This window comes from Silurus meridionalis, chromosome 24 (genome assembly GCF_014805685.1).
Source record: "Silurus meridionalis isolate SWU-2019-XX chromosome 24, ASM1480568v1, whole genome shotgun sequence".
NCBI classification, from domain to species: domain Eukaryota; kingdom Metazoa; phylum Chordata; class Actinopteri; order Siluriformes; family Siluridae; genus Silurus; species Silurus meridionalis.
In genome coordinates this window covers 1,166,197-1,235,396 of record NC_060907.1, presented here as the reverse complement: position 1 = coordinate 1,235,396, position 69,200 = coordinate 1,166,197, and the positions used below count along the sequence as shown (strand labels likewise).

At 38.4% G+C, this 69,200-nt stretch overlaps 10 protein-coding genes across 11 annotated transcripts in view; 9 read left to right on the top strand and 1 right to left on the bottom strand.

Annotated features, from left to right (window-relative positions):
- Positions 1-6,524, top strand: part of LOC124377959 (proto-oncogene vav-like) — an 18,786-nt gene extending 12,262 nt beyond the window's left edge. Inside the window, exons 17-28 of the mRNA XM_046837372.1 lie at positions 55-156; positions 513-607; positions 692-714; positions 963-1,002; positions 1,176-1,312; positions 2,774-2,839; positions 3,151-3,182; positions 3,357-3,467; positions 3,597-3,684; positions 4,824-4,962; positions 5,735-5,886; positions 6,043-6,524. Coding sequence (XP_046693328.1) covers positions 55-156; positions 513-607; positions 692-714; positions 963-1,002; positions 1,176-1,312; positions 2,774-2,839; positions 3,151-3,182; positions 3,357-3,467; positions 3,597-3,684; positions 4,824-4,962; positions 5,735-5,886; positions 6,043-6,096 — 1,039 coding nt within the window. The 3' untranslated portion in view covers positions 6,097-6,524. The remainder of the gene's footprint in view (positions 1-54; positions 157-512; positions 608-691; positions 715-962; positions 1,003-1,175; positions 1,313-2,773; positions 2,840-3,150; positions 3,183-3,356; positions 3,468-3,596; positions 3,685-4,823; positions 4,963-5,734; positions 5,887-6,042) is intronic.
- A 2,939-nt stretch (positions 6,525-9,463) lies between these two features.
- Positions 9,464-11,558, bottom strand: ubl5 (ubiquitin like 5). The gene is made up of 5 exons (XM_046837371.1): positions 11,471-11,558; positions 10,782-10,852; positions 10,432-10,515; positions 9,984-10,021; positions 9,464-9,697 (listed from the first exon to the last, which is right to left on the bottom strand). The coding sequence occupies exons 2-5, from the start codon at positions 10,835-10,837 to the stop codon at positions 9,654-9,656; spliced, it is 222 nt and encodes a 73-aa protein (XP_046693327.1). The 5' UTR covers positions 10,838-10,852; positions 11,471-11,558; the 3' UTR covers positions 9,464-9,653.
- Positions 11,559-13,476: 1,918 nt separating this feature from the next.
- On the top strand, positions 13,477-17,764 carry pin1 (peptidylprolyl cis/trans isomerase, NIMA-interacting 1). Its single transcript, XM_046837370.1, has 4 exons — positions 13,477-13,633; positions 16,259-16,456; positions 16,699-16,809; positions 17,220-17,764. The coding sequence occupies exons 1-4, from the start codon at positions 13,576-13,578 to the stop codon at positions 17,327-17,329; spliced, it is 477 nt and encodes a 158-aa protein (XP_046693326.1). The 5' UTR covers positions 13,477-13,575; the 3' UTR covers positions 17,330-17,764.
- Positions 17,765-19,297: 1,533 nt separating this feature from the next.
- Positions 19,298-21,423, top strand: LOC124378134 (microfibril-associated glycoprotein 4-like). Its single transcript, XM_046837667.1, has 5 exons — positions 19,298-19,465; positions 19,650-19,877; positions 19,958-20,054; positions 20,591-20,758; positions 21,048-21,423. The coding sequence occupies exons 1-5, from the start codon at positions 19,460-19,462 to the stop codon at positions 21,302-21,304; spliced, it is 756 nt and encodes a 251-aa protein (XP_046693623.1). The 5' UTR covers positions 19,298-19,459; the 3' UTR covers positions 21,305-21,423.
- A 1,268-nt stretch (positions 21,424-22,691) lies between these two features.
- Positions 22,692-25,979, top strand: LOC124378133 (microfibril-associated glycoprotein 4-like). The gene is made up of 5 exons (XM_046837666.1): positions 22,692-22,863; positions 22,991-23,221; positions 23,932-24,028; positions 25,376-25,543; positions 25,671-25,979. Exons 1-5 carry the CDS (start codon positions 22,843-22,845, stop codon positions 25,928-25,930), a joined length of 777 nt encoding a protein of 258 aa, XP_046693622.1. The 5' UTR covers positions 22,692-22,842; the 3' UTR covers positions 25,931-25,979.
- A 2,530-nt stretch (positions 25,980-28,509) lies between these two features.
- Positions 28,510-31,456, top strand: LOC124378135 (microfibril-associated glycoprotein 4-like). The gene is made up of 6 exons (XM_046837668.1): positions 28,510-28,531; positions 28,705-28,777; positions 28,948-29,166; positions 29,631-29,727; positions 30,500-30,667; positions 30,796-31,456. The coding sequence occupies exons 2-6, from the start codon at positions 28,772-28,774 to the stop codon at positions 31,050-31,052; spliced, it is 747 nt and encodes a 248-aa protein (XP_046693624.1). The 5' UTR covers positions 28,510-28,531; positions 28,705-28,771; the 3' UTR covers positions 31,053-31,456.
- Positions 31,457-34,517: 3,061 nt separating this feature from the next.
- On the top strand, positions 34,518-37,300 carry LOC124378090 (microfibril-associated glycoprotein 4-like). 2 transcript variants are annotated; one of them, XM_046837602.1, is made up of 6 exons: positions 34,518-34,676; positions 34,778-34,853; positions 35,027-35,254; positions 35,670-35,766; positions 36,236-36,403; positions 36,651-37,300. In XM_046837602.1, the coding sequence occupies exons 2-6, from the start codon at positions 34,848-34,850 to the stop codon at positions 36,908-36,910; spliced, it is 759 nt and encodes a 252-aa protein (XP_046693558.1). In that variant the 5' UTR covers positions 34,518-34,676; positions 34,778-34,847; the 3' UTR covers positions 36,911-37,300. The 2 variants fall into 2 exon arrangements, with proteins under 2 accessions (XP_046693558.1, XP_046693557.1); XM_046837601.1 differs by lacking the exon at positions 34,518-34,676 and having other exon boundaries at positions 34,693-34,853.
- Positions 37,301-41,993: 4,693 nt separating this feature from the next.
- Positions 41,994-45,586, top strand: LOC124378120 (microfibril-associated glycoprotein 4-like). The gene is made up of 5 exons (XM_046837651.1): positions 41,994-42,078; positions 43,321-43,524; positions 43,770-43,866; positions 44,892-45,056; positions 45,172-45,586. The coding sequence occupies exons 1-5, from the start codon at positions 42,076-42,078 to the stop codon at positions 45,417-45,419; spliced, it is 717 nt and encodes a 238-aa protein (XP_046693607.1). The 5' UTR covers positions 41,994-42,075; the 3' UTR covers positions 45,420-45,586.
- Positions 45,587-53,784: 8,198 nt separating this feature from the next.
- Positions 53,785-55,673, top strand: LOC124378152 (microfibril-associated glycoprotein 4-like). Its single transcript, XM_046837688.1, has 5 exons — positions 53,785-53,917; positions 54,108-54,353; positions 54,459-54,555; positions 54,680-54,847; positions 55,119-55,673. Exons 1-5 carry the CDS (start codon positions 53,882-53,884, stop codon positions 55,421-55,423), a joined length of 852 nt encoding a protein of 283 aa, XP_046693644.1. The 5' UTR covers positions 53,785-53,881; the 3' UTR covers positions 55,424-55,673.
- An 11,863-nt stretch (positions 55,674-67,536) lies between these two features.
- LOC124378154 (microfibril-associated glycoprotein 4-like) overlaps positions 67,537-69,200 on the top strand; it is a 1,957-nt gene continuing 293 nt past the window's right edge. Inside the window, exons 1-5 of the mRNA XM_046837690.1 lie at positions 67,537-67,671; positions 67,790-68,035; positions 68,178-68,274; positions 68,423-68,590; positions 68,799-69,200. The exon at positions 68,799-69,200 is cut by the window's right edge and continues 293 nt beyond it. Coding sequence (XP_046693646.1) covers positions 67,799-68,035; positions 68,178-68,274; positions 68,423-68,590; positions 68,799-69,109 — 813 coding nt within the window. The 5' untranslated portion in view covers positions 67,537-67,671; positions 67,790-67,798 and the 3' untranslated portion in view covers positions 69,110-69,200. The remainder of the gene's footprint in view (positions 67,672-67,789; positions 68,036-68,177; positions 68,275-68,422; positions 68,591-68,798) is intronic.

Here is a 69,200-nt window from a genome sequence, read left to right as displayed (position 1 = left end):
GCTAATCGAGTGTCAATCTGACAACTAATATGGCGAGTGTGTGTCCTTGTGCAGGTCTAATATGTCTCCAGAGAACAGCACGGCGAATGGCCACGACTTTCAAATGCACTGTTTTGATAACACCACGTCCTGTAAAGCTTGTCAGATGTTGCTCAGGTAAATGGTTCAAAACTCATGTAGGTGTTTCCAAACTTTTCAAACTGTCCCACAATTTTTTCAGCCCGAATCTTCATGTGACAAAATAATACGTAGCATATCTACTACTGTAAATACGCTAACACATGGGTATAATGCAGACTAGCATTGATTACTCAGTGTTTTAAAAGTAAGAAGAGAAAAGTAAACATAGAATGTGTTTACTCTAACAAGCAAGTTACCACAAGTGCAGCCACCAGTACCACAAGAGGACATATGAGGCCAGACTGGATGAAACTACAGTTTTAGTTTTTTATAATATGTTTGTTACTAAAGAAAGTTCAACTTAGGTGTACTGTGTGGTGTTTCTCCATCAGAGGGATCTTCTACCAAGGTTACCGCTGCACACGATGTAAAATGGCTGCTCACAAGGAATGCCTGGGACGGGTTCCAGTGTGTGGACGCAACGCAGGTCTGATTTTGTCCCCTCATATCTGTATGGACATTTATTGAGGATAACAATGTAACTTTATTTATTTATTTTTATTTTTTCCAGAAAACTCAGTGACTTTGAAAAAGGTCAGTCTTTACAACCTCAGCTGCACATCATTCAGTGGTTTAGTCCATATCATCGTTTCTTTCATATTTTAGCAGTTACATGACCAAGTACAAGTGCTCTGTACACCCTATTCACTATAACTAACCGCAGCTGTATATCCTGACCCACATAAACAACTACAGTGCATTGTGGGAATTATGAAGTATACTGTGTCACTGGTAATGCAGAAGATAATCAAACTAATTAGCATATGTTGGTTCCCCTTTAGAGCAAGTCGAGAGCTGCCACTCTGAGACAGACCAAACCAGGTGAGTTCACTCACACTTACCTGTTCATAAGAGTTCCTCAGACTTACCCCGCCCCTGATTCTAACCTGCCCCTTTCCCCAGTAAACTACGCAGAAGGCATTACTAGCCTTACTTTACTACATAAATATGATTATTAGCATTATGATTACCATGCGCTTTCTGTTCTCTCGCAGGTCTTCCAAAGATGGAGGTGTGTCACGATTACTATGGCGTGCCCCCGCCCCCTGTGGCTTTCGGCCAACCGCTGCACCTAACTGCAGGGGATGTCGTAGAGCTGACACGTGCAGATGTTGACTTGCAGTGGTGGGAGGTGGGGCCTCGTTCTTCTACCTTCTTGTGCTGATGTTAATGAATTAAAAGTATTGCTGCTAACAGGAAATAAATAGATGCTAAGTCAAGAGAACAGGAGACAGTGCACTGTGTTATATAATGATGCAGGGGAGCTAGCGTAACTGTTCTGCTCTATTAGCTAACATTTCATTATTTTACCACAGAAGACCACTGGATTAAAAGTCAAGCATGCAACATTCCACAAATACAAACACACACCGCTATTGCTATTGGAATGCTAACTGTAGCGTTTCTGCATTTGAAAGGAATGACATTGCGCATTTTTTAGGACACGACGAGCACAAATGGTTAATGGTGAACATCAGAGGCGAGTGTGAGAAGTTAGCATGATGGGAATCGAGGGTCAGTTCCGCTTTGCTTCACCACAAAGCCTGATTTCTCTGAGAACAGCAGTGAAACCGGTCAGCTCTTTGGTTTCACTTCATTAAAAACAAAAAGCAGCAGTTCAGCACTTTAACATCCTCTAATGCTCTCTTTTCTGAGGGAGGTGTTACAGCAGGACGTCTCGGCTCCCACAAATATTGTCCCAAATATTTACAAATATACAGAGTTCTTTAGATCAGCATCCTCAGAAGAATAAAACATGATCTGATGGTGCAGTTAGATTAGACTGACAGATGGACGGACGGATACACAGGTACACAGAAACAAATAAATATGTAAATATATGAGCAGCAAATAAATGTAAAGGCTCTGGTGTACATTGTAGAACTGTAGAAAAGTAATATTTTTAATATTAAAAACAGTTATAATTATCCAGAGATGATACAGAAGGTACTGTATGGAGTGGAGCAGAATTGCATGATGATTACTGGCAATGGTCATTTTTCTAATACATTTAATGTTTTTTTTTTTTTTATGTGAATATATTTTAAAAAATGATTAAGAATGTTAACAATAATAGAATTCATACGGAAAACGTACTGGATTTTAATTATTAATAATGTATTGTACCGATCCATTGAGCCGTTATAGTCTGAAAGATTGTACATGTGAGATGTTGAGTTATATATGAGACTTGAATCCTCTCAGCAGTGTGATGGGTCTCACAGCAGGTTCCTGGAAGCAGCAGACCCAGCTCATTGTATCTGGGGGTGTTGAAGTTGCTATTAGCGTTTTCTCAGCGTTCGCATTCTTGGCATACGTGTTGCAGTGAGATTTAACACGAACAGTTCTAGATTAGCCTGACGTGAGAGGGTTCATGAATAAATACCTTTACTTGAAGTAAAACACTGTGGTTTTCAGCTACATTAACCCTCGGCCGTGACCACAAGCCTGATGCAGATCTGTTCCCACACAGACATGTCTCTCACATCTCACATATGTCTCGTGTACAGGCAAGGGAATATTTTACTCTCATCCACTACAGTATGGAAAATAGGAAACGTAACACAAACGTGTGTGTGTGTGTGTGTTTCAGGGAAAAAATCTGACATTAGGTGAGGTCGGATGGTTCCCCTGCAGTAAAGTTCAACCCTTCTTAATGGTGAGTCAGAAGAGCTTTGAGCCGTCAATGTTCAAATGAATCTAATCTCCTGGATCACTTCCACACTCAGATCAGATCAGATCACACATGAAACCCCACATTCACACACTTACTGACGCTTTCAATCTTCTCATTTATTAATTTAATTATTTATTTACAATTTAATTTATTATTATGACCATTTATTATTATAATATTATTTATTTATTTATTTATTTATTATTATTATTATTATTATTATTATTATTATTATTATTATTATTATTATTATTATCATTCTAACCGCTGCTCGTTTCTTTTTGTTTTCTCAGAGACCACCACCAGACCTCACAGGATTCCTCTGGTAAGAGCCCCACACACACACACACACACACACACACACACACACACACACACACACACATAGTAAGATTGGATATCTTACTGTATCTAATCTTATTATTTCTATCCTTTATCAACACTGTGGTAAGGCATCTGTGTGTGTGTGTGTGTGTGTGTGTGTGTGTGTGTGTATCAGGTTTGCAGGTAACATGGATCGTACTGAAGCCAAGAGTCTCCTGATATCTCGATCTGACAGTACGTTCCTGATTCGGCAAAAAGATGGAGGAGAGTTTGCCATCAGCATCAAGTAACCAAGACACAAACACACACACACACACACACACACACACACACACACACACACACACACTTGTGTAAATTCATCTTTTTGTTCAAGCCCGTCTAAAATGTACTCTCTCTGCATCGTGTCTCTCAGGTTTAACATGGACATCCGCCACATAAAGATCACACTGGCTGAAGGTCTCTACAGAATCAATGACAAGAAGGCGTTTAAAGGCCTCATCGTGAGTAAACACAACACTTCAACTCTAAACAGCCAGACTTTTACACTCCTAACAATTAGAGCTGGGGTCAATTAAAACCAGTATCATGTCATGTATTTCACCCCAAAACCTTCAGTGGTTCTCTATCTGAATTATTCTACCTTTTAATCCCACGTCTACAGAGATCATCAGTGTTATAGAGAAGTGCAGAAGATCAGAGCTGCATCACACACAGGATCTCATACAGTCACAATGAACATCTTCACTAAAGCAACAAACACAATGATCACAATTCAACACGTCTCCTTTCACTGGAGCCACAACTGCACCTCCACATACATCACACACACACACACACACACACACACACACACACACACACACACACACACTCCACATACATCATCTCCAGCAGAACACACACACACACACACACACACACACACACACACCTCCACATACATCATCTCCAGCAGAAACACACACACACACACACACACACACATACATCATCTCCAGCAGAAACACACACACACACACACACACACACACACACACACACACACCTCCACATACATCATCTCCAGCAGAAACACACACACACACAAAGTCACTATAGAAAGCAGCACAAGTGAGAGAGACGAAGATGAAGAGATGAAGAGATCAGACTATTGGGAATAATTTTATAGATATTCCTTGATATTAAAACACAAGTCAGTGATTGTACTAGAGGTTAAACAGGGGAAGGCCCATTACTGTATTAATACGTATCACTGTATCATTTCCTGTGTGTTATTATTAATATCTCTGGTTTCTGATTGACTAATGACTGAACACTTGCTGACTCATCACCTGCTGGATGACTCGTTTAGACAAACAATGATGATGAGCATCAACTGGAACAATGTCTTAACTCTGATTAAAGCAAATTTGTGCTTCAGTGATTCATTGTGATCAGTGGTTAAGGTTCTGGGTGTGGCTCCAGAAGGTCGAGGGTTCAAGGCCCAAGTGCCTCTGTTGGGCCCTTAAACAAGGCCCCTAACTCCTCTTGTTCAGGGGGAGTTGTTTTATATCTGCTTTCTAACACTGGTCTGCTATGTGAAGAAAGAATTTCACTGTGCTGTAATGTACATGTTTTCTCTTTCTTCAACCCCCAACAGGAATTGGTTCAGTATTATCAGGACAATTCTCTAAAGGAGTGTTTTAAAGATGTGGACACTCGTCTACTGACTCCATTCAAGCAGCCGGAGCAGAGTGTGTCCTCACACTCACAAGCGCATACACACACGCCTACCAGAGGTAACACACACACACACACACACACACACACACACACACACACACACACACACACACACACTTGTGCTACTACAAATACAGATGTCATGTACAGTTCTCATTAATGGTTAGGATCCACATGCAGGAGGTTTATGAATAAAATGAATTAAAGAAATGTCTTCCAGGAGATCCAAAGTGAGAACCTGAAACCTCAGAATAGGACTAGTGTAATTTCTTACGTTTTAGAAAGTTTATCATACAAAAAGTTCCCTGGGGCCCCACAATCATCCTGCGCTGGAAGGTTAATGTGATGTGCACCATGATAAACAAAAAGGAAGTCGGATATTGTGGTTTTTCTGTTTTCAGGGTTATCAGTGTGCTCACCTGGAGCTCTAGAGGCTCCTCTCAGGTCTTCTCAGGTCTTAAAACAAACACAAAATTTGTCTCAAACTCACAGCAAATCTAATGGAGTTTTTTCTGACCCAGGGGAGTTCCTCAGGATCGAGAAGAAGAACAAATAGAGAATCTGGAGAGACCAAGACAAGATACAATGATTTAATAAGGCACGAGAATAAACGGCAGGACTTCGTACTGTGTGTGTGTGTGTGTGTGTGTGTGTGTGTGTGTGTGTTAGATACGTCATGTGCTTTAAATCTAACAGACATGAAGACACAAAAGGAATAGTCCTAGAATGTATGAAAGCATGATATAAAATGTGACATGAAAATGCATTAATAAATGTGTGTGTGTGTGTGTGTGTGTGTGTGTGTGTGTGTGTGTGTGTGTTTTGTAGGAATGAGTGAGCGATATTTCGGCACGGCAAAAGTTCGCTATGATTTCTCAGCGCGGGACCGGACCGAGCTGTCTCTCAGAGAGGGGGACACGGTGAAGATCATCTCCAAAAAGGCACACAACGGCTGGTGGAAAGGAGAAGTCTACGGCCGGGTAACACACACACACACACACACACACACACACACACACACACACACACACACACACACACACACGCATACACATACACATACACAATTCATATTCAGTTGCATTTGCCACTTCTAAAACAATTGTGTGTGTGTGTGTGTGTGTGTGTGTGTACAGGTCGGATTGTTTCCTGCAAACTATGTAGAGGAGGAACATTCAGACTACTGCTGATCTGCTGAGTCATTCGCCCTCTGAGTGACTCAGTGACTCTTCTACAGCCAATTGAGTTATTTACTGAATCGTTTAGACACTAAATGATTCTTGACCATGTGTGTGTGTGTGTGTGTGTGTGTGCGTGTGTGTGTGCGCATGTGTTTTTTTTACTGTATTTGAAACCGGATTTACAAAGTGCTGATTTTCTGATTTATTTCCATATCGAGGACTCTGAACCGCTTGTGTTCGACTCCAGATGAAGACTATGATTGATGTAGAACTCTGTAAAGCTAGTGGGTGTGCGGGTCATGTGACGCTTTTAAGGCGATTTTATTGGTCGGATGTTTATTATTTTGCTTAATTTTTTTTATAGCGAGTCCATAGAAATGAAATTGTACAGTGTTTGTGAAACTGCAGATTTTCATAAAGCATATTGTAGTTTCTGATCTGCATTACTGTGACTCTCATCTCTCATCACACACACACACACACACACACACACACACACACACAGATCATTAACACAATTCCTTCACTCTTCTGAATTCAGTGATTTTCAACCTGAACCAGTCTACCTCTTAATCCCATCATTATGGCGCCACATCTACAGAAAACATCAGCATTGTAGAGAAGTGCAGTAGAACAGAGCGCTGCATCACACACAGGATCTCATACAGTCACAATGAACATCAATGAACGCAATTCAACATGTCTCCTTTCACTGGAGCCACAACTGCACCTCCACATACAATCCAGCATCGATATTCACCTCGTCACATCACCCCGGGGTTTCCTGCTTTTCTGTGCATTTCTTCTGTCTATTAAAGTTTTCCTGGGGATTTGAGATGAAGGTAAATTGTGTGTTTTTGTGCGAATTCTACAGGAAAGCAAACACAAAAGTATAAACAGTTTATAAAAAAGAGTAACTGTTTGGAACTGTTTTGGCGACTTTCCTCATTACGTCTTGTAAATGTCCTTGTAAATGCATCTGTGATCAAATCAGTTTCTTCTCCTGTGTCAGTCGTGGTGGAATAAAAAAACAGCTGTTAAATTCACAGCAATATATTTTGAGTTTGTGCAGTTTGATGCAGATGTGGTTTGAGAGCTCTGACTAGCGCACTCTCTGACCATCCAGTTAAAGGACATGAAAATGTTGACGTGATTTGGAACCTGTTTGAGGACATTTTAAATCTGATTGGATAAACAACAGCTCAACTCTCATGTACTGTATTTTACGCTACAGGCGCCACTCTGTTGATTCTGAAGGCCTTAAAAAGATTTATTTGACCCCAGAAACACGTGATGTGTTGCTGAAATCTGATTGGATAGAAACTCAAACATAAACATACACTACTTGTAGCAGCACACCTGTAAGTAATGCTATAAAATGAAGGGAATTTGGCTATTGGTAATTATTCTAATACGTATTCAAGGACAAAAATGTAAGTCAGCTTTTATCCACACGTCAAACTTCTAGTCATCAGTCATGTAGATCGTGTCTTTAAATCCAAACATCTGGACCGGTCTGTAGCTGGCATGATGGTGTACCAAATGACCTTTTTTCTTAAATAAATGAAGATTATGTTGCAGTTAAGTATAATACAATTTGGGACACAGCCAATGATAACATGGTCCATGGTGTAAAAACGTAGCTGTGATATTTAGTTGTATTTTTTTTTATCCTCTTCTGTTTACACTCAGGGGGATAGAAACTGTACAGCTACTGTAAAGGACTGCTGACCTGTTGAACTTTTTAAATGGTTAATGAATTGATGTTCCTCCATTATAACCCCAGCATGACCCCAGAGCTCACGCTAACCTGGTCTGACCTGGTCTTGTTTACTAACCTGGTGCTAATAAAACAGCTGGGAAAATAGGAGGTTTTTGTGATGTTTGCAGCTGTTACACAAACTTCTGTAACGCCTTTGCATGAGATCTTCCCTTCACTTGGGAACTCAGAGACCCAAACCTGTCCTGCACAGGACAATGCCCCTGTGCAGAAGGCCAGCTCCATGAAGATCTCCTGCTATAGATCTCCAAACCTGTTGAAGATGAATGAATGTAAATGCTGACTGCACCCCACGCCTCCTCACCTCACCTCATCTTCTCAGTACCGGACTTTCCTAACACCATTGTGACTGAACCTGAGTGTTTTTATTTCCAAGCCCAGCTCCTAAATGTTTCAAATAAATGTTTCTTCTCAGAAACCGTGTGTGCCACCTGGTGTCCAAAATTAAGAAACGCAGCTCGTAGTGAGGTCTGTAATATACGTTTAGCGTTTCCATACTGGATCGGTCAAGACCCCAGGTTACCACACACAGGTATTGATAGCCAACAGTGTAGCTAGACAGCATCGGATGGTGGTCTGTAGGATGGTGTTGGAGGTGAAGAAGAAGAGGAGGAGAGTGAGGACTGAAAGAATAAGATGGTGGAAACTGAAGGATGAAGAGTGTAGTGTGAGGTTCAGGGAAGAGGTCAGACAGGAGCTCGGTGGTGGTGAAGAGGTGCTGGATGATTGTGGAACTACTGCAGAAGTGATGAGGGAGACAGTTAGAAAGGTTCTTGGTGTAACATCTGAAAATAGAAAGAAAGACAAAGAGACATGGTGGTGGAATGAGGAAGTGCAGGAGAGCAGAAGGAGAAAGAGGTTGGAGAAACAAAATTGGGATTGACAGAGTGATGAGAAAAGTAGGCAGAAGAACAAGGAGATGCGGCAGCAGGTGAAGAGGGATGTGGTGAAAGCCAAGGAAAAGGCATATGGCTCTGAGCCCTTTCCTGTTTGCAGTGGTGATGGACAGGTTGAAGGACGAGGTCAGACAGGAGTCTCTGTGGACTATGATGTTTGTGGATGATATTGTGATTTGTGGTGAGAGTAGTGAGCAGGTGGAGAAGATCCTGGAGAGGTGGAGGTACACACTGGAGAGAAGGAGAATGAAAGTCAGTAGGAGTAAGACAGAGTACATGTGTGTGAATGAGAGGGAGGGCAGTGGAGGGGTGCGGTTGCAGGGAGAAGAGGTGGAGAAGGTGGAGGAGTTCAGGTACCTGGGGTCAACAGTGCAGAGTAATGGAGAGTATGTTAGAGAAGTGAAGAAAAGAGTGCAGGCAGGGTGGAGTGGGTGGAGAAGAGTGATAGCAGGAGTGATTTGTGATAGAAGAGTATCTGTGAGAGTGAAAGGGAAAGTTTATAGGACTGTGGTGAGACCTGAGATGTTGTATGGATTAGAGACAGTGGCATTGAGTAAAAGACAGGAGGTGGAGCTGGAGGTAGCAGAGATGAAGATGTTGAGATATTTGTTGGGAGTGACGACGATGGACAGGATTAGAAATGAGTTTATTAGAGGGACAGCGCATGTAGGACGTTTTTCCTTCAATAATGAATCAGACATTTGAAATAAATATTGATTTTATTTCCAAATACCAAAAAAGAACAATTGAAATTAAAGTTATAATGCAATGTTTTCTGTTGGAGAAATGAGCTGACTGGTCATCTATAAAATGTGTGTGAAGTAGAGAAATACATGTGTGTAAAATGTCCAGTGTGTGCGTGTGTGTGTGTTGGGTCTCATCTCCAGCTTTTACTGGTAATACAGCTCCAGGTTCATGCCATCGTGGATCTCATCTGATGAGCCAATTAAGAAATATCAACATAAAGGAAAGTATATAAAGAAACGGCACATACAAGAAAGTATATATGTGTCCAATCACATACAAGAACAGCTCCAACTTCTCAATGCTGAGTAATGACCATGGTATAAAGTGATCATCCACAGTTAGGGGTGAGACCTTACACCATTTGAATGCTTCACCTCAGGACGTTCTTCATCTTCAGATCATGCACTAAGATCCTGTAACATCTCACATCTACACCTGATTAAAATAAATTACAGAAAGACGTGAAAGGATACAGTCTGCCAGTGACACGTGATCCTTAAAAATGGTGTACCTGCAGAAGAAAGAGAGAACAACAAACATCAGGACAAACACAAGACCTGCACCTGATGTTCATCAATGAGAACACAAGCAGCACATGCTAAACTTTCCATCACATCATTACACCTGCTTATTCCTGCCTTTATCCAAATCAACCAATCACACGAGAGCACTGGACATTTCACATTTATCTGATCCAGTCTTCCTGTTCTTCACTGACACCACTGAAACCTGAGGTCATCTCCTGTCCCATCTTCTACACCTTCAGCGTGGACATGGTGTGTGTGTGTGGAGATGCTTCCTCACACAAATCTTTTTTTTTATTCATCCTACAAGAACGAGCAGGTGCTCCTGATAAAGTGAAGAGAGACCGAGTGTGTGTGTGTGTGTGTGTGTGTGTGTGTGTGTACACGCGTTTCTTACCATTTCTTCAGGACAATTTTGTCCCACCTGGTTCCCGTCTGAGCTGCGATCAGTTTCTTCAGATCCCCGATAGTGTCATCACCACTGCGCACACACTGTTAAGGCTCTCTCTCTCTCTCTCACACACACACACACACACACAATCTCTCTCGCTCCCTCTCCCCCTTTCTCACTCTCTCTCTCCCCCCTCTGTGTGTCCATGTCTCTCTCCCTCTCTGTGTCCATTTCTCTCTCTCTCCCTCTGTCTCTCTCTTTCCCTCTGTGTTTGTGTCTCTCTCTCTCACACACACACACTCTTATATAAATCTAATCTCGAGAGTTTTTGATATCACTCATACTTTAAAGGATACTTGCACTTGACTCGGACCTTTTTGCCCAGTCGGTCATTACACACAACTTCAATCATCTCTGCACCGCTGACCTGTTACACACACACACACACACACACACACACACACACACACACACACACACAGTTTTGAGTGTTAGAACAGCAGTGCAGCTGCAAATCACAGGATTAGACTGATGCTGTCACTCGAACACGTGATGGGTTCAAACACAGATCATAAAAACACGTGTCCTGTAAGAAACGTGTTCAGAAGGAGTCTCCAGTTCCAGAGCAGTAACTAAGCGGCTGCTGAGGGACCGAGTGTTTATAGCTGCTAGAACGGAAACGAACACACTGAATGTGTTCATGTAACCGGAAATGGTTTAAAAAACCCACATCTATTTATTTTGACATGAAAACTCGCACCGGAAGCGCTCTATAATGTTATTTCCGCCTAATGAGCTCTCATGCAGGACACACAGTGTGTTCTTTAGGTTCATCACCACCAGTGTTTCCTCCAAATTACAGATGAAACCTGCTGAGATTCACGTGCAGCTTTCACTGTATAAAACAGCGTCACGTGCCGCTTCTGAACCCATCACACATTAAAACAAGGCATTAAAAAAAACACACATTTTACATTTATACACAAAAAAACACTAAATTCAGCAAAATGTTCTGTTTCTTTCCAGATAAAAGAAAAACACTCACGTTTAGAGACACTCTGCCGTAAAGTAAACTGTAGTGAAAGGGAGGGGACAAAAGCAACGCCTTAACCAATCAGATCGCAGGAAACTCAGATTGACGGTCAAATCTAGCCAATAGAATGATCTTTTAAGTTAAAGGCGGGATTTATTTGGTGAAGTCACAAAGGGGTCGTGAAATCAATTAAATAAACAGCAACGGCGTTTAAAATGAAATGAAACGCGCACATGATCATATAAAATAATATAATAATGTGGTGTATGATGTAAAACTGATTCTTACGTGGCTGATTCGCGTAAATATATATAAAAAATCGATTGTTTAATGTGTTCCTTAAGCCACTATATGTGTTATTTAGTTGACAGGTGAATTACCGCCACCTGCTGGACTGAGATTTACCAGCAATTACGAAGTAAAAAAAAAAGATATGTATATACAAAGTTAATATAAAATATATTTACTGCACATGTGACATGTAGAAATATATAAAGCATGTAATAAATATAGACTTGTAAAAATCGGATAAATATAAACTAAGCTTTAAACGACAGATCACTTGCATGGAGTCTACAGCCACGGCTGACCTTTCCATTATGGCGGACGCGTTATCGGGGCCCTGACAGACAGCGCATGCGTAAACATGAATGGCTTCGTGGAAGGATTTTGTGTTCACTGCCCTCCTGTGGATTGAGGCGGAAGTTCAGCGGGTTCATCACACCTGTTTGACATAAAACCCAGAGAAAATGTGGGATGATTAGAAATTCCCTCACGGAATAGTGTACTGAAAAATTCCCTCACGGAATAGTGTACTGAAAAATTCCCTCACGGAATAGTGTACTGAAAAATACCTCACGGAATAGTGTACTGAAAAATTCCCTCACGGAATAGTGTACTGAAAAATTCCTCACGGAATAGTGTACTGAAAAATTCCCTCACGGAATAGTGTACTGAAAAATACCTCACGGAATAGTGTACTGAAAAATTCCCTCACGGAATAGTGTACTGAAAAATTCCCTTACGGAATAGTGTACTGAAAAATTCCCTCACGGAATAGTGTACTGAAAAATACCTCACGGAATAGTGTACTGAAAAATACCTCACGGAATAGTGTACTGAAAAATTCCCTCACGGAATAGTGTACTGAAAAATTCCCTCACGGAATAGTGTACTGAAAAATACCTCACGGAATAGTGTACTGAAAAATTCCCTCACGGAATAGTGTACTGAAAAATTCCCTCACGGAATAGTGTACTGAAAAATACCTCACGGAATAGTGTACTGAAAAATGTAATAAAATGCTGTAACCAATCAGATCGCTGAAAATGCAGATTGACGTTTAAAACGAGCTAATGGAATGAACCCAAGGCGGTCGTAGATCCCGTGAAATAAATGAAATAAACTTTAATGTTTCAGGTGTAAAACTAAATGAAACACGCACACGATCATTTAAATAATAGAATAATGTTGCGTATAATGTAATATTGACTCTTAAGTGGTCACGTATATATTTTTTGAATTTGACGGTTTAATATGTTCGTTCAGCCATGATTTAATATTGTTCTAATTTTAATAGAAATCATGAATTATAGATATAATAAAGACTTTCAGTGCATTAATAAAGCATTGTTGTTTGTGAGGATTTTTAGATGGATTTTAATTCATAGACAGGTGAATTAGCGACACCTGCTGGAATAGACTGGACTTGCTGTCACTTTCGGGCAAATAAGATCAATTAAAATATATTTTATTTGTATATTAACAGTACATAAGATATATTTACGTCAAATGTGGTGTAGAAATATATGAATGTAGTATGTGATAAAGCTCATTTTAGAAAATCTAATAAATATTAAATGTTTTAAACGACAGATTTGCATTAGTTTATACACCTACATTGACTTTACGACTACGGCTTACCTTTCCAAAATGGCGGACGCGTTGTCGGGACCTGACAGACAGCGCATGCGCGAAGATCTAGCGTATTGTGGCAGGAGTTTGTGTTCACTGCCCTCTTGTGGACTGAGGCGACAGTGCAGCGGGTTCAGCACACCTCAGTGATTGAGTGTGTGTGTTAGAGTTCATCTCGTGTTGGAGATAAAAACCCAGAGGAAATGAGTGATGAGGAGAAATTACCCCCCGGCTGGGAGAAGCGCATGAGCCGCAGTTCAGGTGAGCAGCAGCAGTAAAACCCACTTCAGTGTGAACCTCTGCGGGAGACTCCGCACTGCTGACGGGGTGAAGCTCACTGTGCTAACGCTGCTACTGCAGGGGCGTTCAGTCAGGGGTTAGCATCATTAGCAGCATTAGCATCACAGCTAGCACTGAGTCTCACTCTGTCTCTTCACCTGTGTCTCTATAATCAGGAGTTCAGTGTCCGGGGTTTTATTCATAAACACGGAGAAAACCCTTTCTGATTAGCATGTTAGCTCAGATTTCAGCTCAATAACGAGCTCATCATACCGCAGAGTGCGGCCATTTACTGTTACTTACACAGCTCTGTGTGTGTGTGTGTGTGTGTGTGTGTGTGTGTGTGTGTGTGTGTGTGAGAGAGAGAGAGAGAGAGAGAGAGAGAGAGAATCTGTCTCACACTGTCTCTATCTGTCTCACACTGTCTCTATCTGTCTCACACTGTCTGTGTCTCACACTGTCCCTGTCTATCTGCCTTACACTGTCTCTATCTGTCTCACACTCACTCTATCTGTCTCACACTGTCTCTATCTGTCTCACACTGTCTCTGTCTGTGTCTCACACTGTCCCTGTCTGTGTCTCACACTGTCCCTGTCTATCTGCCTTACACTGTCTCTATCTGTCTCACACTGTCTCTGTCTGTGTCTCACACTGTCCCTGTCTATCTGCCTCACACTGTCTGTCTATCTGCCTCACACTGTCTCTATTTGTCTCACACTGCCTCTATCTGTCTCAATCTGCCTCACACTGTCTCTATCTGTCTCACACTGTCTTTGTCTATCTGTCTATCTGTCTCACTGTCTCTATCTGTCTCAATTTGCCTTACACTGTCTCTGTCTCTATCGGTCTCACACTGTCTCTGTCTTTATCTGTCTCTATCGGTCTCACACTGTCTCTGTCTTTATCTGTCTCTATCGGTCTCACACTGTCTGGGACTGTCTTGGGACTCAGACACAGTCTCAGTGTTCAAGTCGAGGCTGAACACATTTATTTAGTGGAGTCTTTAATCAGTAGGTGTTTGTGAGGTAAAGGAGCAGATCTGGAGGGATTATGGATATGGAGTGTTTGGTGAACTGGGATATTTGGATGTTGTCGTCTCCTCACTCTCACACGTTCACTCAGGTTTGTTGATGGTGGTGTGGTGGGTCGTCTCTTATCCCAGAGATCCTCATGTCTGTGTTTCCTTCTGCTTCTCCATTTTAGTTCTGCTGCTGTGTGGAGGGTGTGGGTGGAGAGTTGAGATGTTCGGTACTGGAATGATACCAGTGTTTATAATATTATTCAAATAGTACAATATCATCATTTTGCTGAATGTTATTTCTTACACTGCTCTTCCAAAATTCACCTGTAGGTGGCAGTGCTTCCCAAATTACTGTGAAACCGGTAAACGTGACAAAGATAAGATTTAAAGATATTTTTATTGTATTACTTCATATTATTATTATTATTATCATTATTATTATTATTATTATTATCATTATCATTATTATTATTATTATTTTTTTTTTACAAAATTGTTTTTAATTCACTCTGTTGGCTGGTTATTTGTCACTTATTGTATTGATTTAGAATCGATACAGAGGTATTACATTCTGGTATCGTACCAAAGCCAAAATTATTATTATTATTATTATTATTATTATTACCCTAACCCTAGTGCAGAGTGTTGAAGGTGTGGAGCTTGAGAGTGGAGGGCGTGGATGGTTTGGGTGGAGAGGGTTGAAGGTGTGGAGTTTGGGAATGGAGGGTGTGAATGGTGTGGGTGAAGCATGTTTGTAAGGAATTGTTTTTCTCCTCTGTCACCTGGACAGGATTCCCTCGAGTGGGCGGAGAGGGTCGAGGGTGTGGGCGGTGAGGGTCGAGGGTGTGGGCGGAGGAGAGAGGCGGAGGTGTGGGCGGAGGAGAGGCGGAGGTGTGGGCGGAGGAGGCGGAGGTGTGGGCGGAGGGAGGCGGAGGTGTGGGCGGAGGAGAGGCGGAGAGGGTCGAGGTGTGGGCGGTGAGGGTCGAGGTGTGGGCGGAGGTGTGGGCGGTGAGGTCGAGGTGTGGGCGGAGAGGTCGAGGTGTGGGCGGAGGTGTGGGCGGAGGGAGGCGGAGGTGTGGGCGGAGGTGTGGGCGGAGGGAGAGGCGGAGGTGTGGGCGGAGGAGAGGCGGAGGTGTGGGCGGAGGTGTGGGCGGAGGTGTGGGCGGAGGAGAGGCGGAGGTGAGGCGGAGGTGTGGGCGGAGGAGGCGGAGGGAGGCGGAGGGTGGGCGGAGGGAGAGGCGGAGGGAGAGGCGGAGGGAGAGGCGGAGGGTGGGCGGAGGGTGTGGGCGGAGGGAGAGGGCGGAGGGTGTGGGCGGAGGGAGAGGCGGAGGTGTGGGCGGAGAGGGTCGAAGGTGTGGGCGGTGAGGGTTGAGGGTAATAAGAACTTAAACATGCACATATTCTTGGCCCTTAATCCTTATAAGATCTGACTGTAAGTTGTTCTGGATAAAGGTGTCGGCCAAAATGCAGTAAATGTGAAGGTAAAAATTTTGTTCTATTTCTCTCTCTCTCTCTATTTCTCTCTATTTCTCTCTATTTCTCTCTCTCTCTCTCTCTCTCTCTCTCTCTCTCTCTCTCTCTTCCAGGCAGGGTGTACTACTTTAACCACAGTACGAATGCGAGTCAGTGGGAGAGGCCGAGTGGGGGTGGTGGTGGAGGGGCGGCGGTCGACAAGGTGCGCTGCTCTCATCTGCTGGTCAAACACAACCAATCACGCAGACCGTCGTCATGGAGACAGGAGAACATCACACGCACCAAAGAGGAAGCCTTGCAGCTCATACAAGGTGAGGGCGTGGCAACTGTTACTATCATTAACATAAGATGCAACTGACAGACTTTTCCTTTTTTTATCTGTACGTGTCTGTGTGGGTGTAACCAATCAGGATTGAGCTGCACTTTTAGCCCTGCCCCAAAGTGAGCAGTAACTGGAACCTCCAGCAATTAACATTTAGGTGATTCTAGTTCCAGTATGTATTAGTAATGTGTGTGTGTGTGTGTGTGTGTGTGTGTGTGTGTGTGTGTGTAGGGTATATAGAACAGATAAAGTCGGGTGAGGAGGAGTTTGAGACGTTGGCGTCTCAGTTCAGTGACTGCAGCTCCGCACGCAACGGAGGAGACCTCGGCATGTTTGGCAGGGGTAACACACACACACACACACACACACACACACACACACACACACACACACTTAACTATTCACTTTTCTTCCTTAGAATGTGGTTGGTATGGTGACCTCATGTCCCACCTGACCCTGAAGCACAGTGAAGAAGCTTCAGGGACCAATCACTGATCAGCACAGATTTCAGCTCCGCCCCCATGTCCTGTCCCTGTTATTATTTACCCCCACAATTTATTTATATTTACAGTGTGAGATCACTGATTAATTGGCCAATCACACCATCTTCAGTGGGAGTTTTAGATTTAAGCAGGACAAATGATTTAACCAGCACTGAAGAGTACTGAAAAGTGTGTGTGTGTGTGTGTGTGTGTGTGTGTGTGTGTGTGTGTGTGTGTGTGTGTGTGTGTGTGTGTGTGTGTATATAACAGGTCAGATGCAGAAGCCGTTTGAAGAAGCCTCGTTTGCACTGAAGATTGGAGACATGAGCGGCCCGGTGTTTACTGACTCCGGTGTTCACATCATCCTGCGTACAGGATAACTCTCATTCTATCCCCGTCAATCCATCCGTTCATCCATTCATCCATCTATCTATCCATCTATGCATTCATCCAGCAATCTGTCTCTTTTCTGTTACATACAGAACAATCCATGGACTTTAATCCAACACACACACACACACACACACACACACACACACACACGTTACATGCCACCTGGAAGTTGTTTACAATAAAGTGACTGTAATAGAAATAATCAAATATCACAATAAAGTGAGGACAGTAAACACTCCTGTTTTTATCCACAACACAGCACAGATCAAATCTTTCATTTCATTCTCTCTCTCTCTCTCTCTCTCTCTCTCTCTCTCTCTCTCATATGACCATCACGACCTTCATTATGACCTAGACACGATGTCCGTGTCAAACCTCTAGCGATGGATAATTTGAACAATAAATATCACATGATAAATACAGGTTTTGTCTCCGAGTTGAAACCACACACACACACACACACACACACACACATTCTCATGAATCATTTATACTTCCTGTAGAATTTACACCTAATTTGCCTTCAAATCTGGAGATGACGTGTGCAGGCAGTGCAGCTGTGGCTACAGTGAAAGGAGACGTGTTGAATCGTGTTCATTGCGCTCTGTTTTGCGCTTTTCTAGAATACTGATGCTTTCTACAGACGTGGCGTCACAATGATCATCACTGAAGGTCTTGGGGTGAAATACACACCAGTCACTGAGTTTATATTGCGTAAAGTTTATTATATTTCTTTGTAATAGTGTAAATAGTGGTTGTGAAGCTCGTGTTGAAAAACTACCATTCGAATAGCAAAAATATAAAAAATATTATAAAAATATAAATATTAAGATGACGGAAATCCTGCCATTTTCACATACTGATTTATTTCTCTTCATTTTTATTGATATCTCCTTTTTTCTTGGAGTGACTCGCATTTCTCCGCAGCTCGGCCTGGGCGTAATGTTGGAGCTACTCAAACACACGTTTGGTTTTTGTGTGTGTTTGTATGAATATGAGGCCTAAAGATGTCCGTTGTGTTCTTCAAATTCTCCGAATGTGGAGCTCGGATTCTTTCGTGAGTCTACACTGAGTTTGCTTTTGAGAGTTGATCAGCTTCTTTACAGCCACCAAAACACGTCACATCATATGATTTGCAGAGGTGAGAGTGAAGGTGAACGAGAATCATTAGTTCATTTAATAGATTCGTTCTGAATTCACAAAAGAAACACTGCTAACACATCTGCCTGCAGCTGGGAGTCTTAAAGCACAGCTGTACTGATGGGGTTCATGTCTGATGTTTTCTGTTAGTCCTAAAGGTGAGACACAGTAGCATACACTCAGATTTATAGATTTATGATTAGTTTGGACATTAATATGGACGTGGGTTCATACATGGGTTGGGATGTGGTTTTAGAGGACATTGGTTTGGAATTTGTTCTGTAACTGAAGTTAGAAGAAACACTGACACTTTTCTCTCACTGTGAGTTTATGGTACAGTTTGTTCTAGAAGCCGTGCCATCAGTGGTTTTACTCCTTCACCCCCTCCTCCTGTATCACTGGGTCAATCTGCTGCCTTAAATCAGCCATTTTCAGTGTTGAAATCACAGAGTTTTGTAACATCTTGAAGTAAGAACCACACAAAAACATGTACAAGACGATCTGATGAAAAGTTTTTCAAAACACGAACACGGGTATGGAGAAATCCAGGAATGTATCGTATTCTCCAAACGACTGGCGAAGGGCCGTGGCCTGTTACAGGAATGTCTTCAGGAATTTCCATTTTCACACACACACACACACACACACACACACACACACACACACACACACACACACACACACAGACAGAGTAAGGAGGGGTTCTGGAGTCCTGCAGGGTATAAAAGAGTGAGAAGATGTACAGAGGACCAGAGATTCTCTGCAGGTAAGTTGTATTTGTTTGTATTTCTGCATGGTGTAAACGTTTTCTTGATGTATCCGTGAGGTCGTGAAATCAAAATCAATTTCTTTTTCGAATTCAGAAGCAGAGCTGAAGCACAAATATTCCCAGGTCTTCATATTAACTATATGATTCCGTGGTCCAGGTCTTGAAGTCCTGCTACGAGCTCGAGCCAGAAACACAGAAGGAGCCTGAAATGACAGTAAGTCATGGTAGTGTGAGTGAACGCAATGTGCTTTTTATTTAAATTTTTGTTTTTACTTTTTCAGTTTCAAAATCACACAAAAATGTGTGAGTAAACTCTAACAAGTGAGTTTCCTACTATTCCTCCCCCAGAGGTCTTTCAGTGTGAAGGTTTCACTGTGATTTCTCTCTTTTTCCCAAAGGGTGCAGCTTTTTTAGTGTTTTCAGTCTGCTGGACTCTCCAGCTCCCCCTGCTGGTTCAGACTACTCCTATTTCTCAGGCCCTTTACCCCACAGACTGTTCTGATGTTTACGCTAACGGACAAACTCTTAGTGGTGTGTACACGATCTTCCCAACAGCAGACACACCTGTCCAGGTCTACTGTGACATGGGATGCTGGGGAAGCAAAGAAGAGGATGGAAAGTGGACGGTGTGTTAAAGGAAAGATTTTCCTTTTCTTTTTTTATGTATCCATGACTCACTTCTTGATTGTTTCCATCTTTCCACCAGGTGTTTCAGAGGAGAATGGATGGCAGTGTGAACTTCTACAGACCATGGGAACACTACAAGAAAGGGTTTGGAGACAAGTATGGAGAATACTGGCTGGGTGAGAAGAAATGAGAGCAGTGAATTGTTGATCGTTTGGGCGTGAGAGAATGAAATGATGAACAGACTAAGATAAGCTGATTGCCTTCTAAACTGAAATGTTGAAGAAATAAAAAAGAAATAAGAAGAATAAGAAATTAAATACTCACAATGTACATTATTGACTGCATTCTAAAAAAGTTATAGTTAAAATATTTCAGCTGTATATTGAGTAGATGTGGCAGCACCAGTGGTGTAAAGGATTTCAGTAAATGTACTTTGTTACTGTACATAAGTAATTTCTTGGCTACTTTCTAGTTTTATTCAATAAAAAAATACAAGCAACATTTACTTTCTACTCAACTACATTTAGGATTCAACAGATGCACTTTTTTACTCCACTATATTTATAATTGACACTGAGCATCACCAATTACCTTTTGCACAGCAGAGTGTTTCGTCCATGTTTATTTATAAAAATGTATTGCATTTATTTTACACTTGCACTGACTGATTGCTGTCTGCTGTGTGGTGTTTTTATTGCACGTGTCCGGACAGGATTGGAGAATCTCTACCAGCTCACACGGAACAGTAAATACGAGCTGAAAGTGGACCTGCAGGACTTTGATGGAGTTTCAGTTTTTGCACAGTATTCGTATTTCTCTGTGGAATCTGAAGCTGAAGGCTACAAACTCCACGTTAGTGGCTTCTACAACGGAGGTGCAGGTAAGGACTCGTAAAACTACGGTCATCGTAAGTGACATTACAGGAGAACTTACATGGGAACAGAGCTTCCAGGATATTGCTGCTGAAATTTCTGTAATTACACTTCAAATAATAGAGCAGTTGCTTAGTGGTAAAGATGTTGAAAGTCTGATCAGAAGGTCACGAGTTGAAATTCCAGCACCATCAAGCTGTCATTGCTGGGCCTTAACACTCAAGTGCTCAATGTTTAAATAAGATAAGTGTGTCTTCCAAATGCCATCAATTTAAATTCTGCATTTCTGATCTTCAGGTGATTCTCTGGAGTTAAGCAACGGACAGAAATTCTCCACCTTTGATAAAGACCAGGACTCTAATGAGGAGGGGAACTGTGCTAAATCCTACCTCGGGGCTTTTTGGTACAACAAGTGCCATCATGCTAATCCTAACGGGATTTACCTGTGGGGACGGGATGGCACTTTGTTTGCCATTGGAAATGTGTGGTACCATTGGAAAGGCTATGATTATGGTCTCAAGTCCATCACGATGAAGATCAGACCTGTCGCTTAGACTCTGATGGGACTCAGTGATGGGTTTGATATGATGCTGTTTTCACTTGATTTCGTAGCGTCAATGTATTTTTACTACATGATTTTTCACGATGATATAAATCTGTATATTTTTCTTTACTTTCTGTCTCTGTGTCTGTTTCTTACAGAAAAGAAATAAGTAAATAATATGCCATTTTGAACCTTTTCCCACTGATTCTGTAGGAAATGATTTATATTGAATATAAGATTAAAGATCCAGAATATACCTCAGTGTTTGTTGCACAATAAGAAACATCATAATAAAAAAAAGAATACATGCCATTAGCTATAGATAAAAAGCTGACCACTGAACCTGAGACAAGCTACTAGCCATAGATTATATCAAATACATTGTGGTTAAAGTCTGGACTGGAAGAACTCAAGTGTCCCTGTTCTACTCAACACCATTGATATGAACTGGAACTGGACCCTCCCCACCAAACTAATCGACCTCAATGATCACTCAGACAAAGAGACACACTCCAAAATCTAGTGTAAAGTCTTCCTGAGGACAGGAGCTTATATTATAGCAGGGAAAAGGAAATAAATCTGAAAACAAGATGTTTAACATGCACATAAATACTCAGAGGAACATGGCTGGGGAGAGCCAGAGCACCATGGGTCAATCAGTGATTTATTAACTGTATCATGTGATTCTGCTAATCTGGTCAACATGAGGGTTTGGATTTGGAGAAAGTGTATCATCACATCTCATTATTTATTCTGGAAGGTTCTGCTGGAGTTCAGAGCAGCCAGGCATGTAGGTCTTGTGATCTAGTCTCAATATGTACAGAAACAGAGAGTTGTGTGTGTATTCTTGCTATTCATTTGAATACCAGGTGTTACAGATGAATTTCACTGCACAGGTATTTGGTAGTGAAGCAGGAACTCTGGTCAATCTACATCATTATCTTCATCTATGGTCATGATGATAGGCAACAGAAATATGAATAGATGAATGAAATAATCTAATGTCTATTCTAACACCTGGATAATGTTCTAGTGATCATCAGTGTGTTTACTACCAGGTTCCACAGTCCATCATCTGTAATCCTGTTTCACAATCCTGTAACAACCTCTGCACTCTCTGAGTAAATATATATAAAAAAAAGGGTGTCAGATATTTACAGACTCTGTGAGACGAAACTTAATGATTATTCAGTAGGTGATGTTATGTTCATGTTATATTATTAGTTTGTGTTTAAAGTACAATAAAAATGTTATATAATATTATTATAATGTAAGCACAGGGCACACCACCTCATTCGTAAGGTCATGGACCCCAAGAGTGGAATTTCCTTTAGGAATTCCCATTTTTGCAAAGACTTTACATAATCACGTAGGAGGGTTTTGGGAGTCCAGCGGGGTTTAAAAGGAAGAATGAACATCTGGAAAAGAGCAGAGAGAATCTGAAAGTAGCTATGATCTAGTGTTATCTTTCATTTATAGAAATCTCTGTTTGTTCTGTTCAGCTTGTGCCAATTTCATCTCTGATTTAGAATCGTTTTCTTGAGGAAAATGAAGGAGAATAAAATGATGGTAAGTCATAGAGTAAGTTCTGTATTTTTTCATTAGTTCTTACTTTAAGTTAATCTTATTCAGTTTGAAGAATATTTAATTCCACGTTTCTTTATGAACTTTTGAAAACTTGTTAATTAATCTCCAGGACGTGGTGTTCTTGGTGTTTTCGGTGGTCTCTGTGTTTGGTGTTCTGCCCACGCTGGTTGAAAGTACTCCTGTTTCTCAGGATGGTCTTCCAACAGACTGCTCTGATGTTCATGCTAGCGGGCAAAAACTCAGTGGTGTGTACACAATCTACCCTACAGCAGAAACACCTGTCCAGGTCTACTGTGATATGGGCTGTCTGGGAAGCAAAGAAGAGGATGGAAAGTGGACGGTATGTTAAGGCGTGTGTCACTGTGTGTGTGTGTATATATATATATATATATATATATATATATATATATATATATATATATATATATATATATATATATATACACATCAGTGGTGGGTGGTCAGGACCACCAAATCCTTCTCTGCTGGTCTAAACACTATCAGAAGCTCTGACCTACATTTACAACCTAAACTCTTATATTTGTTCCATGAAATTGTATTAATTTATTCCATCAGTTTATTCTCTTCATGTTGTAGTGTTTCTCTCGGCTGCACTGCTTCCAGTACGTGTATGTGGATGTTAGATTTTTTCAGATTCTCCTCACAGAGCAGATCACTGGCCCAGAATAGCGTCAGTATTGTTCCGTCCTCTGATTGGTTGGTCAGAGGGAAACTGTTACAGTCGAGTTCGACTGGTAAAACACGTGTGTAGCTCTGCACACGTTCATACATCTGAGTTAGACTTTTTTATACCTACAGAGGAAGAGAAATTGATTTGGTATCGGACATACTTAAAAATCCATTTTGAAGAAAAGCTAGACATCGTGAGGAGGTCATCCAACCCTGCAGCTAGCTAGCGTGTCTCAGCGCGGGAAAGGGTTTGTACTGCTTTGTACAGAAAACTAAACTGAACCAATTTCCCAGGAATAAATACTTGTATTTGTGATTTAGATAAAGAATGTGGAATTTTACATTTCCTGTTACCACCAGGTGTTTCAGAGAAGAATGGACGGCACTGTGAACTTCTACAGATCATGGGAACACTACAAGATAGGGTTTGGCAATATGGATGGAGAATACTGGCTGGGTGAGACATGACAGCACAGATCACTCACAGCATAATAAAAATGAAACACACGATATGAAACACAGACTGACTACATTCCCACATTTTAGATAAAAAGCAGATCCACTTGCATATGCTATAACTTTTAAGTTTACCATTTAGGGCAGTTCTATTACAAATAACTTAACGTATGTTTTAAAAAGAATTATTATGACCTGTTAGAAATAATGTTTTGATGCAATTAAAAAAACTCCTTTAATTAGGGCACCTTTTAATCAAAAGTTAACAGACATATAAATAAATTACTACCAGGCCAAGCAATAATCTACATTTAATTTAATTTAAAAATGTTTAATATGCTAAACACCAAGTTGTTTTATTTATAAAAGGCAAAAAACAAGCTTAATGCTTCCCCCATGTGGCCAGAATGATTAACACACTTCAATGGGTTTTCAATTTGTGAGGATGGGTTCAGGTAAACTGGTCATAACATCAAACCACCTGCCTACTATTGTTTAGGTCTTTATTAGAGCCTCTGAAACAGCTCTGATCAGTCAAGGCTTGGACTCCACATTACCTCTGTCAAAGCATGGGTTGGCTTGTTTGGAGGTCAAACCTTGAAGTCACATTCTTCAACTTCTTGCTAAAGTTCCTCAAACTATTCCTGAAAACTTTCTGCAGTAGGTCAGAGGCATTATCTTGCTGAATGAGGTCACTCTTAAGGAACCATGTTGCCATGAAGGGGGGGTGACTGCAGGGGTCTGTAACAGTGTTTAGGTTTGTGGAAGATGACCTCATGTTAACAGCCACACGATCACCAGGACCCAATATTTCCTAGCGGAACATAAACCAGAGCATCACACTGCCTTGGCCTGCTCGCTTTTTTCCTATGGCCAAGTTTACACACCCAGCTATCCACCATCATGAAACCGAATCACTTTCTATCACTGCTCCATGGTCCAGTTCTGACATTCATGTGTCCAATGCAGGAGCTTTGGGTGGTGTACAGAAAACAGAATGGGCTCTCTACAGCTACACAGCTCCATATACTGCAAGCTGTCATGCTCTCTGTGTTTCAGAATCAGGGTTAACTCTCTTAGCAGTTACAGTTACAGCTAAAGTAACTCTCCTTTTTGACTTGATGCAGAAATCCACCATTATAACAACTGGTTTTTAATGTCAGTGTAATCTGTCTATCTGTCTGTCTGTCTATCTGTCTGTCTGTCTGTCTGTCTGTCTGTCTGTCTGTCTGTCTGTCTGTCTGTCTGTCATTAGTGTATCACAAATTTCCACCACATTCCACATAGATTTGCAGTTGACCATGAATCTTCATCATTATCTTTCAGCATATAATTTTCTTTTTCCCAGGATTAGAAAACATCTACCAGCTCACACACAAGAGGAAATACGAGCTGAAGGTGGACCTGCAGGACTTTGATGGAGCAACAGCTTCCGCTCGCTATTCCTCCTTCTCTATAGACTCTGAAGCTGAAGGCTACAAACTGCATGTTAGCGGTTTCATTAATGGAGGTGCAGGTAAGTGAGAGTGGAGATGTGGAGAAACTACACACACCAAGAAGAATAAATATTTAAGTGAAGCAACAAGGCAAATAATGTTCATATAATTCAGAGAGTGTGTAGTGACAGCTTCTGGTATCTGCAGGTGATTCTCTGGCTACACACAATGGACAGAAATTCTCCACCTTTGATAAAGACCAGGACTCGTTTGCAGGGGGGAACTGTGCTAAATCCTACCTCGGGGCTTTTTGGTACAGTGAGTGCCATCATGCTAATCCTAACGGGATTTACCTGTGGGGAAATGACGGCACTCATTACGCCATTGGGAATGTGTGGCAGCACTGGAAGGGATATAATTATGGTCTCAAGTACATCGCTATGAAGATCAGACCTGTAGCACAGTGAGGAGATTCTCCTAATAAAATTGTTCTTGAGGGTGAATATAAACCATGCATTATTAATGTTGTGTGATCCATCATTACAATATATAGATAATATATTATTATATGTGTACCATTTAGGCAAATGATAAAGTTTTTAAGAAACCAAGAAATGAGTTTCAATCAACTTTTGTTCTGCATAAACATATGATTAGACATTCTGAAATGACTGAAATTGTCACCATGACAACAATAAAAGCGACTGCATTATCATTACAGTTCAACGCTTAAAACTGGAACATGGAGGAGTTGAATTATGCATAAAGATTATTCAAATGCCAACTTTCATTAGTCTGAGCAGCTGTTTGCTGTCCCTCTTCAACACCAAAAAAAGTGAACATTTCTGCACTTTTTATGCAAAAAAAGCCAAAGGATAGCAAAAATAATATTTCACTCTTCTACTTAAAATATATGTTGAAACGTCGTATGAAATATTTTCTTAGGAAAAAGCAAAAAATACATCAAAACTGCTGCAGTCACTTCAAAACAGAGTAAGTTTAGGAAATAAGGATTTGACTTTACTGTCCAGCATAACATAAAGCTACACAATAATCAGCTACACAATACAAAATATGTGAAACTCTAACCATCAAACTCGTGTTTCATCCCCAAACTGTTACCACAAAGAATTAATTATACAACTGTAAAGAAAAGTCTCTGTCTGCTGTAGTTTCCATTTACTGAAATTAAGATCCCTGAAGACTGTTCCAGCATGCTGATGCTCCAGTACACAACAAGCTCCATGAAGACAGGATTTGTAATATTAAAGTAGGAATAGAAGAACTGGAGTGTCCTGCACAAAGCCCAGACCTTCTCAACCTCCCTAAACACCTTTGGAATAAACTGGAACTGGAGCTTCCTTTACATCCCAGCATCAGTGTCTGATCTCACTAATGCTCTTGTTGCTGATATAAAAATATCATATACATATAAAATGTAAATGTATAGATTATACTCTAAGTTTATCGCAAAGTTTGTCGCTAATGAGCAAGCCAATGGAGAAATGTGTCAAGGAAAAACTCCTTAAGATGGTGTGAGGAAAAAAACTTCAGAGAAACAAGACTCAGTGGGAACCCATCCTCATCAGAGTTTCTCTAAAGGTCCATTCTTTGCAGTTCTGTCATTTTTGAGGTTAACTGTTCACTGATGACTTGAGTGTAAAACTGTTAATGGTGATTGTTGTCCTAAATATATTAATAATTAATATCCACTAAACAAATGTGTTCAGCCTCGACTTGAACACTGAGACTATGTCTGAGTCCCGAACACTGATTGGAAGGTTGTTCCATAACTGTGGGTCTTTATAAGAGAAACATCTGCCCCCTGCTGGAGCCTTTATTATTTGAGGTACCAACAAATAGCCTGTACCTTTTGATCTAAGTAGGCATGGAGGATCATACTGGTACAGAAGTTCACTCAGATACTGCGGCGTGAGAGCGTTAAGTGCTTTATATGTCAGTAGTAATATTTTATAATCAGTGTGAGATGTAATTGGGAGCAGTGTAGATGATTAAAACAGGGCTGATGTGATCATATTTTCTAGATCTAGTGAGGACTCTTGTTGCTGCATTCTGAACTAACTGAAGCTTATTTCTGAACTTAATCCAACACCCAGACAGTAAAGCGTTACAGTAGTCTAATCTAGATGTTACAAAAGCATCTACTAGTTTTTCTGCATCCTGTAATATCATATTTCTAATTTTAGCAATATATAAAAAGATGAAGGTTGGGAATGAAACAGAAAGATGGAAAGATGTTTTTTTTTTTTTTTGCTGAAAATTAAATAAATTATTCAGTCTCTCATGCCATATCCATCCCAGTGCCATAACCATTTTGCATTCACCATGGACAATAACCCTCCAGGCCCCCCAGAGGATAACGCTACTCACTTTTTATATTTTTATCTTTTTATTTCTTCTTTAGTTTTACAGATAATACATCACCATTAAAAAAACTGCTGAAGGTTTATCATATAGTAGATTCCATTTATGAGTGTGTCTATTTTCTGATTCACAGAGAAAAAAATAATAAAAGACTGTAAATAAATTCAACACTGATAAAGTTTTTGTTTTAAGAAGTTCCTTCAAAAAAGCAGCACAGTGTCCAGAACAAAGTATTTTTAGTGTTTTTTGTGCTACTGACACACAGTTAGATTAACGAGCTTTACTTATCAGGGTACAAAATTCCTGAGTTCAAATCCCAGATTTGACCAGGGTTCATGGTACACAGGTTTTTTTTTTATTCATGTTTAATCATTTAGGGTCAAAGAACTTCAACAATAGAGACATTTATCAAGTAATACCTCAATAAAACATGTGCCACTGTTATCAAAGGCTTTCAGATTGTAAAAGCTTTGCAAAAATAAAAAGCATTGTAAAAGTTACCATTTATGAGTGTGTCTATTTGCTGGTCCAAGGTAAAAATAAATCAATCAAAGACTGAAAATAACACTGATAAGATTTTGGCTTAAGATCCAGGAAGCTCCTTCAGGGCAATAAAGAAACCCAGCAGGGTTTATAAGTGTGGGAGTATGAAGGCTCCAGATACGATGTGAGAAGCAGCACAGGTAGGAGTTTAAATAGGATCTGTGTGGTTAAGAAGATTTTTCATACTTTTGTTTAGGGGTAAAAAAAAAAAAAAAATCCCAAAGCAAAAATATTTAGGAGTTTATTTGTTGTAAATGAAAATGACTTTTTGCTTGATTTCATTGTTTTATTAATTTGTATTATATCTCCTTAGCTACAGCAGTTGAATCTCTGCTTCACAGTCAAGCTGGTGTTTACGTGAGCTTCTGGATGAAATAAAAATGGCGGTGAGAATTTTACATTCCTTATCAAAGTCTGTGTGCACACACCACCTAGTTTCTAGAGAAATTTGTGATTTGTGTTGATTAGGAAAAGTTATTCCACTAAATTCCTATTACAGAAAAAATAGAACTACATTCAACATGTTATTAATTCAGCTTGTTTGTCTTTTGGCCAGAGTGTGTTGTGTTTGACGCTCTGGGTTCTGCTGCTCCCCCTGCTGGCTGGAAGTCTTCCTTTTTCGCAGGAACTTTTTCCGACAGATTGCGCTGATGTCTACGCTAACGGACACACACTCAGTGAAGTGTACACGATCTACCCTGCAGGAGAAACTCCTGTACAGGTGTACTGTGACATGGGCTGCTGGGGAAGCCGAACAAATGATGGGAACTGGACGGTAGGTTAAAATCTCTGCTTTTCGACTTTTCCAAATTTCCAGTTTTCCAAGTTTCTAAATTTTGTAATGAATATGAGACAATTATAACAAATCAATTGCTTATTAAAATTAAAGTTGGGATAAAAACATTATTTTGTAAATGGGGATTTTAGACAAATCATATGGGAGGTGAATGGATAAGGATCTTCGTACAGATGATAAATAAACAATCGTGCATCCAGCATATTATTTCCAGTTAAAAGTTAAAACAGAAACCAGTAGAAACGTCAAGGACAAATAATTTGGCACTGACTGTAATTGAGCAGCTTGTCGATGGTAAACAGGAATTGACCTGAGGTTGGGGTAGAACTCCAGACAGAGTGACCTTTGCTGCAGGAAAGGGGGGAAGTCTATAGTCTTTTTTACACCTACAATATGAGCCATTTCTTTTAGTTTAATTAAAGTGTCCTTCACCTTCACATCAGGTGATTCAGAGGAGAATGGATGGCAGCGTAAACTTCTACAGACCATGGGAACACTACAAGAAAGGGTTTGGGAACAAAGATGAAGAATACTGGCTGGGTGAGAGTTAACAGCAAATTGTAAAAAAGAATTTGAAAGCCAAGAACACGTCAAACCTTAAATTATATTTTACACAAACAATATATTTTAATCTCTTTCTGATTGTGATCACACGAACATTTTTCTCATTGTTTTTAGACGTTTTTTCTTTAGAATATTAACATATTCTTTTTGCTAATGTTACACAAAGTGGTTAATATTATCCAAGTGGAATGCACACTGATGGATAGATCTTTATTCCTCTAAATGAACTGTTACGGGAAGTAAAGACGCCGTGTCAGCACATTATCTTTTAGGCACAGAGCGTAAAATAACTAATGTGCGTTAGAGAAAGAGGGCGGGGTTTCCAGAGATTGTCAAGCACACCTCACTCATTCCAAATTATTATGTTAATCAAGATATCTGGGTTTTTTTTTTATGGAAAAATAAACTTTTCTGGTGTGTTTTTGAACCGTTATTTTCTCTCAGTGTACACGTTTGGGTTCTTACACAATATATGTAAAGGCATGCACATGTATCAGGCACTAAAATATTTCGTTTTATTTTTCATTTCACTCCTCATTCACTCACCTTTATATATAAATTCTTCTGTCTTTGATACTTCCTAGAGAAATAAATACATACATATTATTTAAAGAAATGTATGACAATGCTTTACGAAAAAAATACACTTTTATTCCAATTTCAATTTGAAATCTCAGACCAGATTCGGCTGTAACTTGTAGAGCATGTAGGACATGTGTTGTTTTATATCCTGTCTCTGTCCTGACAGGATTGGAGAATCTCCACCAGCTCACACGTAAGAGGAAATATGAGCTGAGAGTGGACCTACAGGACTTTGATGGATCATCAGTTTATGCTCATTATTCCTATTTCTCTGTGGATTCGGAAGCTGAGGGCTACAAGCTCACTGTTAGTGGTTTCATTAATGGAGGTGCAGGTAAGTGAGAGTGGAAGATGTGGAGAAACTACACACACCAAGAAGAATAAATATTTAAGTGAAGCAACAAGGCAAATAATGTTCATATAATTCAGAGAGTGTGTAGTGACAGCTTCTGGTATCTGCAGGTGATTCTCTGGCTTCACACAATGGACAGAAATTCTCCACCTTTGATAAAGACCAGGACTCTTATCCAGAAGGGAACTGTGCTAAATCCTACCTCGGGGCTTTTTGGTACAATCAGTGCCATCACGCTAATCCTAACGGGATTTACCTGTGGGGAAATGACGGCACTCATTACGCCATTGGGAATGTGTGGCAGCACTGGAAGGGATATAATTATGGTCTCAAGTACATCGCTATGAAGATCAGACCTGTAGCGTAGTGAGGAGATTCTCTTTATAAAACTGTTCTTGAGGGTGAATATAAACCATGCATTATTAATGTTGTGTGATCCATCATTACAATATATAGATAATATATTATTATATGTGTACCATTTAGGCAAATGATAAAGTTTTTAAGAAACCAAGAAATGAGTTTCAATCAACTTTTGTTCTGCATAAACATATGATTAGACATTCTGAAATGACTGAAATTGTCACCATGACAACAATAAAAGCGACTGCATTATCATTACAGTTCAACGCTTCAAACTGGAACATGGAGGAGTTGAATTATGCATAAAGATTATTCAAATGCCAACTTTCATTGGTCTGAGCAGCTGTTTGCTGTCCCTCTTCAACACCAAAAAAAGTGAACATTTCTATTTCTGCACTTTTTATGCAAAAAAGCCAAAGGATAGCAAAAATAATATTTCAATCTTCTACTCAAAATATATGTTGAAACATCGAATGGAATATTTTCTTAGGAAAAAGCAAAAAATACATCAAAACTGCTGCAGTCACTTCAAAACAGAGTAAGTTTAGGAAATAAGGATTTGACTTTACTGTCCAGCATAACATAAAGCTACACAATAATCAGCTACACAATACAAAATATGTGAAACTCTAACCATCAAACTCGTGTTTCATCCCCAAACTGTTACCACAAAGAATTAATTATACAACTGTAAAGAAAAGTCTCTGTCTGCTGTAGTTTCCATTTACATCCCAGCATCAGTGTCTGATCTCACTAATGCTCTTGTTGCTGATATAAAAATATAATATAAATAAAAAATGTAAATGTATAGATTATACTCTAAGTTCATTGCAAAGTTTGTCGCTAATGAGCAAGCCAATGGAGAAATGTGTCAAGGAAAAACTTCTTAAGATGGTGTGAGGAAAAAAACTTCAGAGAAACAAGACTCAGTGGGAACCCATCCTCATCAGAGTTTCTCTAAAGGTCCATTCTTTGCAGTTCTGTCATTTTTGAGGTTAACTGTTCACTGATGGTGACTTGAGTGTAAAACTGTTAATGGTGATTGTAAATATATTATTAACTGTACAAAATCTTAAATCCCTAATCACAGACTCCAGCGGAGAAGCCTGAGATGATGTGATGATCACATTAAACTCTGATTTAAAATCTGACATTCAGTGGATTAATCCTTGCTGTAAAAAACCATTGACTCAATGTGGAGGGGATGTGGAGGGGATTTGAGATGTGTGTGTTTTTATAATGAACTGGAATCCATTTTTAATATACCATAAAAACTGCCTTCGGATTGTTACATTTTATTGTGCTGTAAATACATTTTTGATTATATTAAATTGTAGTTTTTGCATATTTATTAAAAGTTCTAGGGAAGTGGTAACTGAGTGTTTAAGATAAGGAGCTTTTAATTGGAGTGTTTAAATCCCGGCACTAACAATCTTTCACTAGGGCAAAAATCCTTGCTTTAAAAAAACCTTTGACTCAATGTGGAGGAAAGAAGAAAAAAGGAGAAAGAGATGCTTTAGCAAGTGTGCAGGTCCTGAGATCTTCCAATTCTGTTCTAGAACTCAGCTAGGTATTTTCATAAATGTTTATAATAACAAGGTTAATATTTGTTTAGCTTGTGTGATCCTGAATCTATGACTGGTTTCTCCAATCCACAGGTGATTCTCTGGCGTTAAGCAATCAACAAAAATTCACCACTTTTGATAGAGACCAGGACTTGCATCCGAACAATTGTGCTAAAGTCTACCTCGGGGCTTTTTGCTACAATTGCCACCATGCTAACAGTAATGGGATTTACCTGTGGGGAAATGATGAAACCCATTTTGCTATTGGAAATGTGTGGTACACTTGGAAAGGCTTTGCTAATGGTCTTCAGCTCATCACTATGAAAATCAGACCGGTTATGTAACGACTCTTTTCCAGTCACCAGGGACCTAAGATAATGCTATGAAGATTTGCTTTTTTTCTTGAAATAATTTTTATTTTTGTCATTTCATTAGTTTTTTTTTATTTCAAAGCTAAAAGAAAAAAATTTAGCCTATCAATTGCAGTATATTGCTGTAGAATGTTAAATAATGATTAATATGATTATTAATTGTTATTGTTAATAACTCTACAGAGGTCATAGGAAAAAGATTAAACCACAGTCCCGGAACAAATGCAGCAGTGAGCCGAGTATACGTCTCAAATAGGACAAATGATGGATTGATGTCTGTTTGAATAAAAATAAATAGGTGAAATGTCTAGAAATCTGGATCACAGAAGAGTAAAGAAGTAGTAAAGACCTGGAAAGGGAGACTGGAGATCAGCTGTATATGCAATCCACATATGCAAATCTACATAATGTTGGCACTCAGTGGCATGATAAATATAATCAGAACAATTTTTGTCTTAATCTAGTTATTCCACAAGAATATAAAAAAACAACAACATAATGTAAGTTCATTTCATTCATCTACATTTGGGTTACACCTTCAACTGAGCTTAACCTTTTTACAAACTATGACTTTGTGCACTATAGTGTACCTCAGGCTTGTTTATCCAGTAGGTTAATGGTACCAGTAAGGCCTCCTCGATGAACAGATCTGTTTCTGAACCCCTCTGAAATGTACTATTGACAATACATCCAAGAAAACATTACAGTACAATATGCTTCGTTCAATTGAGGAGAGAAGCCATGCCCAGGGAGGAGGTTCCCTTCTGAGTCTGGTTCCTCTCAAGGTTTCTTCCTCATGCCATCTCAGGGAGATTTTTCTTGCCACATTTGTCACTGGCTCACTCATTAGGGACTCACTTACAATTATAACTAACAAACTTATAGGCACTAAATGTCTTTCTTCTTTTATACAACTTTATTTCTGTAAACTGTTTTGAGACAACATCTGTTGTTAAAAGTGCTTTACAGATAAAAACGAATTAAATTGAATTGAATTGAATAAATGAGGTTCCTTCTCAGGGGCTTACGCTCCATAATATGGTGAAGAACTCTGCAGTCTGGGAAAACCTGGAGGCAGATCTGCCACGCCTTGAAATTGAAAGCTGGTTCGAGCACTAATAGTTAAATAAATACAAATAAGACTAATATGTTTAAGGCTCGCATAAATTAGTCCAGATTCAGAAATTTCAGTTTAAAGGTTTGAAATGAGATTGACCTAATTCCAATGATTTTAGCTTCTTCATCTCCTTTTTTTTTATTTAATTTTTTTTATTATAATTCACCGGATACTTTTTATCTCAGTTGCTTGAGAAATAAGAAGCTTCGCACTGTACCAGTTTGGGGTTAAAATAATGATTTCCAGCTGAAACATATTCAATCACTGCATTAATGATGCAGTTATAGGCTTAAATATTAAAGATTTATTAACAAATATTCCTGATTGGGTTTTTTTATTAATAAATAAATATAACAAATGTATTATTTTTTTTAATCCAAACAGCAACTTTGTCTTTGCAGTGTATTTACTGTATTTGGCAGAATGTTTGCATGTACAAACTGGTTAAAATTTAACCCACCACCAGGAGACTTGGGAATATGACCTGCATTTACCAGAATGTTCTGCAGAAATGTTCTTTCTGGAAAACACATGATGCAGCGAGGTGGAGTTTCAGAGGACAGCAGGATTTAAAAGTGAGTGTCTCTCAAATTGAGTCAGTTTTGATGGAAAAGGAATAGGAATTGAAATCTTAAAAAGGGCAAAGTATTTTAATTTTTTACCGTTTAATCTTTAGCTTTTTAGCCAAATCCTGACCTTCTGCAATTAAACTGAAGTGTATTCATGAGCAGCTGGGGGAAAGTAAAATGACTGTAAGTAGCCCTAACACGGCCAAATCACTATATATGGAAAAAGATTTTTATTATGTTAATCGGTTTTGTCATTTTCTGAATTGACTGCCTTTTACTTTTAAAGAATCTCACAGCATGATTTATTTATCTATTTGTCTGTGATTTTTCTATTCTTTTGTGTGTCTTTTCTCCAGAGTCCTGTATTTTCAGTGTTTTCAGTCTCCTGGACTCTTCTGCTCCCCCTGCTGGTTGAGAGTATTCCTATTTTTACCAAAACCTTTCCTTTAGATTGCTCTGATGTTTATTCTAACGGACAAACGCTCTGTGGCGTTTACACCATTTACCCTACAGAGGACACACCTGTACAGGTGTACTGTGACATGGAATGTGGGGAAGGTCAAGCAAAGCATGAGAAGTGGACGGTATGCTAGAACTATATATAACCACACACACACACACACACACACACACACACACACACACACACAACCACATCAGGCCTAACATTATGACATTCTGAGTGGTAAAGTGAAGAACACTGATGATCTTTATCATGGCACCTGTTAGTGGGTGGATTTATTTATTAGGCAGCAGGTGAACATTTTGTCCTCAAAGTTGATGTTAGAAGCAGGAAAAATGGGCGTAAATATTTGACCGAGTTTGACAAATTGTGACGTCTAGATGACTGGATCAGAGCATCTCCATACCTGCAGCTCTTGTGGAATGTTCCTGGTCTGCAGTCGTTAGAATCTATCAAAAGTGCTCCAAGGAAGGAAACAGTGGTGAACCGGCGACATGGTCAATAAACCTAAATTACTGATTGTTACTTTTCATCAGGTGTTTCAGAGGAGAATGGACGGCAGTGTGAACTTCTTCAGACCATGGGAACACTACAAGAAAGGGTTTGGGAGTTTGAATGGAGAATACTGGCTGGGTGAGAAGTGGCACCAGAGATCACTCAATACTGATAGAAGGGACAGACCTGCTACACACACATCCAATGAAGTCTGATTATTTTCCGATAATAGCAGATTTTGAAGTGTTTTATTCTTCTTATACCACAGCAACATGCCAAAGTTACTTACAGTTTTTGACATTTTTGAAGAAAGATAACCCTAACACTTTTTTTTTAGTTTATAGTCGGATTTACTGTTATTGGAATTTCGACCAAACAAGTTATGCTCCTATGCTTACCTTCATTATAGCAGCTAGAAACAGTTGTTTTGTCAATAACTTCTTTTTAATATTTCTTGAAGTAAATAAAAAAAAAATCATGCTACCAAACCCTTTTTTTATGTACATAGTTCATATCCTAATGATTTCAGACAGGAAAACTGAACATGGAAAATGTTTCCACCATGTGACCATACTGATTAATGCACATGATATTTATTCGTCTTAAGGACTGGAGAACCTCCATCAAATCACTCGAAAGGGAAAATATGAGCTGAAAGTGGACCTGCAGGATTTCGAGGGAGCATCTGTTTATGCACAATACACTTCTTTCTCTGTGGAATCGGAAAATAATGGCTACAAACTCAATGTGAACGGCTTCATCAATGGAGGTGCAGGTGAGAGCGAGAGAGTTTATGAGTTTAAATCCCACCACTCCTCTTGATTGAGGCTCTTCATTTTTAACTGCCTAGCTGTATAATTAAAATAATTGTATGTTGCTTTGGATAAGGGTATTTGCCAAATGGCATAAATGTAAAAAGAGTAAAAGATATGGAAATAGTTAGGAACTTTAAGAAAGCGATGCATGTTACAGTACAGTAACATAAAGCAGACATGTGTACTAACTATTTCTGCTATCTGCAGGTGATTCTATGGTTGTACACAACGGGCAGAAATTCTCCACCTTCGATAAAGACCAGGACTTAGATGCACTTGGGAACTGTGCTAAACGCTACCTCGGGGCTTTTTGGTACCAAAAGTGTCATGATGCTAACCCTAATGGGATTTACATGTGGGGACACAATGGAACTTATTTTGCCACAGGAAATGTGTGGAATACTTGGAAAGGACTTGATAAAGGTCTCAAGTACATCGCAATGAAGATCAGACCTGTAGCAAAGTGATGGGTTTCTCTTTATAACTTCACTGTTCTTAATGGAGGAGTTTGGCATTGAAGTGAAAATGGAAGTGATGGTGTTTGGTGTTGCTGAAGGTGGAAGTGATAGTAGAGGTGATGATGATTAGTTAGATAGAAGTTTATCCGAGCCGGTGGTGATGGTACTGAAGGAATAAAATTCCCTTGAACAACACGAGGAAGAACTTTTGAAAGGAACCAGATTCAGAAGGGACCCATCTTCATCATATTGACACTTAATGTCCATTCACTAAAGTTTTATCATTGTTGAGGTCAACAACTATTTACTGATGAAATCTCAAGTGTAAATCTGTTTATGGAAATTGCTGAAATTGTTCATTCAACATTCCAAAATGTAAATAAAAACAGAATGCAATGATTTGCAGATCTCATAAACCCATATTCTATTTACAATAAAACATCAACTGTTTTAATGAATATAGAATATACACCATTTGAAGGAACATATAAGGTTATTTGGAATTTGTCTCAAAAAAGTTGGGACACGATCATGTTTGTGGATAAAAACTGTGTTTACAGACAGTGATTTCTGGAGGTATTAATGAACTATGCTGTGATTTCCAAAGAAATCCACAGCCATCCGAAATTGACTTTCACCCTTGTCCCTCATGGAGATTTTCTCCAGATTCTTTGCAACTTTTGATGATATTATGTTCTGTAAATAATGAGATATTCAACTGTTTAGCAATTTGATGTTGTTCTGAAATTGTTCCAAGTTCTGCTCATCTTTACTTCTGAGAGACTCTGCCGCTCTACGATACACTATTTATACCCAATCATCAATAACTATATAATTATTAAATAATAAATTTCCATAATTTTGTTGCTCCGTCCCAACTTTTTTAAGACGTGTTGCAGCCATCAAATTAAAAATTACCTTATTTTTTTATTAAAATGGTACAATTTTCCTCAGTTTTCTATGTTCTGCAAATTGTATTATTATTAACATATTATTAACACATAAGATATGGTATATATAGTAATATACAATATACTGTGCAAACATTGTGCATAAAGAGAGATGTCAGAAGATAATAAACTTAAATTTGTTTAATACAGCATCAGTGAACAGTCACTTCATTGTATCTCAAGAGATGTTCAATAGGGTTCAGGTCAGGGCTCTGGCTTGGCCACTCTATCACCTTCACAGAGTCGTCCCTAATCCACGCCTTTATTGTGATCAACATTTTTATTCCAATTTAGTTTCATTTCAGAAACATATCCAGGATCACCATTCAAAAGAACTATGTACAGACAGATTCCATGCAGCCGACCACTGGTATAAAGAAAAAAAATAGAAAAAAGAAAAGTCAGATAGGCATAGTAGCATAGTGGTACTTTTCAGCCTATCCAGCGACATCACAGCAACATTGTACTGGCTGTGTGTTTAGAGTTGTTGACATTTAGGAAGGTAAACCTTCGGCAAAGTCTGAGGTCCTGAGCACTGCGGAACAGGATTTTAATGAGGAGATCTTTGCACTTTAATCATTGTGTCCATTCAGCCTTCCCTCAACCCTGACCAGTCCCCAGTCCCTGCTGCAGAAAAACACCCCCACAGCATGGAGCTGGCAGCACCATGCTTCACTGTTTGGATGGTTTAGGGCAGGTGATAAGTGGTGCCTGATTTCCTCCAGACAAAATGTGTGAATTGAAATCAAACAGTTGGTTATATATTATATATAAAACATCGGTTTCATCTGACCAGAGAATCTTGTTCCACACAGTCTGAGAGTCTTTTAGTGGACTTCCATGGATTTTGCATTGAGGAGAGGCTTCTGCTTAGCCACTCTGCAGTGATAGTTTTCCTTCTGGAACTTTGTCCATGTCCACACAGTCTCTCTGGAGCTCAGTCAGAGTGACTGATTCTTGGTCTTCACTCTTACTAGGTCCTTCTCCCCTGATTGCTCAGTTTGGCTGGAGACCGGCTCTTGGAAGAGTCCTGGTTGTGCCACAATTCTTCCATTTGAGAATGATGAAGGTCACTGTGCTCTTGAGAATACTCATTGCAGCAGCAATGTTTTGCCTTCCCCAGATCTGTGCCTTCAACAATCCTGTCTCTGAGCTCTGCAGCAGGTCCTATAACCTCATGTGATCTGCATGGTCAGCTGTGAGGTCTTCTATAGAGAGATGTGTGTTTTTTTCAAATCATGTCCAATCAATAACCTTTGCATCTGGATCTAAAATGATCCACAATTGTACTCAAACAAAAAAAAACAACAACAAAGCTTTACTTTTACTTTTTATACAAAGAATGACCATATTACAGAATTGCTGCTATAATAAATTCTGCATTGTGCACATCATTGTGTGTGTGTGTGTGTGTGTGTGTGTGTGTGTGTGTGTGTGTGTGTGTGTGTGCGTGTGTGTGTGTGCACGTGTGTGTGTGTGTGTGTGTGTGTGTGTGTGTGGTGTGTGTGTGTCTATTGTTGGCAGATTACGGGAACTTCCTGCTGTTCTGTTCTTTTGTTTCCTTATGAATGACCTCTCACTGACGTCTCCTTTTAGAAACCAAACAAATCAATTGCAGGTTATAAACTTCTGCACTCAAAAAATAAACCTGAAGAAAGTTCATGGTGTTGATGCTCAACATTCCAGGACTGTTTTATCAGTAAAAGGAAACCAACACAAAATGAAGCATGCAGTCATAATGTTTTGCCTGGTCAGTGTATATATATATACTGCATCATACAAACATTCATATATGTAGAGTTAAATAGCTGTTATTTGTCACATGATCAATACAGCACAGTGAAATGATTATTTTTTTGCATATCTGAGCTTGTTCAGAAGCTGGGGTCAGAGGGTCAAGGGCATTGCTCAAGGGCCAAAGAGGGGCAGTTTGGCAATACCGGGGCTTAAACCCCAAACTTCCGATCAGTACTGTATATACATACTGTATATTACTACATATACCACATCATATTACCTACTGCACTTTCTTTACATTATTTACTCTCTCTCCTGTACATATGGAGCCCATACCCTCATTTATCATACTGCTATTTATTGTAAATATGCCACTTATCCACTCCTGGTTAGATGCTAACTGCATTCATTTGCTCTGTACATGTACATTGCACAATGACAATAAAGATGAATCTAATCTAATTTAATCTAATCTAAACTAATCTAATATATAGAGATAGAGAGCTGCACACAAAGCTATATAATTTCAACTGCTTCTAAAGCCTGTAACCACATACTGTACATTCCAAAGAACTCCACACTGTATTATTTAGACTTAAATGTGCAGAAGAAAAATATTGATCTTGTATCAAATACCAACTTTATGAAATGTGCTGTCATTTGATATCCAAATAAAGTAACCAGGGTTTCGAAAAGGAACTGACAGACCTGAATGTACGAATGTGGACTAGCTGCATTTTTGCATTTCTTGTAAAATACTTCCTTCTAGAATATACACACACACACACACACACACACACACACACACACACACACACACACACACACATACTGTATTCTAGCAGAACACAATAAAGCTGGATGCAGGCCAATTTTCTACCTTAGCTGTTCATTTCTTTATTGGTGCACATGGAGTAGCTATAGTATAAAAGACACACACACACACACACACACACATATGCATATCTGTGAGGAATCATCTGTTCTCCATCACCGGACTCAATCTGTGCTATAAACAGGCAAGTCCTTCTACCTCTGCTTCATGTTTTCAAAGATAATTAATATCACTGGTATACAAGGAGAAAAGCCTCAGAAATGAAAGTAGCTCAATTTAACCAGAATTTCCAAGATTCAGCTTCAGGTCAATATTGCATCATAATTAGAGGAGGTTTGTGCAATTATGCTTCATAAATCTTCTGCAAAATGTGGTCTAGCAATAAGAATGATGCCACACCAATCATTATAACTGTACCCAGCGTCTGGGTTGGTCCCATTGCTGTGTTGCTTCTCAGACTATTAAGATACAACCTCAAAATGATACAGTTTTAAAGTATTCGAATTATAATGTGAATATCAGATAATTAAAGAATATAAACTCCAACATCAGATTACATTTACATTAATTATATCTAATATATATAATAAAGATTAAACAACAAGGTTACATTATTGTTTGGGATCTATGGCACTTTTTGGTTTGTCTTTTCTAAAGCTGCAGTAGAATCATCTCTGGAGAGATTCCAGCAACGATAATTAGGGGCCTATTAATTAGTCTCTGGTCCTGGTCCCCTTTTGCATCCAAAATATAGGTGTCATGCCTTCCTCTTCCTTCCTCTTCCTTCCGTGTAGTCAAACATACTCACCTTGATTTAGATAATTATCTATAATACAATAATAATAATCTTTATTGTGAAATATTTTGAAAACGTTATCCAACCAGCACCTTTATCACCTGTTTTCTAATTTATTGAATCTAATTATATAAGAATTCGTACATTTTTATCTCTGATGTCAATCATTTCCCAAAAGATGTAGACCAGTGTAATTACACATGAGTGCTGCTGAACACTGGATTCTGATTTGTCAGAAAATGCTGACAATTGTTTTGGAAGAGCAGCTCTGAAAGTACTGCAGGTTTATATCAAGTTCAGTTAGGTGGTATGATGAACCAGATATCGGACTGTTAAAGCTGTTTAGATTTTATTACACATTTCAAACTGTTTTCCAGGTTTTTTGTTTTTTTTGCTGAATAATTGCACTTCATTTTGCAGTTTGTTTGGAGCAAAATAATGTTCTTATGTTGTAATACCAGTAGGAAATACTAGATAAATATGACATTTAAACTTTTCCAAATCACTGACACACTCGTTCTGATACGTTATCTTTTCTATCATAACGTCTCGTTTACTGGGAACCGTACAGCACACACTCCAATGATGACAAACTTTTAATTGTGGAAGAGAATCATGATAATAATTGTGGATGAGGAGAAATGTGTTTATGTAACATAAATATTTGTAAGAAGTCTTTAGGGTCAGTGCTCTGTAAGCGTCAGATGTATAGCTGTGACTTTACTAATACAGATGATACACACACACACACACACACACACACACACACACACACACACATCCTTGTGTGATGTTGTTGCTGTCAGTCCATTAATTATTTTATTTTACAGAGAAGAGAAATGAGGCCTTCAGTATAATGGTGAGTGATTTTTTCTACTGCATTACTTCTTACCAGTTACTATCTTCAGTCCCTGCCTCTTCCTCAAACACTTACACTAGCACTTTTTCCAGTTTGCTTTGTCTTGAAAAGAATCGCTCTGGATAAGCGCGTCCTCTAAATGGTGTAAATGTAAATTTCTTAATACAACCCCAATTCAAAAAAGTTATGGCACTCTGTAAAATGTAAATAAAAAATCACCATTAACCCATATTTTATACACAATGGAACATAGAAAACATATCAAACGTGTAAGCTGAGAAAATTTACCATTTTAAGGACAAAATACGGTCATTTGGAATTTGATGCTGCAACACCTCTCAAAAATATGTTGGGACGGAGCAACAAAAGTCTGAAAAAAGTGCATGTGATTACAATTAAACAGTTAAAGAAAGATTTAGTAACTGATGAGGTTCATTGACAGCAGTTCAGTGAGATGAGTGGGTATTGATAGTGTAGGCAGAGTCTCTCAGAAGTAAAGATGGGTGGAGCTTCACAAATCTGTGAAAGACTACAGTTTCAGAATGATGTCAGAAACTGTTCGAAAAATGCAATCAATCATTATTTAGAGAACAAAATAATAATTGAATGTTTCAAAATTTGAAGAATCTGGAGAAATCTCTGTGCACAAGGAACAAGGCTGAGAATCCATAATGGATGTTTGTGATCTTCTGCACATCCACGTTACTGCATTTAAAACAGTGATGATTCTGTAATGGAAATCACTGCATGGGCTCATTTACAGCTTCAGAAATCATTGTCAGGGAACACAAATGCAGTTTAAATCTCTTTCATGCAAAGAAGCAGGCATGCGTGAACATGATCCAAAAACACCACCATCCTCTCTGGGCCAAAGCTCTTTTAAAATGTAGAATAACAGTTTTTTGCATCACTGATGGTATGGTGGTTCCTTAGTGCCAGTGGAATGGGTAGCTTGTACATTTGGAAAGGGTCCATCAATGCTGAATTTGATAAACAGGTTTCAGAGCAACAAATGCTTCCATCCAGAAAACACAATGCTAACTGCATACTGCATATATTACGGTTTTATCAGTGTCTATTTAGTTTATTGTGGATAAAATATGGGTTTTTTTTAGATTAGTCCCAACTTTTTTACAATTGTGGTTGTAAATTCCCATTTAAAAATATCTCTGTCTGTCTGTCTGTCTGTCTGTCTGTCTGTCTGTCTGTCTCTCTCTCTCTCTCTCTCTCTCTCTCTCTCAGACATGCTGCATGTTAGCACTGTCAGTCTTGGTTGTCGTCGCTGCTGGTCCTGCGTATGTCCGTCTCCTGCCTCAGGACTGTCATGAGATCTACAGGGGTGGTATTAATCGTAGTGGAGTGTACACCATCTACCCTTCAGACAACAGCCCTGTACAGGTGTACTGTGAGATTGGCTGCTCTGAGGATTCAGTCCAAGGATGGACCGTAAGATGTTTATTTATTTATTTGTTTATTTACTTTTTTTTATTTACAAAAATTGAGCTTGAATTTGCAAAGTTGAGAAAAAACCACATTATCATGTCACAAAGTAGAAGAATCATTAGTGTTAAATAGACAAAGAAAATTAAAGTAAAAACCAAATATTCTGCACTGACTGTGATGTGATGCAGCTCTTATAATGAATTCTCTCTCTCTCTCTCTCTCTCTCTCTCTCTCTCTCTCTCTCTCAGGTGATTCAGAGGAGAATAGATGGCAGTGTGAATTTCTACAGGAGTTGGGAGCAGTACAAAAATGGCTTTGGGAATAAGAGTGGAGAATACTGGCTGGGTGAAATTTTTATTTTTTATTTCTGAATTTTGGATTCTCAATAATTCACCTAGAGTCCTACATTCTAGTTCTTCCTGGTTGCTCCTGATGTTCTGTATATTTATATTTATTGTGGGTTAATGGTTGTAAGCATCAGGTCAGACCCTCCTGTTCTGTAACTGGTTGCAGGATGGAGAAAAGGCCAACTACACACTTTGATTTAATGCATTTTGTATTCGATAATTAAACAGCAAGTATTAGAAGTGGAATTGTGGATTTTGTTAGGCTAGAGGCATGGTACGAGGCGAAACCAAACAGCGGAGGTGGATTAACTGACAGTGCTGCAGAAATGAAAAGAAGAAAACATTTACACAAGTTATCCAAAACGAACCTAATCAAATGTCCAGTAGGTGGCGCTCCTCTCTATCCTGATGTGTTTGGAAGGAATTTATACATTAGATTAGCAGCAAAATTGCACAATTGTGGGATTATTCAAAGGAATAAAGGAATTCAGCACTTAGCATTTATACTTCCATTAATATAAGAATTCCAGCTTATAAATCCTCTTACATTGCTTAAAAAGCTTAAAAAAACAATACATTGTCCCTTTGCTTGTCGTGTCTCTTCTCCTACTTCCATTACGGTGCATTTATATGCAAAGCACTGATTTTCTTGGGCCATTGAGAAATAAAATTACAGGGACATGGCCATTGGTGGAAAATACACCTGTCATAGTAAAGAAGACAGGAGGGAGTGCAAAAGAGAAACAAAATAAACACCACATGCATCTCAGGCACATAATAATCACCTTCTGAGTTTTGTTTAAATGTCTCTCTGTGAGGAACTCGCACTGCTGTCAATAGTTTTCAGAAATAAAATCAAGTGGAAACAGAAAGCAGAAAAAGCACGGAGTGATGAGGGAGGTGGAATTTGATGCTTCATTGATGAGAACCCTGTGGACTGAGACTCATCTTGTGGTGTAACGTCCTGTTTGTCGTAATTTAACACGTAACATACCCTCGTGTCCTCCTAATGCATCTCTGCAGGTTTAGAGAACCTCTACAAGATGACCCATAACAAGCTGTACGAGCTGCAAGTGGACCTGGTGGACAATGATGAGGCGAAAGCGTCTACTCTTTACACAACGTTCTCTGTGGGTGGTGGAAGCAACTACGTGCTCCAAGTTGGAGGCTTCGTAGATAAAGGAGCAGGTGAGCGATCTGCTCTTAGTCACTGCTTGCGTGCTAATAAAATAAAACACATTTTATTTCTAATATATATTTCATATATGGAGTGTGTGTGTAATAAAAATGCTTCTGTCTGCAGGTGACTCTCTGAGTTATCACAGTGGACAGAGATTCTCCACTTACGATAATGAGCAGAATCCATACGGCTGTGCTAGATCTTACTTCAGCGGGTTTTGGTTTAATGCTTGCCACTATGCAAACCCAAACGGTATATATCTGGGGAGGCAGGACAGCACCTATTTCGCCATCGGAAACGTGTGGTATACCTGGAGAGGTTATGAATACGGCCTCAAGTCCATCACTATGAAAATCAGACCTGTGTCTTAAACACATAGAGCCGAACTCCTGAAAATAAAGCAACACTGTCGGGTTTTTATTTTTCTAGATTTTCTTAATTGGGATTAAATATGCAATTATCGGGTTTATGAAGAAATACTATATGTATCATTAATCCAGTGCATTATAAAAAACAAATATTAAATCTATGCCCTCATTGTTGTTGTTGTTTTTATTTTGTTCAAGTGATCAACAAAAATAAAGTGTATGAATATCATATATAAAGTTTGTTTATATACTGATCTAAGCGAATCAGTAACTTTTGCTTGTCTGTTGTTCACAGGTCAAATGCTCATGTAAATAGTGATCTTTAAAAATTTTAATTTTTATATCTAGAAAAAGGAAATTACAAAAGGATTTTCCTAAAAGGTCCCATAAAATTGGCCTGACAAATTATTTCGAATGATTTATTTAAAATATGTGAGCTGTATTTTAGTGTAAATGTATGGAGCTGAATGGAGAACATGCATGCCTCAAGCTGAAAAAGTGATTTGTCAACCTTCATGAAGATGCTGGTTAACTTTGCTAAATGTTCAGCTCGAGTTTATTGATTTTTACAGAAGTTGCACAGGTTACACACAAGGGGGCGCAGTAAAACTGTGCTTCATATACAAGTTTGTGAGGTCACAATCACTTGTGTGATTATATCCACATGTAAAAATATGTTCTGCTCCTGTGTGTATCTTCTGTCTGCTTTATGGGGAAATAGAAAAGAAATGTTTGGTCCTGTAAAATTGAAAAATTTACCACCCACTTTTTTTTTTCCAGTTTTTGAAATTTGAATATTATGTGTCTGATTGTAAAGTCTGATCATATGTTTGTTTCCTTACATTCTGTATTTGGTCTACTGGTTTCACACCATATATATATAATATATAATATTTCCATACTCCAGTGAAGGTGGGCTGGATTCAAGAGCTTGTCCAATGATCCTGAACTTACAAATGGTTCACCCATTTTATGCCAGAATCATGGCGTAATAACAATCTGCAAACTTTTCCTTCACAACTTAACCACCTTTCAGCTCATCTGTTCATTTCTTTTCTATATTTTCTAGTTTTAATCTGGAACTCTGAGAAGTTTTATAATCCTCCTGAAAAAACTGTATCCTTCATACAGATGGGCTAGAATGCTAGTAAAGTTCTAACATGAGTAGAATTGTAGTAATGGTATTCTAGCAAAATTCTCCAAACTAACACAATACCAGTAGATCCATCCAAGTTCAATTAAAACTTACCTGGGGGAAAAAAAAACGTTTTCCAGATGCTCATTGCATAGTCAATAACACACTCCATTAAAGAGAGCTATGAAGCAGCTACCGATCCGATCCGATCCGATTCCCCCATTACGACGCAGTGCGATACGATTTAGATTCGATTCAACATGATGTGATTCGATGGAAAAAAATCTGATGCTCTGCAATTCAGCATGGTACAGATAGTTTCATTTCATTTCTTCAGTTCAGACAGACAGCAAATCATTAATTGACTTTATTAAGTGTAAAAAAAAAAATAAAATAAAACCAGTTCTTCTGCTGTTCTGTCTCCAGGAAAATGCAGCTCTGCCTCTGCCATGTTAATCTGTACACTATGTGACTCTCAGGACACGCCTCGATCTCCGTTGTGTTGTGAGGCTTCATAATCATGTAGCAGCAGCGGCGCTCGAGAGTTCAGCGAGAGAAATCAGTCTACATATCAAATATTGGTCACTTTCTAAATAATAAAACTAATCTACTAATCATTATATATTTGTTTGCGAGCTCTTGGCTTTGTTCTGCTGATCAGTTTATGATCACTGCAGTTCAGACACTTGAAAGGAGCTCGGGAGATCACAACACTTGGTTTATTGAACATCAGGAAGTGAAACTCATACATTAGCAACAGCGGATTAAACAGCGCATCTCATCTCTCTCTATACAGTACACTCTCACAACTCCCACCCTAACCTCTTTCCCACGATTCTGAATCATGGAGCACTGTTCTTGTGCTTTTATCTCCAGATCTTATTTAAAGTTGTAGTAAATCATTCATAACTTTTAATTTCAGTCCCCAAATATAAATGAAATAGTTTTTTGCCGATGCAAATATGGTAACGCATCATGATACTAATGTCGACTTTTATCCGACTTTTTTTCAATCGACGCATCATTGTGCCGTTGCACCGAAGCGGATCGCTGAATTTTACCGTCCCTGGTGGTTTGTGTTCTACTTCGTGTTGTATGTATTTATTTTTACCCACATGTTTCTCTGTCTTTCTGTATGTTTTCAATGTTCAAGTTTTTAATGTAATGAAGTTTTAATGAGAATACAGTCAGCAAATCCAAATCTAGAAAAAGGTTCAATGTTTTCTGAACAGGCAAAGGCTAGCAGTTTAGGATACACCAAAGCAGGCAAAAATCCAAACCAATATATATATACATAAAGAAATAGACGAAATCATTTGGAAAAAATTGAGAATAAATGGAAACTGTGTGTGTGTGTGTGTGTGTGTGTGTGTGTGTGTGTGTGTGTGAAAATGTATATTCAAAATAAATATTATATACTTTATTGGTGTTGATTGGGTCCCGTAATTTAAAAATAAAAGATTGAGGAATGCTTTTGAAGAAGCTTCTGAACAGAAGTTCTCAGGCGACTATAATAGCACAGACAGATAAAATCAAGGTTAACATTTGCACCTGCAGGCCATCTTTCATCCTTATGTCGTGTCGCATTTAAATATAAGAGCAAATTTACTAGATGACCTGAAACACAAGCTGTAAACAGATTAGATGGAGGCAGGACAAAACCAAATAACCCGTTTGTTCACATTTTGTTGTTTTTTTGAGAACAAATATTTTCTTTCTAATCTAATCTCTAATCTAATCCCTAATCTAATCTCTCTCTCTCTCTCTCTCTCTCTCTCTCTCTCACACACCTTTATTTTTTCTCTCTTCTAAGGAAGAACATGGGTGGAAAAAAACAGAGAAACTGTACTGTAGTAAAGGAAAGGCTACTTTATACAAATGAAAAGTGAAATAACAAAAATATCTACTTCAGTAATAAAATCAGTTTTTGATCTGATTTCTATTGGACACCAAAAATGTTTACACATAACTTTTTCACACAGATTATAAATATATACACAGACATCAAATAACACTGTTGTTTTAATGAAAATATCAAATGTTGATGTTCAATATAAATATTAATATACACCTCAGAAAGTAACAAAATGAGGGATTGCCAATACTGGAACATGTTTGCCAGATTGACAGGTTAATGTCAGACCAAACCATGGAGAAAGATAGGATTTCTTTATGATCCAGAACATACTGTACAAGCTCATGGGTGAAGCACAGTGGTGGTAGTGTCATGGCTTGGGTTTGCATGCAGCCCAAACCACATCCCAAATCGCACCTCCATTACAACAAAGGACTTCATCTGAGGAAACTGGAAGGTTTTAGACTGGCCAAGTCAATCAGCAGATGTTAACCCAACAGAGCAGTGTTTCACCTCCTGAAGAAGAGACAGGAGGGAAAAATATCAGAAATACACAACAACTAAAAGAAGCAGCACAACAAACCTGAAAAGGCGGCACAACAATGAAAAGCAACAGTGGCAGTGTTTTGCTATAATTTTATGGTTTTATAGTGTTCTATATCCAAAGATGCCATGTTGTAAGTTGTATAAATCATCTCAGTGAAATGAAAGCTAATATTCTGATATCAGATTTGGATCTCAAAACCAAACCCTTCAGCAAAGTCATGTGGAAACAAGACACTGGCAGTGTCACCAGTTTAATAACATTCTGTACAAGCTGAAGTTGAAGATATGAAAATGTAAGTTCACTGATGGCATTTTTTGGGTAAATATAAAAACTTATATATAAGTAAAATGTTTTCTATGGAAGTAAAAATAAAAACCAAGAATAAATTTTTTTTTTTATCTCAGGATAATAAAAGTTGTTTTCTCAAGAGCTCATTTTTCTCAACAATCTGGTTGAATTACTTATCCATCAACTTTTTATTTTTATTTTTAAGAATAGTCTTAAAAATAAAAGAGGGCAAAGTTTGTGCTTTATATACAAGTGATTGTGATCTTGTGAGGTGCAGGATTAATCCAGTGTGTGACGCGATATGGTGTGCTTCTGTCTGTATCTATTGTCTGCTTTAAAGTGGATTAGAAAAGAAATGTATTGTGATTTAAATCAGAAGAATGCTTGTGTTGTGGAGTGGAATGTAGACCAGCACCATCTTCACATTTCTTGTAAATTTAAAGTCACTTCTATAGAAGTAAAAAAATACGCCTGATTCAGGAAGAAAATGCTTGTATGTACACCAGTTTTCTGCATAGTCGTAGTTTTGTGTAGGTTCTTGTTATACATTATTAAACGCATACACACAAATAAGATGCTATTAGATACACAATATGGACAAAAGATCTACCAAAGCGGCTGAAAATGTGTCCCAATACATTCATTACTATACATTTACATTCACTACAATACTTTTAATGCATCAAGCTCATGTATTATTAGTTGTAATTAGTGAATTTACAATCTCTAAAATGGAGATCCGTGGTTTTGTTTTTAAGATTTTTGCTTTGTTTCTAATAAGAAGTAAGAAGGTTTCTGCAGGTCTTAAAAAGTCTAAAAATGTCACATTTTAAATAGAAATTTTTTGGCCTTAAAAGGTTTTAAATTCTCTGTTCTATGTCTAAACAGGTTTTAATTTTCGATGTCCATGTAAAGCTGCTTCTACTGCGCAGTGAAATGCTTCCACGGCACTTTAGTGTGTTTTTGTTTGTTATGTCTGTTTTAGTTCTTTCTTTCGCGAGTCCCAGTGTAATTTACTGTAGTACATAACTACAAATGAGACCGACATGCAACAGCCAATCAGCTTTCTGCAACTGATACAAATATCTCAGTTTGTACCACAGACGTAAAACAGATTTTATTTTTTAGCTAAGGGGAAGTGCCAGTTTAGCGATACTTGGCTTGAAAAATATTAATTAAGGGCTCAGTTATGGTCAGTCACTAACAACAAATTTGTGTGTGTGTTTTTGATGTTGTGATATAGATGTTAAATCTAAAACCCTGGAATAGAAAAGTGAAAAGTTCTTTACAACGTTGTGTTTATGTGAGATCCTGTGGCTCAGTTTCATGGATCCCAAAGGCTTTGATAAGAAACCATCCCCAGCTGCACAAAGTCACCTCCAATCCAAGAGAGCACCATCTAGAGGCAGACCAGGACGATGTGGGCAGATCTGAGGAGAGGAGGGGGGCAGGAACAGTGGTCACTTAAATCTTAGCAGCATGTTTAACTCAACCAAGAGAGAAAAAGAGAGTGAGAGAGAGAGAGAGAGAGAGAGAGAGAGAGAGAGAGAGAGAGAGAGAGAGAGATTGTTGTATGAAAGTTAATGTCACTGTGCAGTCTGGACTCTGGCAAAGGAAAGACTGGGTCAATAATCACACTGAGGTCTTTGACTGCTGTACACACGGAGACAGAAACACCATCCAGAGATGCTACATAATCTGAAAGTTTACTTCTAGCTGCATGTGGTCCTAGTAAAAGTACTTCCGTCTTATCTGAGTTGAGCAGAAGAAAGTTATCAAGCATCCACTGTCTAATGTCCTTTACACACTCCTCAACATTGTTAAGCTGATCTCTCTCATCTGGCTTTGCTGAAATATACAGCTGTGTCATCAGCATAGCAATGGAAGCGAATCCCATGTTTATGTATAATTTCACCCAGAGGCAGCAGATATAAAGAGAAACCTTACATTTTGTTTGCATTTTATACACAGCTCTTTTACCATGTTATTTTAACCTGTGATCAGTACATGGCACTGTCACAACATTTGTTGCAAAGCCCAAGGTCAGGGGTTTAATAATGCCTGCCAGATGTTTTTTTTTTTTTTTTTTTATTTTTTTTTATTAAAAATTTAGATTTTTAATTTACATTTATATTTGAGATTAAAGCAGAACCTCAAAATAAAGTCAGAAAAAAAGATAATTCAACTTTTAACATTTGCTTTTCCTTCAGTTTAAACACTTGTATCTTCTGTTACATCATTTATTAAATCTGTTAATATCTGTTACAAATGAATTATTAAAACTATTTTTTTCATACTTTTGTACACTTCTTAATTAAATCACAAGATACAAAATTAGTGTCAAGATATTGTATCAATCACAAAACTGCTCTTTCACCTTTAAATAGCATGCTTTTCTCCACAAGAGGGCGCTACAGCAGCTTTACAGAAATCAGTAAATATAAAAACACACCAGAGTTTGTTCATCCTGCTACAGCTCAAAAACTTCAACCTTTCCAAAGTCAATGATGTTGCACTTCTACATCTTCAACATTGAGTCCATACTTACCTCCTCCATCCCCATTTGTTATGCTGCTATCATTGCTAAAGACAAAAGCAGACTGCAGGTAGGATTGTGTCTGAACCCTTTCACCCTGGATAAAGACTTTTTCAGTCACTCCCCTCTGGCAGGAGGCTGCAGTCCATTAGGACCAAAAACACTTCATGCCACAAAAACAGTTGCAATGGACCTCGTCAACAAGACCAAGGACCTGCCATCATGTCTGATCTAAACATTACTTTACACACCACACAAATCATCCTATATGTGTTGCATTAAAACAATCAACAAGGATGCACTTATTAAATTATTTGGGAAATATCATTTACATTGCCTCGCTGTTACACACCCTGCACTAATTGTGCAGGCAGTGTCTTTATTTTTATGTATTACTTTATTGTTTCATTTTCATTTTTTTTTTGAGCACCATGACAAATTCTGTGTACATGCAACCCATGTTACCTGTCAATAACGGTGATTCTCATCTGATTCTGATTTCCCTTAATTCCAACATTATGATCAATGGTTTCAAAAGCTGCATGAAAATCAAGCTAACAAATGTGGATTCAAAACCCTGATCAGACCAATAACAGTCATTTACCACCTTAACTAGCGCCGTCTCTGTGCTATGATGAGGCTGAAATCCTGACTGATACATTTCATAAATGTTCTTCCTCAGTAGATGTGAGCAGAACTGCTGTGCTACAACCTTTTCTAGAATCTTGGAGATAAAGGGAGGTTTGATATTGGTCTGTAGTTGGACATCTGACAGGGTGAAGGTCAGGTTTCTTAATTAGGGGGTTGATAACTGCAGTTTGAAGAATTTAGGTACAAAACCAGTGCTGATGGAAGAGTTACAATTTTTCATTTCAAGGGTCAGCAAATGTTTTCTGGATGGAAGCATTTGCTGCTCTAAAACCTGTTTACTGCGTTCAGCATTGATCAGAAATGCAGGCATTTGAACTGAGTGCTGACAACAGGCCAGATGATCCCTGTCCTCTTTAGTCCGGAGGCCTTTTTTCCATTGGTCTCTAAAAGAACAGTTTTCTACTTTGCCTCAGTACATTTTAAAAGAGCTTTGGCCCTGAGAGGATGGTGGTGTTTCTGGATCATGTTCACGCATGCCTTCTTCTTTGCATTATGGAGACACTTGCATTTGTGGATGACATGCAAACTGTGTTTACAGCTAATGATTTCTGAAAGTGTTAATGAACCTGCAGTAAATTCTATTACAAAATCATGACTGTTTTAAATGCAGTGGCCCCTGAGGGCCAAATAATCACAAACATCCAATATTGATTTTCACCCTTGTCTCTTCTGCACAGAAATCTACTTTTGATGATATGTTCTGTTCATGATGAGATATCATCATCTACAGACATCCAATTTTAAATTACTTTATGTTTTTACTTATAATGGTACATTTTCTAACTTTTGACATGTAAATCGTTTAGATTTTCTATTAAATCTAAAATATGGCTTTGAGATTTACAAATCATTGCAGTCTGTTTTTTATACATTTTACACAATATCCCAACTTTATTCAAGCTACAGTTGTATAAAAAAAGTTTGATTGTTCATGCAGCTATTTTCACTCTTCATCCCCAAGTAATGTCCAGTGATTTACCAGATGTTCTTACCAAGCCGTTTGTCCAGTATTTTGAGTTCCTAGATTTGACACATTTCACTTTTCTTTTCTGTTTTCCGCATTTGCATATGCCTCATACCTCCCGCACGTGACGCATTTGCACAGTCATGAGAAAGTGTTTAATAATCAATCATTGATAAGACAGGAATGCACACAAACCAGAATCTCAGCTAAAATGCTGATGTATAATTGTAAATCATGTGGACATAGAAATGTAATTATTACAAGCTGTAATGTATTTTAAAGTATTCAAGAACAATAAAAAACACAAGTTAAGTTGTAATACAGAGCCCAGATTCCTTGTTTTAAGTTTAGCATTAAATTGACATTAATATCGGAGATGGCATTTTAAAAAAACCCTCAAAAATCTACCTCAGACTTCCTTCAGCTTCTTACAGAAATATGTTGGAGTTTTGCCAAGATGGTAAAGCAGCAATATAAAAAGGGGCACAAATGGACTATGGTATCTGCAGACTAGAACCTGCACAGGTGAGTGTCAAAACAATGCAGTTCATTACTGCTAATTAAGAGATATATTTATTTATTTAATGATTGTGGATTGGATTATTATTTCTTGTTTCTATTATATGTTTTATTTAACCTTCTCTTATTTTAAATATTATAATTATTATAATTATTATAATTATTATTATAATTATTATAATTATTATTATTTCAGAATAAAGCCATGATGCTGTTGCTGATTTTGGCCTTGACCCCGCTGGTCTACTCAGCTCCTATCACTAACGTGTCCCTGCCACTGGACTGTGAAGATGTTTACATCCTTAAGAAAACTGCAATGAAAAATGCTTCTGTCCCAAATGGAGTCTACACCATTTACCCAGCAGGGCCAAATAAACCCGTGAAGGTGTTCTGTGAGATGGGCTGTGAGGAAGACGATAGCCACCAGGACGGGAGATGGACTGTGAGTCAGAACATATATCTGTTTAAGGCTGTTTGTGTATACTGTACTAGTAGATCAATGTGAGGTAACACATGAAATTATTTTCATTCTTAAACGACCAACCAGGTGATTCAGAGAAGAATCGATGGCAATGTGAGTTTCTACCAGTCATGGAATGATTATAGGGATGGATTTGGTGATGCCAGTGGTGAATATTGGCTCGGTGAGAAAACACTGTGAAATTTTCAATAGTAGGAACATAGAGATGTCATATTTGTCTATTTGAGTTATTCATCTCTTTATATTTCCAACTCATGATTTGAAATTATTTTGCACATGAATTGAAGGTCTGGAGAACATGTTCCTGATGACCAACACGGAGAAGTATCAGCTGAGAGTGGACATGGAGGATTTTGAGAGAGGCAGTGCCTATGCCCTCTACACCACTTTCTTCATCGGCTCAGAGTCCAACAGTTACACGCTGAATATCGGTGACTACAAAAATGGAGGAGCAGGTGAGCAGATCAGTAACCACCATTTCTAAGTAAATGTAAATGTAATAAATGCATCAGTGTCCACATTATGGCTTTATGGCCCATATTTAGTATCTCATGATTGTTAAGCTCTGAACTTCAGAACAAAACAGTATAAACCCCGAGGCCTAAAATATAGGCAGAGAACTTAAGCTGAAGCTCAGGAAATACACATAAGCAGGGTTTTTTCATTCCTGTTACAGAAGGTTGGATTTACTTGCACTTCACATTGTCCTCTGTTTGTCTTTTCCAGGTGATTCTTTGTCCTATGTGAATGGGAGACCTTTTGCAACCTTTGACAAAGACCAAACTGGATACTGTGCAGACACTAATGGTGGAGGATTCTGGTACAGCTATTACTACTGGTACTACTACTACTACTATTACAACTATGGGTACTGCCACATTGCCAACCCCAATGGCCTGTACAAATCAAAGAATGTGAATGCAATGAACACGGGGATCATTTGGCAAACCTGGAAGGGTAACTACTACTCTCTGAAGAGCATCGTTATGAAGGTCAGAAGAATTGGTCTGGAAGATATTGAAAATCTTTAACTTCCCAGGCTGAGAAATTTAGAAGAGGAGAACAGAAATAAATAAGTGTAGTATCTCTGACTGCTCAGAAATGGCTAAACTACTAATCAATACATCTTAAGTCTTTGGGTTTCTTCCAAGGTATATCTGTAACGCTTTCATTCTCAACTCTATTTGTTATAATCCCTGTCTGCCTATTATTATCTTTGTACCTCTTAAAAAAAATTAAATCCTTATATATCAAATAAAATAAACCTGATTTGAACAAATGAAATCCGAGTTTAAGTCTTACATTCTTTATTTTTGTAACAACACATCTCTATTGTTTATTTTATTTTCGTGAACTGTCCAAATATTTAATTATATATTATGTTAGAAGACATACTGAGAAACAGACTGTAACATTACATTCTTAATGAACAACATTAGTGAACATTAATGTTCAACAATAGATTAGATTAAATTTGGTTAGATTAGATTAGATTGCACAAGACAACAAATTGCAGTTAGCATCTAACCAGAAGTACTTTGGAAGCAGTGTAAAATATTTACATATGTACAGATAAAAAGAGATGAATAAATGATATGAAATTAAAAATATCAATATCAATAAACAGTCCATATACACTGAACAAGATATTATACACATATTGTTTATAAAGGTTATATACATTTCCAGACATTTTAGGAAGCACTAAGTATTTACACATTCAAATAAAAAAAAATATATAAAAATAAATAATTCTGGGTCTTTATTTTCTTGATTATTATCCATAAACAGAACACACCCGTACCCAGAGTGACTAATGCAAGTTCTTGAGATCTCTATCAATAAAAATACATTTGGCTACTGCTGATAAAAGAGTCTGAAGTTCTGTAAAGCATGTTTGAAAAAGAAATGTACTGTAAGGAACCATGTTCATGCTGCAAAAGATGAAGTGACCTCCAAAACCAGCACAACCCTCCTCCTATTCCTCACCATGCAGATCTGACCTCCAACACATGCACTGCTGCTGCTCCTGTAGAGGCTATGTGTACCTGGCTAGTGGCCTTTTTTAAACTTTTTGCTTTTAAGTCCAAGGCAGATGTTGGTTTGTGCTGCTGTGGCAGTTAGAATCAGTGCTGCTTCAATGAGTAAAAAAATAAAGCTCCATTATTAATTTATTTATGTATCTATTTATTCAATAATGCACATTGTTTATTGTAAGTTAGTGGATGACAGGCATCGACTGCATCTGAATAAAGTTTAAAAGTCAAACAATGCATTTTTCCTTTTGCTCATTAAGACATGAAATGTCTGACATTGAAATTCTGTAATTTTATTACGTTTCAACATTTTGAACACATCCCTCATTCTCAAAGATGTCCTTTTTTTAATTGTTTTAAACAATGATTTCACATATTTTCACTTATTTCCATTTACATATTTATAGCATATTGTATATGCCCTTATTTAGAGTAACTTACAATTTTCTCATTAATACAACAAAAAAATTGAGAGATAAGGGCCTTGAAGACACATATCATGGGGATTAAAACTTTAAAATCAGAAAACCAACACCCTATCCACTGAGCTACCACTTCCTTCTTGCACCTGCATTTCTCCATTTAACTTTATCTGTGAATTATCTTAACAATCAAACTTCATACAGAACAGTATAACTAAATATAAGTTACTGATATAAGTTATGTTATAGTAACTATAAATTACTGTAACTATGAACATCTAATTAGTTTGAAGAAACACATCAGTTGTTAAAGTGTCTTTGCATTGACAAATGCAATTGATTTTTGTAAAGCTGCTTTGAGACAATGTCTGTTGTGTCTATAGAAATAAACTTGACTTGACTTGACCTGAATAGTGCAGCCATTTCTGACATTTCATGAAACATCTTCTGGTCACTTCACAGTAACAAACATTCCCAGAGGAATTCCGTAAGAAATGCAGACATTAATCGGAACACTTAACAGCAGGCAGCTCGTTGGACTGGTCTTGAAAGTCTCAGACAGCTACAATACCTCTGGGGCTAATTGGTAAAAACAGGAACATTTCCTCATGCTTGAAGCGTTTGTGATTGTTTTTATCCAATTCTTTACTTAATTTATACAGAACAGTGATTGACATTTTCTAAAGACACAAAATATTTTATTAATGTATGAATAATTGTAATCATTTTAAATTCTGATGACCAGCTTTCCATTCTGATTGATTTGCTGTAGTAGTAGTAATAATGGCTATTTAAAAAAAGAGCTAGTGTCCCTTTTTAAATATTAAAATACATCTAACTATTTCTTTACTTGTTGTTTTATCAATCATTGTTCATTGTTTATTCTAAGCAAATGGCAAACAATAATACATCAGCTTGAAGAACCCATCTGTGATTAAAATGTCTATGTTCTTCTGGTCACTTACAAAAATCAGTCTTTCCTAAGATAAAAAATGCAAACATTATTCAGAACATTGGACAGCAGGCAGCTAGTTGGACTGGTCCTGTAAGACTGACATTTACAGTAATTCTGGGTTGATAAAAAAAATACACATTTCCTCATGCTTGAAGAGTTTGTACTTTGTTTTTTGTTTTGTTTTTTAAATTCTCAATCTGATTTTCACAAACATCTGCTACTAATTCAATTCCATCTCTGGTTCTTGGATTTTCTGCAATATTATACTTTTCCAAATACATAGAATATATTTGTAATTTCTAGACACATATTGAACAACACATTTTAAATTTCATACAGAGAAAGTGACAATATAAACAGAATTTAAAAAATATAAACATTATTTAGATTACCCAAAATGCAATATGATTGTTTGTATAATTAGACCATGATACAATTGATTAAAATGTGATTATTAACGAGGAAAAACACCATGGGTAGCAAACAGAGTGAAAGTTTCCATTAGCATTTAATGTTCAATTAAATTTTTATTTGTGTCGAATGGCTTACAGTAGACACTCTCTCAAAGGAGCTTTAAAGAGGTAAAGTGGTTGTATAAAATAATTTATTATTTAGGTTTAGTACGTCATCCCTAATAAGAAATTCAAAGTTGACTGTGTCAAGGAAAAACTCCCTTAGATGGCATGAGGAAGAAACCTTGAGAGGAACCATGAGGGATCTCTGGTATAAGAAATGATTTACCACACCACCGAAAACAAACCAGTCAACACCTGAGCGTGAGGTGACAGCAGCATTAAAATTACCCAGTTCACCGAACACTCCATATCCATGATCTCTTCAGATCTGCTTCTTTATCTCACAAACACCTACTGACTAAAGACTCCACTAAATAAATATGTGTTCAGCCTCGACTTGAACACTGAGACTGTGTCTGAGTCCCGAACACTGATTGAAAGGTTGTTCCATAACTGTGGGTTTATAAGAGAAACATCTGCCCCCTGCTGAACTCTTTATTATTTGAGGTACCAACAAATAGCCTGCACCTTTTGATCTAAGTAGGCGTGGAGGATCATACTGGTACAGAAGTTCACTCAGATACTGCGGCGCAAAACTGTTAAGTGCTTCATACGTCAGTAGTAGCATTTTGTAAGCATGGTATTTTGCAAGATTTAATTGGGAGAAGTGTGGACTAATTAAAGCATGGGTGATGTAGTCATATTTCCCGGATCTGGTAAGGACACTCATTGCTGCATTCTGGACTAACTGAAATAGTTTTTCTACGTAATGTAACATGCTGCATGTGGTCCTAGTAAAAGTAGTTCTGTCTTATCAGAATTTTGCACAAGGAAGTTATTAAGCATCCACTGTCTAATGTCCTTTACACACTCCTCAACATTGTTAAGCTGATCTCTCTCATCTGGCTTTGCTAAAATATACAACTGTGTATCATCAGCATAGCAATGGAAGCGAATACCATGTTTACAGCGGGGAAAATAAGTATTTGACACATCAACATTTTTATCAGTAGGGGGATTTCTATTGACACATAATTTCCACCAGATGTAGCCTTTAGCCAAATATTGAATTCATACAAAGAAATCAGAACATTTTAGTACACAAGTTGAGTCATAATAAATAAATTGAAATGACACAGGGAATAAGTATTGAACACATGAAGATAACAAGGTGCAAGATGGCATAGAAAGCCAGGAGATCACCTGAAATCTGTCAGTATTGAGAAAGAAACCCTGCCCCCTATCAGTACTAAATGATATCAGATCGTTTAGTCCTAATTGATGGCCTTTAAATGCTTCTCATTACCCAGGAGGCACACAGGAAAAACTTCATGATGGGTAAAAGCAAAGAACTCTCTCAAGATCTTCGTAATCTTATCGTTAAAAAGCATTTTGATGGGAATGGTTATAGACGCATTTCCAGAATGCTGAATGTTCCTGTGAGCACTGTGGGGGTCATTATCCAGAAAAGGAAAGAGCATCAGTTCACCATAAACCGGCCACGATCAGGTGCTCCACGTAAGATCCCTGTCTGAGAAGTCCAAAGAATAATCAGGAGAGTTCACCAAGAGCCAAGAAGCACTCGGGCAGAACTTTAGAATGACCTTGCATCAGCAGGTACTGTTGTTTAAAAAAAAACTATAAGCAATGTGTGACACCCTAAAGTATGTACACATTATAGGTATTGTGATTTTAAAAGGAAAAAAAAGTTTGTTTTTTATACCCTGTTTTTCATTTTATATGTATATTGAATATGTTAAATGTAATTGAAAGCTGAAAAACCGCAAAGTCTAAAATATTGTCTATGTTACATATATTTTATATGTTCAATTTCATGGAGAGCTGAAAACTGCAACGTTTGAAATGTTGTCTATTGCTGAGAAAGTTCGGGACTTGTTTTGAAAATGAACTGAGGATGAAGGAGCAGTGTCGCACAGGTGCTCTCACAATTGCTGGGGACTGTGTGCGACACAGACACATTTGCTCCTGTCTCCTCATTTATTCCTGTTTTTACAGGTATGACTTTTACAAACAAAACAAAATGCACACAAGTCATTTCATTCGTATGTGTGTGTGAATGTTACATATGTATTGTTTATAAATGCACTGTTATGAATGTTTTGGTTTCTGAAGATAGTGAATATGTGTAAATCATCCGCCATTTTGTGGACGCTTGCCACGTGCTTGTGAAATGCATTTAATCTGATTCATTCAGGCTCCAGTTACCAGGTTATAATGTTCAATATATTTTTGTAATTCATATATGTGTTTGGTTAATCAGAGTTGGTGTGTGTGACCATATATCAATGCATATCTCCAGACATTTCAGTGCAAGAGAGTGTAATACACTTTAATTTCCTGCCAGTATAGAAGGGAAAAACTAATGTTTATGTATCATGATGAAAGATCTGTTTATAATATCAGTAACTAGAATGTAAAATGTGTATAGTTTACATATATTTCTCAGGTTATTATGCCTCACAGTTCAGTCATGTGTGATGATTTTATGCTCATCTGATAACATGTGAATGGAATGAGTAGCGTTAAAGGGGTACTGTGGAAAATTCACATGTATGTATTTTTTTTGTGAAAAAAAGAATGACATTTGTGCATTAACAAAGACAAAGAAATATACTTTAATGATAAAGTTTTATTGAATTACAATGTGAAAAAAACATTGAATAAACAATTGCTGGGGATTGTGTGCGACACAGACACGTTTGCTCCTGTCTCCTCATTTTTTCAATCTGCTCACACGGCCTTTTGCACGGGGCCTGTAACAAATGCACTGAACCGCCATGGCATCCATGCACGCTCACCACGCAAGACTCCATTGCTGAGCAAAAAGCATGTTGAGGCTCGGTTAAAGTTTGCGAAAGAGCATTTGGAGAAGCCTGTGGATTATTGGGAGACTATAGTATGGCCAGAGGAAAGAAAATTTGAACTTTTTGGCAGTCATTCTACACACCATGTTTGGAGAAGAAATGGCACTGCCCACCACCCCAAGAATACCATACCAACAGTTAAGTTTGGGGATGGAAGCATCATGGTTTGGGGCTGCTTTTCAGCAAGGGGTACTGGCAGACTTCATATTATTGAAGGCAGGGTGAATGGAGAAATGTACCAGGACATTCTGGATAAAAATCTGCTGCCATCTACCAGAAAGCTGAAAATGAAAAGAGGGTGGACATTTCAGCAAGACAACGATCCCGAACACAAGGCCAATGAAACAATGAAGTGGTTTCAAAGTAAGAAAATCAAGTTGCTTGAATGGCCCAGTTGATCATCTGACCTAAATCCCATAGAAAATCTATGGAGAGAACTGAAGATCAAAGTTCAAGGAACCTTTAAGATTTAAAGACCATTTGTGTGGAAAAATGGGCCAGAATCACTCCTGAGCAATGCAGACGACTGGTCTCTCCATACAAGAGGCGTCTAGGAGCTGTAATCACCAACAAAGGCTTTTCTACATAGTATTTAATAAATTGTGTTCAATACTACAATTCCCAGTGTCATTTCACTTTATTTATTATGACTCAACTTGAATAATTAAATGTTCTGATTTCTTTGTATGATTTCAATATTTGGCTTGATGGCTACATCTGGTGGGATTTTGTGTCAATAGCCCACTTAGAAATCTGATAAAAATGCTGATGTGTCAAATACTTATTTTCCCCGCTGTATATATAATTTCACCTAGAGGCAGCATATATAATTAGAAAAGCAGTGGGCCTAAGACAGATCCTTTGGAACACCAAACTTTACCTCAGAGTGTGTGGAGAACTCACCATTTACATCAACAAACTGATAGTGATCATTCATATAAGACCTGAGACAAGAGAGAGCTGTTCCCTTTTTTCCAATAACATTATCTAGTCCAGCAAGGAGGATAGTACGATCAATGGTGTCAAAAATTTAAATTGTAAAATCTGCACTAAGATTGAGCAAAACAAGTAAAGAGACAAAACCCTGATCAGAGGCCAATAGCAGGTCATTTACCACTTTCATTTACATTTCATAAATGTTATTCCTCAGTATATGTGAGCAAACCGCTGTGCTACAACTTTTTCTAGAATCTTGGAGATAAAAGGGAGGTTTAAAATTGGACAGCTGACAGGGTGAAGGTCACGTTTAGTAATTAGGGGGTTGATAACTCAAGTTTGAAGAACTAGGTATATAACCAGTGCTGATAGAAGAGTTTATTATTTATAGAACAGGTTTAATTACTTCTGGAATTATCTATTTAAAGAAAATAGTAGGTAAACAATCTAGAAGACAAGATGATTTTGATCTTGAAATAATTTAAATTAGTCAGGTTGAATTTTCTGCATTAATTAAATTAAAAGTACAAAGATAATGTTTTCTCAGTCAGTGACAAACAAATACACACATTGTTAATTCATATTTAGTCTTGTCACGCAAACATACTGATTTGGCTGGTACTATTGCAAACCAGATTTTAATCACCACAATTAACAACCAAGTTAAGGAACTGAACTCACGTCACTTCATGTCAACCACCCAGCTGCCAGTTTCTCATTGTCCGCCCAAAAGATTAAAAAGAAGTCATAACACATAGGCAAAAGACATGATTTTTATTGCATCAGAAAAATTAGTGCCTGTAAAATGGGCAGCTTGCACATCTGGGAAGGCTTCATCAATGCTGAAAGATACAGTATATCCAGGTTTTAGAGCAGCATATGCTCTCATCCAGATGACATTGTTTTTCAAGGATAACCTTGCATATTTCAGCAGAACAATGCTAAACTGCATTTATGACAGCAGCAATTATTAAATCTCCTTACTGTTGTAAAAGTAAAGACACTTTACAGTGTGATTAGCTTGTAAGTAGACTCCATCTGGCAGCAGAACTAAAAGCGATAACCAGATGGTAACACAGTCCTGAGGAATCTCTAAGAAATAAACTACATCGCCCGCCATCAACAAACCTAAGTGAACGCATGAGAGTGAGAGGACGACAGTATCCAAATATCCCAGTTCACTTTTACCTCAGAAACCTCATCTTTACCTCAGAAACACCTACTGACTAAAGACTTGGTTAAATAAATGTGTTTTGCCCCTGCTGCAGACTTCACTGTTCTAGGTATCAATAAATAGCCTGCACCTAATGACTGAAGTAGCCGTGGTGGATCATAATGGACCAAAAGGTGAGAGACCATTGAGAAGTATTTGAGAGCCAATGTACGAGGTGGTGTCAAAGTTTTGAGACTAGCATGCCACAGATCTGGGCGCTTTCGCCAAATGTCCCCCCTCAGAAGCCTTAAAACCTGCCAATAGAACTCGCTATTGATGGTGTAGCCCCTGGGGACGAATTCTTGATGCACAATGCTGCAAATGTGGAAAAGCACTCTAGTGTGCTCAACGCTCAACGCTAAGCATGCACTTGGTCGAGCTGCGGACCTGCCTTGCCTCTTTCAGACACGGAAATGTTGGGCTCTTCCTCTGTGTAGACTGTTGCTTCGTCTCAGGGTCATATCCATAAAAGTTTCGTCACCGCTAATGATTCTCAACAAATACGTGTCATCCACTGTACACTGTTGGAGTTCTTGGTAGACTTCGACATGGTGTTCCTTCTGCTCCTGGGTCTCCTGGGTAGTAACTTGCCAAATCACGTCAAGCGTCTTAGTGGCAGATTTGCTCAGTTTCACACAGAATGTCATGTTTGCTCTTTGTTCTAACTTGCTGTCTATAATTAAATTGGAGACCCAATATTTTTTTACTTTTTGGACATTTAAAATACAACGTCTCTAGGTTATGTATGTAACCCTAGTTCCCTGAGAGAATGAGACACTGCGTCACAATGCTTTATGAATGTATCTATAAAAAGCACATGGAGGAAAGCAGTACATGCAGTGTGGCATCAAGATGCAGCATTTCGTTCCCTCAGGGAACTAGGATTACATATGTAACCTAGAGATGTTGCCTTTCAGGAACTCGAGCTGCATCACAATGCTTTGGGAGTCCAATACCGCCAGACTGACCAGTCCCTAACTAGTGTGTATGGGCACAGCTAGGTCGAAGGACAGAGGGGCCAGGAGTGGCACTGATTTCAAGGTTATAGAACCTGACAAAGATTAGCAGGGTGGACCAGCCTTTAGAATTGCAGATGTCTTGGAGTGACACCAAGCCTTAGAGGCTGCCACATTACGGGTCAAGTAAGCTCTGACCCTGAATGGAGCAGGAAAACCAGAAGAATCATGTCAGGATGCAATTGCATCGATAATTCACCTGCTCAAGGTCAGCTTGCTCACAGAGAGGCCTTTCCTCGGAGGGCCATAGCAAATGTAGCATGGACTTGTCCTGTGGATGAAAGTGTCCAGTGGTTGAACCGGACACAGCTAGTTTAGCTTCTCCTGGTCTGGGGCCTGAAAAGGGGGAGGTTAGAATGCCTGTAGCTGTAACAGGTCATGGGACGACTGAGGACACCTTGGGGATGTAACCCATTCTAGGATGCAAGTAAGGCCATGCCTGGAGTGAAACCATTCCTGAAAGGGAACTGTAGGGTGCCCACCCAATGGCCCAATGACGGAATCCACTGGTGTGGGTGAAGGTATTCTGCGTGTTGGTCCTTCTAGCGGCTGTAAAGATTACTTAAATAGATTGTATATTGTTATATTAATCCAATTTTAACCTCTAATCTGACTCCAATTTATAATAAAGATTTTACTTGAATAGCTCTAATTCAAGCTGATCAACTTATTCTTTAATTTTAGTAGATTATTCTAAGCATTCCGTCTTTTCAATTAATCATTTAATATGGTCCTGGAGTCACTTAGAACTTTGTGCTCGGCTAAACTATACCTGCTCACGGAGGCACATTGGCCAATCCGAATCTTAGTCAGAGGATATAACGGTAAACTAATATTCATTGATTTAGTTACTTGGTCATAACTTGCTAAGTCAGTGATAGCCGCTACACATGCTCACGGACACAAACTCGCCAGACTGTCCCTTAGTCAGAGGATATAACGGTAAACTAATATTCATTGATTTAGTTACTTGGTCATAACTTGCTAAGTCAGTGATAGCCGCTACACATGCTCACGGACACAAACTCGCCAGACTGTCCCTTAGTCAGAGGATATAACGGTAAACTAATATTCATTGATTTAGTTACTTGGTCATAACTTGCTAAGTCAGTGATAGCCGCTACACATGCTCACGGACACAAACTCGCCAGACTGTCCCTTAGTCAGAGGATATAACGGTAAACTAATATTCATTGATTTAGTTACTTGGTCATAACTTGCTAAGTCAGTTATAGCCGCTACACATGCTCACGGACACAAACTCGCCAGACTGTCCCTTAGTCAGAGGATATAACGGTAAACTAATATTCTTTAAGTAGGCCGCCAATGCTTGCTCATGCATAAAGAATACTGTATTTAGTCACTTAGTTATAACTTGCTAAAGTCAGAGATAGTCAGAAATCAGAAGGTCTCAGACGTTGTGCTCTATGCTCCATCCGTTCATGACCCTTTAGTTTGTACTATCCTGGTCACAGATTTGCAGTAAAGCCAGACTAATAATCAACTAGATATAAATGATTTCAGGAAATTTCAGAGTTAATCAAGAATTTTACATTTATTTGCCAGGTAATAATCAATAAACAAATGTTACATTTAAAACAAATAATAGAAGAAATTTACATAACATGATCAACATTAAACCAAATAATTTATCAATGCAGTTTACTAAAGAATTGTTCACTATACCTGGCAAGAGACACACAGAGACTGTGTGGGAAGTTCTGATTATCGAATGCCTTCCTGAGTGTTTCGCCAAATTTCCTTAAAATTTGAAAACCCTGTTTTCAGCAGTGTTAATACTAAATAATATAGCTACATAAATAATACTGTATATAATTGTTATGCAGTGTAATGAGTGGAGGCAAAGCCGAGCACAGTTCGCATTGGTTTAACGAAACACGGACAGTTTAACACAAAAACACACACACACGGCAGTCTATAGAATCCCGACGAACAAAAGAGAGATATATCCGTGGTACGCCCTGGAGGGGCAAGGTCCACGGGCGAACGCACAAGAGGAAAAAGTAATCCGGGGTGTGCTTTGGAAAGAAAGCGCAGCCGTGAAGAGCGCGTGGAGTCCGTGAAGAAAGAAACGATAAGAATACGTGTGACAGGAAAACACAGACAAACATGCACCAAACACCTTCACATACCAACAATAACCGACAAGGAGTGTGGGTGAATGAGGGGTTTATATAGGAGCTGGGGATGAGTAAATAATGAGCCCCAGGTGTGTATTGTTGAAGCCGGGGGCTTTAGGGAAAGCAGAGGTTTTGACAGCCGCCGAAGGGGGCGTGGCAGGTGGATTTCTGACAATAATACAGTAAAAAGTATTAATTAAAAACATTACAAAAGTAACAAAAAAAAATGCTCCACGTAAGTCGGGGTAAATAAAGGTCGATAAGCGGGCATTTGGTCGTTCAGAGGGCGCAAATTTCGGTAGAAAAACTGTTCGCTAAGTGAAAAGGTTGATGTCCGAGCAGGTCGATAAGCGGGGGACCACTGTATAAAGAAAAAAGCAGTGGGCCTAAGACAGATTTTTTGCAGAACACCGAAATTTACCTCAGTAATTCTAGAGAACTCAATATTTACATCAACAAACTAATAATGATCATTCAGATAAGACCTGAGACAGGAGAGCTTAGGTGTGATTAAAAAAGCACACTAGGTACCTTACACTAAAGAGAGCCATTCCCTTATTTCCAACAATATTTTCTAATCTAGCAAGCAGAAAACCTCTTCTTGGATATGGGGAGATTTCAATATTTATGTCAGGGCTTTAGACTTATCAAGCAAAATATGAACAAACTACAGCTCTAGTAAACCATAATGCAGATACTCTCTCTTGCCATTACTGCTCCAATCCCTATCTGATTAAAAGTACTTGTTAAAGAAAGATAAAATAAGAATGCAGATTGTCCAGAAACATGTGTTACTGTTAATTACATGGGTGTAGAAATATGTGTTTCCTTTAAAACAGTGTATTAGTGTTAGGTGGTAAGTAAAAATAAAAATATTGAAACATGAAGCAGCTAGGACCAGAATAACTACATGGATGCCTAGAGAATTTAATGGAATAAGATTATATCTTAACATCTTGTGTTTCTATCAACATCGATTAACATCTCTTATCATTGCATCTATGTAAAGATGTTGATGGTGGTGTTGACAGCCTCAAACTTCCTTCATCTCAGCTACATATAGAAAAAAATCCTTGGATCGTTGCCAAGACGTAACGGAATATAAAAGCAGGTGTTGGTTTGCATTTGATCATCCAGACGTCTGCTGACTGCTTGCAAACGTAAGTGTCAAACAGTGCAGCTTATTACGTCTAACAAAGAAATATATTACAAATATTATTATTATTATTATTATTATTATTATTATTATTATTGTTATTATTATTATTATTATTTCAGAATAAAGCCATGCTGCTGTTGCTGTTGGTAGCAGTGACCTCGCTGGTCCACTCAGCTCCTGTCACTAACGTGTCCCTGCCACTGGACTGCGAAGATGTTTACACCCTAAAGACTAGCACAATGAAGAATGCCTCTGTCCCAAATGGAGTCTACACCATTTATCCAGCAGGGCCAAATAAACCCGTGAAGGTGTTCTGTGACATGGGCTGTGAGGAAGATGACAACCATCAGGATGGAAAATGGACTGTGAGTGAGAACATGAATCTGTTTAGGGCTGTTTGAGAATTGTGTAATAGTATACTGTCTGATTCAGCTTTACGGAAATTATGTTTATTTTTCAAATGTTTTATTGCCATGTTTACAACATGTTTTATAATCCACTAATCAGGTGATTCAGAGAAGAATTGATGGCAATGTGAGTTTTTACCGGCCATGGAAAGATTATAAGAATGGATTTGGTGATGCCAGTGGTGAATATTGGCTCGGTGAGAAATTTCTCAATAGTAGGAACATAGACATGTCATAATTGTTTTCTATTGCAGAACCTGTGAAATCTTCCATCACATGTGAATTATTCATCTGTTTATATTCCCATCTCATGATTTGGATTTTTTTTTTGCGCATGAATTGAAGGTCTGGAGAACATGTTCCTGATGACCAACACGGAGAAGTATCAGCTGAGAGTGGACATGGAGGATTTTGAGAGAGGCACTGCCTATGCCCTCTACACTACTTTCTTCATTCGCTCAGAGTCCAACAGTTACACGCTGAATATCGGTGACTACAAAAATGGAGGAGCAGGTGAGCAGATCAGTAACCACCATTTCTAAGTAAATGTAAAATGTAATAAATGCATATGTGTCCACATTTTGGATTTATAGCCCATATTTTGTATCTCATGATTGCTCATAAGCTCTGAACTACAAGCAGAGAATCTAAGCTGAAGCTCAGGATATTTTTTCATTTATAGTACAAAAGTTTCACATTGTCCTCTGTTTGTCTTTTCCAGGTGATTCTTTGTTCTATGTGAATGGGAGACCTTTTTCAACCTTTGACAAAGACCCAACTGGATACTGTGCAGACACTAATGGTGGAGGATTCTGGTACAACTATTACTACTGGTACTACTACTACTACTACAACTACTACAACTACGGGTATTGCCACATTGCCAACCCCAATGGCCTGTACAAACTAAATAATGTGAATGCAGTAAGCACAGGGATCATTTGGCAAACCTGGAAAGGTAGCTACTACTCTCTGAAGAGCATCGCTATGAAGGTCAGAAGAATTGGTCTGGAAGATATTGAAAATCTTTAACTTCCCAGGCAGAGAAATTCAGAGGAGTAGTACAGAGAGAAATAAGTGTAGTATCTCTGACTGCTGAGAAATGGCTAAACTACTAATTAAT

Coding starts and splice junctions, on each gene's coding strand:
- ubl5 (XM_046837371.1), bottom strand. CDS start 10,837: ATGATTGAAGTTGTGTGTAATGACCGACTGGGCAAAAAGGTCCGAGTC. Junction 10,022..10,431: donor AAAATTGTCCTGAAGAAATG/GTAAGAAACGCG, acceptor TTTCTTCTGCAG/GTACACCATTTTTAAGGATC. Junction 9,698..9,983: donor TCACGTGTCACTGGCAGACT/GTATCCTTTCAC, acceptor TTGGCTCATCAG/ATGAGATCCACGATGGCATG.
- pin1 (XM_046837370.1), top strand. CDS start 13,576: ATGAGTGATGAGGAGAAATTACCCCCCGGCTGGGAGAAGCGCATGAGC. Junction 16,457..16,698: donor AGCCTTGCAGCTCATACAAG/GTGAGGGCGTGG, acceptor GTGTGTGTGTAG/GGTATATAGAACAGATAAAG. Junction 16,810..17,219: donor CCTCGGCATGTTTGGCAGGG/GTAACACACACA, acceptor TGTATATAACAG/GTCAGATGCAGAAGCCGTTT.
- LOC124378134 (XM_046837667.1), top strand. Junction 20,055..20,590: donor GTATGGAGAATACTGGCTGG/GTGAGAAGAAAT, acceptor GTGTCCGGACAG/GATTGGAGAATCTCTACCAG. Junction 20,759..21,047: donor CTTCTACAACGGAGGTGCAG/GTAAGGACTCGT, acceptor TCTGATCTTCAG/GTGATTCTCTGGAGTTAAGC.
- LOC124378133 (XM_046837666.1), top strand. CDS start 22,843: ATGAAGGAGAATAAAATGATG. Junction 23,222..23,931: donor AAGAGGATGGAAAGTGGACG/GTATGTTAAGGC, acceptor TGTTACCACCAG/GTGTTTCAGAGAAGAATGGA. Junction 24,029..25,375: donor GGATGGAGAATACTGGCTGG/GTGAGACATGAC, acceptor TCTTTTTCCCAG/GATTAGAAAACATCTACCAG.
- LOC124378135 (XM_046837668.1), top strand. Junction 29,167..29,630: donor CAAATGATGGGAACTGGACG/GTAGGTTAAAAT, acceptor CCTTCACATCAG/GTGATTCAGAGGAGAATGGA. Junction 29,728..30,499: donor AGATGAAGAATACTGGCTGG/GTGAGAGTTAAC, acceptor CTGTCCTGACAG/GATTGGAGAATCTCCACCAG.
- LOC124378090 (XM_046837602.1), top strand. Junction 35,255..35,669: donor CAAAGCATGAGAAGTGGACG/GTATGCTAGAAC, acceptor ACTTTTCATCAG/GTGTTTCAGAGGAGAATGGA. Junction 35,767..36,235: donor GAATGGAGAATACTGGCTGG/GTGAGAAGTGGC, acceptor ATTCGTCTTAAG/GACTGGAGAACCTCCATCAA.
- LOC124378120 (XM_046837651.1), top strand. Junction 43,525..43,769: donor ATTCAGTCCAAGGATGGACC/GTAAGATGTTTA, acceptor TCTCTCTCTCAG/GTGATTCAGAGGAGAATAGA. Junction 45,057..45,171: donor CTTCGTAGATAAAGGAGCAG/GTGAGCGATCTG, acceptor TTCTGTCTGCAG/GTGACTCTCTGAGTTATCAC.
- LOC124378152 (XM_046837688.1), top strand. CDS start 53,882: ATGGACTATGGTATCTGCAGACTAGAACCTGCACAG. Junction 53,918..54,107: donor GCAGACTAGAACCTGCACAG/GTGAGTGTCAAA, acceptor TTATTATTTCAG/AATAAAGCCATGATGCTGTT. Junction 54,354..54,458: donor ACCAGGACGGGAGATGGACT/GTGAGTCAGAAC, acceptor ACGACCAACCAG/GTGATTCAGAGAAGAATCGA.